The sequence below is a fragment of the Mytilus galloprovincialis genome, chromosome 13, assembly GCF_965363235.1.
Source record: "Mytilus galloprovincialis chromosome 13, xbMytGall1.hap1.1, whole genome shotgun sequence".
Classification (NCBI taxonomy): Eukaryota; Metazoa; Mollusca; class Bivalvia; order Mytilida; family Mytilidae; genus Mytilus; species Mytilus galloprovincialis.
In genome coordinates this window covers 14,982,547-15,054,635 of record NC_134850.1, presented here as the reverse complement: position 1 = coordinate 15,054,635, position 72,089 = coordinate 14,982,547, and the positions used below count along the sequence as shown (strand labels likewise).

The following is a 72,089-nucleotide window of genomic DNA, read 5'->3' as shown; positions in this document are numbered from 1 at the left end:
AACGCGGCTTTTTATTTCTGAATGAAGGACAACACTTATAGCTAGTACATGTATTCACATTATGGTTTACCATTGTCATCATTGATAACATTAACATATTTATAATAAATGTAACATCATTGCTATCACCATACACCAGGCATGCACGTTGTTTCTTGTGTAGATAGTCATTGCTGGTAGCCATGAACTGGATTGAGAAATTTTTTGTTGAACCAAAAAGTAAAGTGTACACAGGTCGATTGAAGTGGGAAAAATCTTTTGGTCTGCACCAAAATCTATTCTAAATACAATGTACTTGTCTGAAGACAAATTCAATATTCAGACAATTTCCTTACATGTCAAAGAAAGTTTTGCAAAAATTTACTAGTCCAAAAAATGTTTCACTAGTCAAGGGTATTAGACTGGTGGCTAATGGTGCAGGCTGCTTGGTTGTGATTTTTTACCCATTAACAGTTTTGAAATGTTTAAGTCAAACCTCTATTTGCCCTGCTCAATACTGAACCATCACTGAAGTGATTCAGAAATAGTTCAAATAAAAGTTATGGTAAAGATGTTGCAATATTAAAGTTGTCCTTTTATGATGAAAAGTTGGAATTACCGTTTGATATTAACATGAAACAAACAACGCGGCTTTTTATTTCTGAATGAAGGAAAAAACTTGTATATGGTGACATCGATTACTATTCAGGTCTGTTAATTGTTGCACTGTTGATAAATTAAAAATGCTTACATTTATGACCTTGGATTTATGTCCAACATTCGTATGTTGTGGAATATACCTGCTATGGGAGTCTTGAATATTTTACTCTACTGATTTTATGTTTTTTTGTTGTTGAACAAAAAAAGTAAGAATCAGTACATGGAAATTGCTATCCAACAGTTTACCTTTACTATTTATTTCTACACTCCAGACAACTATTTGTCAACACTGAGGTTGTGAGTTCGAACCCTGTTCATGCAGGTGCACTTAACTCCTATTTTAATAGACTACAAGATTGTCAGTAAGCTTTCTCTGGGCACTCTGGCTTCCTCCGCCAATAAAAACTGGCTGCAACTAAATAGCCTAAAAGTAGTGTTAAATCACCCAACAAAATAGATATAGGAAGATGTGGTGGGAGTGCCAATGAGACAAACTCTCCATCCAAATAACAATTTCTAAACGTAAACTATTGTAGGTCAATGTACGCACTCAACGCATAGCCCCAAAATAACTAGTGTAAAACCATTCAAACGAGAAAACAAACGGTCTAATCTATATAAAAAACGAGAAACATGTATAAATTGCATAAACAAACGACAACTACTGTACATCAGATTCCTGACTTAGGACAGGTGCAATCGTTTACAGCGGGATTAAACGTTTTAATGGTACCAAACCTTCTTCCTTTTTCTGAAACAATAGCATAACATCACAACATAAAAAACCACAAAAGTTTATTTAATCTTAATGCTGTGAAACCTGTCTCTAGTGTCCTATCTCTGTGAATCACTAAGCCCCAGCACTAAAGTATTTCAGAAACTGCATGTTGCATGACCAAGTTTGATAACCTAAATATCACATGCTATATTTAATTGTTCTTTGATGATGAAAAGTTGGAATTACCGTTTGATATAAACGTGAAACAAACAACGCGGCTTTTTATTTCTGAAGGAAGGACAAATTTTATATACATGTAAATAGTTATCCTTAGGTTCCTCTCTTTTATGACATTGATATTCCCCTGTTGAACCACAACATTGTCTTGGCCAGATCTTCTGAAAACTTAATCAATGGACTGGCATAAGCTTTCTTGTAACAGTAAGGCCAACATAAAAATTTCTTTGTTTCCCCTCTCCCGACTGAGGTTGTTAGGGTATGGGTAGGTAGGTAGGCAAATTATTTTATTTTATTCCTTGATATGGTTTTTATACGACCGCAAAAATTAGTTTGTCGTATATTGCTATCACATTGGCGTCGTCGTCCAAATACTTTTAGTTTTCGCACTCTAACTTAGTAAAAGTGAATAGAAATCAATGAAATTTTAACACAAGGTTTATGACCACAAAAGGAAGGTTGGGATTGATTTTGGGAGTTTTGGTCCCAACATTTTAGGAATTAGGGGCCAAAAAGGGCCCAAATAAGCATTTTCTTGGTTTTCGCACCATAACTTTAGTTTAAGTGAATAGAAATCTATGAAATTGTGACAAGGTTTATGACCACAAAAGGAAGGTTGGGATTGATTTTGGGAGTTTTGGTTCCAACAGTTAAGAATTAAGGGCCCAAATATTAAAGCATTATTCTTGGTTTTCGCACAATAACTTTAGTATAAGTAAATAGAAATCAATGAAATTTAAACACAAGGTTTATGACCACAAAAGGAAGGTTGGTATTGATTTTGGGAGTTGAGGTCTGAACAGTTGTGGAATTAGGGGCCAAAAAGGGGCCCCAAGTAAGCATTATTCTTGGTTTTCGCATCGTAACTTTAGTATAAGTAAATAGAAATCTTTGAAATTTAAACACAAGGTTTATGACCATAAAAGGAAGGTTGGGTTTGATTTTGGGAGTTTTGGTCCCAACAGGTTTTTAGGAATAAGGGGCCCAAAGGGTCCAAAATTGAACATTGTTTGATTTCATCAATAATTGAATAATTGGGGTTCTTTGATATGCTGAATCTAAAAATGTACTTAGATTTTTATACTATTGGCCCAGTTTTCAAGTTGGTCCAAATCTGGGTCCAAAATTAAACTTTGTTTGATTTCATCAAAAATTGAATAATTGGGGTTCTTTGATATGCCAAATCTAACTGTGTATGTAGATTCTTAATTTTTAGTCCTGTTTTCAAATTGGTCTACATTAAATACCAAAGGGTCCAAAACGGGGTTTCCCCTGGGTTAATTATTTTTTTCGCCACCTCTTTCGCCAAAACAATATATTTTTCGCCACTTTATTATTTTTTTCGCCAAGTAACATAAATATATTTTTCCTGTTGTGCCCTTTCGTACTAAGAAGTAATTTTTACAACAAAACAAAAGCTTTTATCACATGAAATTGATCCCTCATTTCATGTGTAGTCATTACATTGAAGGGTTACTCTCATTCCAGGGGTTGTTTTTTTGGATAGATTTTTTCATAACGACAGTTTTCTTTTCTTGACCATCGTAAATGAAAAAGTTGAGACGTACAACTATGCTTGAAACACGTGCATGTGTCATTCAAACGACTTTATTAAAGTCAAAGGATAAAAGAATTAAAATTTTAAATCGGAGATTTTTCTTGCTTTTGAACAATTTTCGTCACAACAACAGCTTTCTTTTCAAAACTATCTTTCAAGGGAGAGATGTCAAAAGTTTGTTTCAAACACGTACGTCGCAAAGATGTAAATAAATTCTGTATGTCATTGTGACATTTATAGCAGAAGCCATTTGACCATATCATTTTGTGAAACAATTCAATCAACACCTTTATCAATTAGTCCTTTGTTGTCGATAGCTATAAAATGCAATCAGCTGATTATTGATTTTCTGTCTAAATCTTAATGAGGTCAAGGTGAATTCAGAGTATTGCCTGATCGGGTAAAGTCCGAGAAACTCGAAAAAAAGTAAATAAACAAGATGGAGGAAAATAAATCAGTTTATATATTTCTTTCGCCAAATTCTTTCGCAAATGACGATTTTTTATCGCCACAATTATTATTTTTTCGCAAATTGCGAAAATGGCGACCGCCAGCGGAAACCCTGGTCCAAAATTAAACTAAGTTTGATTTTAATAAAAATTGAATTCTTTGGCTTTTTTGATATGCTGAATTTAATCATGTACTTAGATTTTTGATTATGGGCCCAGTTTTCAAGTTGGTTCAAATCAGGATCCAAAATTATTATATTAAGTATTGTGCAATAGCAAGAAATTTTCAATTGCACAGTATTCAGCAATAGCAAGAAATCTTCAATTGCACAGTATTGCGCAATAGCAAAAAATGTTCAATTGCACAGTATTGTTCAATAGCAAGAAATCTTCAATTGCACAGTATTGTGCAATAGCAAATATTTTCAATTGCACAGTACTGCGCAATAGCAAGAAATATCTAATTGCACAATAATGTGCAATAGCAAGAAATTTTCAATTGATTGGAGTTGTCTTTCTTTGTCAAGAATAGTAGTTGAATCAACTTAAATCATTGTTTTATACAATGCACAATGTATATTCACTTTTACTACCAACTGATAAACACTCTTTACCATTCAGTGATAACAAGCACTTTTTGTTACATTTTAATATTTTATGATGTATTTAAATGAGTAGTTATTGTTGCAAACTCCATTAGAAATTTGAATTGAGATCAGTTTTGAAAAAAGGGAAAGGGGGATGTGAAAAAAAAATGGTGGTGGTGGTGGGGGGGGGGGGTAATTTTTCTCATTTCAGATTTAATAAATAAAAAGAAAATTTCTTCAAACATTTTTTTGAGAGGATTAATATTCAACAGCATAGTGATTGCTCAAAGACAAAAAAAATATTTTAAGTTCATTAGACCACATTCATTCTGTGTCCAAAACCTATGCTGTGTCAACTATTTAATCACAATCCAAATTTAGAGCTGAATCCAGCTTGAATGTTGTGTCCATACTTGCCCCAACCGTTCAGGGTTCAACCTATGCGGTCGTATAAAGCTGCGCCCTGCGGAGCATCTGATTTAGTTAAAAATCAAGCTCATTTCAAGTCTTATTTGATGCATAACTCACAACAAAACAATTCCTTTGTTCACCAATTCATACCTTGATCATCAATTATGATATGACAAAAAGATACATGTATGTATCACTTGGGAATTAAAATTCAATGAATAAAAATTTTCAATAGAAGTGAACATAATTCAGTTATGTTCAGTTACACCTGGATCATGCAATTGATTCCTAAACACAGATTTATATTGTTTTTTCGAGTTCTAGAAGAAACAAGGCTTCACTTTATATTCATGTTTTGTATTTCCTAAAATACTTTTAATAAGTATTTACGAATTCTACTGATGCAGTTATAACGTTAAAACGTGTCCTTTTGTAATTTTCATGCCATAAATTGAACAAGGAAATCCCATTTAAACTGTTTTTTTTTACACCAGAAAACAGGGACGTTCCCTGAAAGCAGGAAATACATGTATCCCACATTTCCTGACTTGTGCCCAACCTGTTCAAAGACAAAGTAGATAGATTTTAAAGCACGCGTCAGAACATTTACTCAGTCTTTAAGATTTTATCCTTTAAACAGGAACAGAGGTTAGACACAATGCAAATCAAGATGCACTCAGCGGGTTGAAAGATGCTTCAGTTTTGTTTTGTTTTTTTTTTCCCCCTTGCACACAAACAAATCGTGTGGAAAGCATTTTGTTTGTTTTCCTTGATTCCAAATCATGTAGACGCTTCAATGTAAAAATACCTTGATTTAAAACGCTCGTTGACTACAGCATCAGAAAGGTATCACCAAAACCCAACGATCGTTGACTACAGCATCGAAAAAATATCACCAATAACCAACATAGCACCAAAAAAAATAGTGGACAAGTATGGCCAATAAAATTTTTCAGGTCGCACTGATTTTACTGGGTCGGTCGTGTGAGGGGAAACAAACAATATTTTATTTTTGGCCTAAGACATCAGTTCATGGAAATTGATATGAGTTTTAAAAATCTCTTGGTTTGTGAATTTTTAAAACAGTATGCTAGTGATTGTTGTTGATTCGCTAGAATATCTCTTGAACCTGTAATCCTATTACAAAGGGAATCTCTCCTATCACTGAAGTGTTTCAGACACTGTTGCATGATAAGTTTTGTTAAACTAATGATGTGGTACATACAATATTAAAGTTGTCCTTTTATGATGAAAAGTTGGAATTACCGTTTGATATTAACATGAAACAAACAACGCGGCTTTTTATTTCTGAATGAAGGACAACATTGATATAATCTTAAATGTGTGTTGCACTATGTGGAGTGAAACATAAAAAAAAAAATCATGAATGACCTTCGACTTTCCAAAGCCCAATTTACTGTGGATATAAACAGATCTTGAATATTGTATAATGAAACTTTTCTTTGTTTGTTATTAAACATAAAAATTAAATTAAGTACAAAATGCAAGTACATTTTATTTTTTAACTAGAAACATGTGATTGTGGGTGATTCACTTAAATGTGTATAGAAAATTGTCTGAAGGTAAATTAGTAACATGTATAATAAAGGTGTTGAATCACTTGACATCAACGCTGAAATGTTTGAAGTAACTTTCCCTTGATTAACATAACATACATTTGTATATGTTGCATACAATGATTAAGTTGTCCTTTGATGATGAAAAGTTGGAATTACCGTTTGATATAAACGTGAAACAAACAACGCGGCTTTTTATTTCTGAATGAAGGACAACACTGATCAATGCATTAACTAGAGAGAAAAAGTTTTAACATGTTGTAAAATTTCTCTAATTGTATTTTAATAGGAGGATTAAAAATATATTGCTGTCTTGATATGCATGTAATATTTGCAAATGCGACTGCATTCTTAAAATATCTTGCTTATAAAAGTAAACATCTTAACAGCTTGAACAAACATGACATGATTAAAAACGATGACGGGGAAATGTTTGCATTAATCATTGCCTCATTGGTACATTTGTACATGTTCCATTATCAACGTAACATGAATTTTATCTTTTCAGATATCTGAAATACTTGACAAAGAAGTACTTGAAGAAGAACAATCTTAGAGATTGGTTGAGAGTTGTTGCCAGTAGCAAGGATTCTTATGAACTCAGATACTTCCAGATCAATAACGAGGACGAGGAGGAAGAAGATGGCGACGAGTAACCATAGCAACTGTTATATAATGTAATAAAGTTGTTGGCCAAAATATTTGTGTTGAATATATTTTTGAAAAAGTCTTTGAATATAAACAAGATGTGATATGAGTGCTATTGAGACAACTCCCCATCTAAGTCACTGTATAAAAAGTAAATCATAACTGGTGAAAGTACATGTTAAATACTCAAAGCCTGGCACACTCTGACAGCAAGCTTTAAAAGCCCCAAATATCTAGTGTAAAATAATTCAAACAGGAAAAACAATAGAATGCATGTACATGTTGTGAATTATGGAAAAAGATGTTTCAAGTAATAGTGGGAAAAGTATCAATGCCACACAAAATCTTCGAAATACCTACTTGTTTGTCTCGCCGTTGCAGACCATTCATAATGGGTATATGTTGAAGCCATTTATTTTTCCTTCCCCTCATTTTCATAAATTAGCGACTGCTTGAAAACAAATAGTTGTATAAAAAGTAAGATGGATTGTTAATGAGATGACTATCCTTCAACAATGAGCAATAGCTTTGTAATGACATTTAAAACAATTCAAACAAGACAACTAAATGGCATGATTTATGTACAAAACCACAAAACAGACGGCCACTGAATTGCAGGCACGAACTTTATATTAAATGGTGAATTTAAGACTAGGTTGATAACGCACCTCATTTTAAGACTGATATGTAACGTTGCAATATAATCATAAGTGAGTAGTATATTTGTTTTATGGTCCCTTGCAAGGTCTGCATCTTTGATTGTTATATGGTCCAGACCATATATCCCATACTAAGAGTGCAAAAGTGGACCTTTTTCGACTGACGAAAGCCTCATTTTTGTCGAGCCTTCGACTTTTGTCGAAAAAGCGAGACTAAGCGATCCTACATTCCGTCGTCGGCGTCTGCAAATATTCACTCTGTGGTTAAAGTTTTTGAAATTTTAATAACTTTCTTAAACTGTACTGGATTACTACCAAACATAGACAGAAGCTTGTTTATGGTCATAAGATAGTCTCCAGAAGTAAATTTTGTAAAAATAAAATTCTATTTTTTCCGTATTTTACTTATAAATGGACTTAGTTTTTCTGCCTGAAACATTACATTCACTCTGTGGTTAAAGTTTTTAAAAAGAGTAGGTTCAGTAAGACCCCTTTTTGGCCCCAAAATTAAGCAGTTTTGCAAAATTGTGAAATTGTAATCTTTTAGCTATTTATTGGAAAGTAGAATTCTGCTGCTACATAAATATGTGCTGTTTTTGACAATACAATGCACATATATCGTGTACTAACATCATAAAGTCGTGCTAAATTACTGAAATCTTCACAATTATAGCATTTTAGTTATATTTTAGACAGTTTCCGTCTTAAATGAAAGTGGCCGCATTCTTGTTCATTCATACTATTGAAATGTAAGTTGTATTTGATGATAATACATAAAATATATAAAGGTTGAGGATGAACTCGGAATCGGCCACTTTCATTTTTGACGAAAACTATCTGAAAAGTGACGTTTTTTGGCATATTTCATAGATTTTTCATATTTAAGTTCAATCGGAGCGTTTTTAATGACTGAGTCAGTTAAAATCTTTTACATAAACTAATCGAATCAATTGAAATAGACACTTAAGTGTTTAAAAAGTGTCCTAAATATCTCGTTAGATGAAACTGAAATTTGGGGCCAAAATCGGCCCCTACTCCTTTTAATAACTTTCTAAAACTATCCTGGGTTTGTACCAAACTTGGACAGAAGCTTGTTTATGATCAAAAGATATCATAGTATCACTGGGGTAAAGCTGATGACCGTAACTGCATTCACGGTCATCCCAAGATGTCGGATGAAAAATTAGGTCAGTATCTGTATTGTCTGTTACAGTGTTTCTATATCATTTTCTTTACAAAGTATAACGTGACGGTACCCAAATTGCACCTATTTTGACAGTTTTTTCATCTACGTTTTTTTATGATGAAAACAAAAATGTCCATTCTGTGTTTATTTTGTAGCCCTATCCTTCTTTATTATAAAGGTACACCAATTTGATTTTTATTCCATATGGAATCATAGAAAAATTGGTCTAAACTGACCTCCAAACCATCAATGATTCTGAAATGAGGAGTACCCAAATTGCTTCCATGCTTAAACTCACATAGTCAAAAGTCTAATAACAGAGCTTTTGTTTAATTTCTTTAAATATTTTGAACAATTGGATATTAGTCCATGCTTACTCTTCATTATTTTTTAAATGGATACTTGTAACATATTGTATTTGCTCATTTTAAAAAGATGACGTTTTGATGACGTCGCATGGCGACTATTCAGTACATTTTGCTTTTTACTTCATCTTTTGATAGATACTGTGAACGTTTTGTGCATATCTAAATAGTTTTACCTATGTTGAAAGATGTGCTTAGTATCAAATCATAAAAAAACCAAATTGTTTAGTCTCTAGAAAATCTTGTAAGATTTTCGCTGCTAGTTTTGCTAAATAGGTGCAATTTGGGTACTCGGTGCAATTTGGGTACCGTTACGTTACATTGATACGATGTAAATTTATAAAAGATTCACACAGAAATCACAAATTACTACCGAAAAATGCTCAGGAAACGCGAAATTCAATTTGAAAAAATCGCTAAGATGTCCGTAAATCATCAAAATATTTTCAAGATGACCGTAACATGAAAGAAGGATGACCGTGATTGGTAAACAGATGACCGTTACTTGTAAAAGATGACCGTAATGTGTAAAGTTTGACTTTAATTTATAAAGGATGATCGTAACTTTAAAATTATGACCTTCAATTCTAAGAAAATCCGTATTTGTATTCGTAGCTTTTTGTTGTGTTTGTCTCAATAGGGTCTTAGTTAGCGGATATAAACACGTTTCATCAATTTATTTTTAACTATTTGCCGTATTTTGAGTTCATGACAATGATAGTAAATTGCAAACTTCTCGTAAACAATGAAATATTTATTGATAACGACTTTAAAATTTTAATAAAAATTGACAGAGATACGACGAAAAGTTGAAGAAACAAGAATGTGTTCCTCTGATGTGTCTCTAGTACATACCTCATCTATACTGCAATTTTCTATGTTCAGTGGACCGTTAAAATGGGGAAAAACTGTAATTTTGCATTATGATTAGAAAGATCATATACAATTCAATTCTTTATTAACCAAATGTTTTACAACATATAGGTACATGTATAATCAATATATACTAAATATATATTACAAAAATATACGATCATGACAAAACAGACAGAAGTTTTAAATACACAAAAAAATAAATACATATAAATATAATTCCAAATAGCAAATATTTGTAACAAATGAATTACAAATCATTTTACTAAAAACAGTCATTTCTGAGCTTCAGTGCTCTAAATATATATTTTCCCAAGTTGCACAAGTCTTTTACATTAGTAGTGCCATGGTAGTGCTTAATAATTGTAACAGTTTATAAACAGATGGCCTACGCCAATAATATGGTTTAATCAAACATTCACGCAGATTAGAATATAATGGACATGATAAAATAAAATGCATTTCATCCTCAATATCATCAATACACAATGTACAGGTTCTAAGGTTTCAATTAACATTGGAATACATTCCCTTCTCTATAGCTAGATTATGTGATGACAATCTAAATTTAACAATACACTTTTTATAAATATCGGGTATGGGTTTACACAAATATGACTGCAAAGAAAAATTGGATATTATATATCTATACAAAAAACATTTTGATGAACTTTCTAAAGTAGCATCAAACTCTTGTTTGACAATATCACAAAGTCTCTGTTTAATAACAATAATATGATCTTTACATAAAGAATTTTGTGAGTACCACAAATCATTTAAACCAAGATGGAACAATTCTTTTCGTATATTACAAACCCAGTTATTTTTGTCATTTGGATTCTTTAAACACATATCATATAAATAATTGTAACAACCATGTAATATACAATTGTTATTATTCAATACTTTTATCCAATATTTAAATATACGTAATTTCCTGGTTACTAACATTGGAAATCTTCCAAGTTCACAATAGACCATGACATTCGGTGTACTTGTTTTAACATTCAAAATTCTTTTACAAAAATCAATATGTATCTTTTCTACGTCTTGCGCTTTATGAAAACCCCATATTTCAGAACCATAACATAGAATACTACTCACATATGTATCAAATAATGACAATAACGTGGCATAATTAAATGAGGGCCCTCATGGGGTTTTTAAAGCAATTGCTTTTATGCTATCGCGTATGGCCATCTTTGTGACCCAGATCAGAGACTCCGCCCATATCAAGCCATAGTATTTTGTTAAACAGGCTCCTGGTCTGTCATTCTTTAACACCTATGTATGTTTTCTAATGCAATACATAGCTTGAAACTTTAAAAAAACGTTAGTGGATTTAAGAAGTTTCAGAATATGTTCTTGTAGATGTATTTTTGTATTTAAAGGGTCAACCGTTTGACTATCAAATAACATAGAAGTCCGAGTGAAAAAAAGTACATTTTTATAACTGCGATTCCGTTTTCCGCCGTTCGTACGATGTTTCAACAAAATATGGATTCATTTCAGTTGTTGATTTAGTATTGAAAATTTAACTGAATTATCTCCTATTAAATACGGTTTTATATGTTTAATTTGTGTTTCTTTAACAGGGGCGGATGCAGGAATTTTCGAAAGGGGGGGTGCTAACCCAGGGCAAAGGGGGGTTGCAAAACATATGTCCCGATACAAATGCATTGATCGGCAAAAATAAAGGGGGGGTGCGCACCCCCGGAACCCCCCCCCCCCCTGGATCCGCCACTGTTTAAGAGGTCAGGTGCTCTTGTTCATTCATAACATTATCGTTCATTCATACATTTATCGTAAAATCAAAATCACTACACAGGTTAATGCGTAGTGTCAAATGATTACCTGTAATCTAAAAATAGACAAACTTTGTTTGCGCAAATAATTTAGCGGAACGAAACCCTTGTTGAAAACACATAACAATAAGTTCGTTTTCCTTTTCTGTCAAACTCCGTAATATTTATCGATCACCTTACTAATGAAATGGACCCGTCCAAACGTAGTAGATGCCAAGTCGGTCCAGATGAAGAGATATTTCAATTTGGAATTTTCTAGTTACATAGATTGAAAAAAGTACGTCTTTTTAAATATCATGATCAAAACTGGGAATGTATAACAAATGTCAGATGAAACCATTATCCTCGTCTTTTCAGTGAACAAGTCTACTACGTTTGTTGACACTCGACGGTCCACCGTTTTCACATGTTTTCGAAATATTGAAGATCATTTTTCGCAATGTTTCCTGAAAATTGATAAATGTCAAAGCAACGTAGAGCTGTTTGTTCTTGTTCGTATAATAAAATTGAGAATGGAAATGGGGAATGTGTCAAAGAGACAACAACCCGACGATAGAAAAACATACAACAGCAGAAGGTCACCAACAGGTCTTCAATGCAGCGAAAAATTCCCGCACCCGGAGGCGTCCTTCAACTGGCCCTAAACAATACATCAGTGATAACGATTTAATGTCATGTTTGTCTGTGATGACCCCCCCCCCCCCTTTTCGGGATTGCATGAGAATTATAGTTATCTCGTACCCACATGCACTTGTTTCTATCCATAGGAAGGTCGGCTATCCATATAAAACTATTTTGGATAGAAACAAGTGCCTGTGCTCGTACCGCATCAGAAGGACATACATGTATATCAACTGAGCAATAATGTTTGGAACTTAGTTTTAAAAATGATGACAAAGTACCATTATGAAAATATTTTTATTAAGCTGAAATATATATTTATTCTTTACATGTTTATGTCTTGTAAGATATTTTATTTCTTTCCCGTTTTTTAACATTTGCGTCTGGAAAGTTGAAATGTTTTAACTTAATCATTTGTGTTAATGGTTAAATATAAATTAATAATGAAAATTGTTAAAATTAAATCAATAAAGGAAATTATTGCCCAGTTACAAACACTACCAGGGGATAATCCATGATGATTTCTTTTTGAGTTATATGTTTCAGCACATGTATATTTGACCCCAACTTTAGCCTGGTAAACGTGTTGTCTCCTTGTGAAATTTAAAACATATTAAAAATGACTTTCTGCTAAAGTCTTTTATTTATATAAAGTTAAAACCTTCTTACTTCTAACTAGACAACACTCATGTCAGGTTTAATTATTATATATATGTGGATGAAATATAAAAGTCCCCAAACATTAACATGACAGCAATTGCTTTTACAGCCTTTAAGGCTTTGATTGATTATGTGATTACTTGGCCGTTTTTTTAATGATTATTTGATTATTAAGCCAAATATTTCATGATTATTTGATGACCTAGGACTGTATTTTTAGTTTATGATTATTTGATTACTAAAGATAAGCAAATATTTAATGATTATGTGATTATATTGGCAAAAAAATGGTGATTATGTGATTACTAGGACCCCCCCCCCCATGAGGGGCCTCTTAAATGAAAATTGTCTATAGAAAACATGTGTACTAAGTTTCAAGTTGATTGGACCTCAACGTCATCAAAAACCTCCTCCACCAAAAACTTTAACCTGAGGTGGGACAGACGGACGAACGAGCAGACGAACGGACGCACAGACCAGAAAACATAATGCATATGAATGGAGCATAAAAAACACTAAATCAAACTTGAATATCCGGAAATCGAGGCTGTGTGTATGGATCCAGAGGAAGCAGATTAAAATCTTAGTTTGTCTTTATATATGAATAACATTGCTGTATATACAAATTGACAAGGTTCTCCTCAGTGGTGGATCCAAGAAGGGGGGGGGGGGGGGGTACGGGGACCCTTTTTATTTAACGATCAGTGCATTTGAATGGGGACACATAGTTTGAACCCCCTTTACCCTGTGTTAGGACCCCCCTTGTTTTTAAATTGACTTAATCCGCCCCTGCCCCCTGTGATACGCTATACGCACAAGACTATTTTAAGGATCTATTTTGCTTGAGCTCGCCTTCACCAGTTTGGTCGTAGTATTTTAAAAACAGGTTCTGTTATTTTACTTGCAAGACAAAATAGAAGACAAATCAAAGACGATATAATATCAATGGGTGGACATCCATTGGCATTTTCAAAAAAGTGCATTTATTATATTTCATTACAAGGAATTCCAGAAATAAAAAAAAATCTTTTGGCTTTTAGTAAGAGGCTGTGCAGCACACTTTTTTTTTTTTATTATACTTGTAAGGTGTCATTTAATCGCGCTTTTGTTGCATGTTTTCCCCACTTTTTCATGTGCATGTTTTGTTGTATGTTCATTTTAAAAATTATACCCTCTACCGTAAAAAAAGATTTATATGGTGAACTTTGTATTTAAAGCACGTCTTATTTTCTCCTACCTATAGGATAATACTCTCATATAAATACGTTTTATATCAACACCATTAATCATTTGATACAAAAAAAGTAGTTATACAAATACGGATATTTCTTAGAATTGACGATCATCCTTTAAAAGTTACGGTCATCATTTAGAAATTACGGTCATCCTTTACAAATTACGGTCATCTTTTAACCAATTACGGTCACCCTTGTTATGAATTGCTGATTCTGTTACGGTCATCTTAGCGATTTTTTTAAATCGAATTTCCTGTTTAATGCACATTTCTCGGAAGTAATTTGTGATTTCCGTGTGAATCTTTTACAAATTTACATCGTATCAATGTCTCCTTTGTAAATTTTAATAACTTTATTATACTATTTTGGATTTGTACCAAACTTGGACAGAAGCTTCTTTATGATCAAAAGCTAGTATCTAGAAGGAAATTTTGTAAAAAAATAAATCCATTTTTTCCGTATTTTACTTTTAAATGGACTTAGATTTTCTGCCAGGAAACAACAAATTCACTCTGTGGTTAAACTTTTTAAAATTTTCAGTGGCGTAGCTTGCATGTATGCTCAGATGCTCAAGCATCCACATCATTTTGACAAAAAATATAAATAAAGATATGTTTGCAGCAGTTAAACTCGGCGGTATTCGTATGTAACAAGGGTTAGGATATGAGGATAACATTCAATTATTTCCGATGAAGTATGCGTAGTCTTTTATTAAGGATAATTTAGTTCTTGTAATAATACAAGATGGATAAATCGGAGAAAAGAATTCTCGTTTTTTTTCCGTTAAAAGACTACGTCGTCGGCTACGGCTAATTCAGAGGATGAGGCACAGATCCTCGGACATGTTTCATCTGAAATTGAGCCTAGCGGAGCGATGGCTTCTACAACTGACTAACAACATAAATGACAACTAAACCACCATGTCCTGATATCGTTTCCTGTGACATGAAAGACGACGTGAAAAAAAACTAAAGAGTGTGATCATTCCTATGCTTATCAGTAAATTACAGTTTCTATCTAGGTCCACAAATTAATTTTATTTTCAATAAAAAAACAAAGTTCCTATGTCCCCTGCATTGCACATATTTTATGTAACCAATGATCAAGGGCAATAACTAATAAAAAATATTGTTGTTCCTTTTCCTTTTATTTTTAATGGAGAAATAAAAGCTTCAGAGAAAATGCAATGGGATTTCCATTATAATTTATATTTCAAAAGGCCAAAGCTTAGGACTTGTTTTCGAAATTGTCATTGCTGATGATTTAAAAATCTGGCAAGAATTGTACACATGAGAGTGCAAACAAGACCGGATGGACGAACACCAGGTATTTTGATGATGTCCCCTGCGACGCGTTCCTATATTCCGAACTGTGCCGCTGTGATGGGGCCGTTTTTTAGAAATGCTAGGAAAGGGGATCACTTCAGTTCCTATATACAGAAGTGCCGCTGTAATGGGACCGTTTAAGAGATGTCAAATATAAGATTGGTGGGAAACTTTTACATTAAATAAATAAATGAATTTCGAGAAAACATTAAAATTTTGTTTGAAATATTATATGAATTGGTGGGTACTTTGAAATTAAACAAAAATCTAACCAGTGTCGGATTCTGGGGGAGTACATGTGCTTACAGGAACAATGTCTGAAAAAATATAATTTTCTGCATAAAATAGTCCAAATTTTTTTTCGCCTAGCTCCGCTCGGCGAATGCATACACATCATTTCAACCCTGGCTACGCCACTGATTTTAATAACTTTTTTGTACTATTTTTAATTTGTACCAAACTTAGACAGAAGCTTGTTTATGATCAAAAGCTAGTATCTAGAAGGAAATTGTTAATATTTTGTACCCGTGTATCTGTATTTTACTTATAAATGGACTTAGTTTTTCTTCCAGTTAACATAAATAATACATACCGTCTGTTGTTAAAGTTTTTAAAACATTTATTAGATTCATAAACTATTCTGGATTTTTACAAAATTTAGACAGAAGCTTCGTACAATCAAAAGATAGTATCAAGAGGAATATTTTTATTGATTTTTTTCCTCGTTTTTGTTGAGCCTGCGATTTTCAGCAAAAGTAGGCGAGACACTGGGTTCCGCGAAACCCTTACAAATTTTTATGGTCAATGTCTGCTCTGTTTTTCAGATACTGGAAGCAAAAGGCCACAATATTATGTGTGGACTGATCGTAAGATGTGCATGTCCGATTGTTACATCTGATATCGACCTCTTTTTCCAATCTAATTAAAATATAGATCTCCGATTTCGTTATACTACGTTACTACATATGAAACCCTTACAAATTGTTTGTGGTATTGCTGGTTTCTCTGTTACTATAAACAGGAACATATATAAACAATAGACCACTGTATTGTGAATGTTATTAATATAGGGTGCACCGGCAAATTTCATCCGACTTTGATCATAACTTCATAGTTCATCAGTATGGAGTTTCAATGTATTATCCGTTTACAATACCATTAAATATTAGGTCATCTATATTTGATTTATTGAATGATTGTTGGGTAAACATGGCTACCTGAGAAGATTAATCTAACATTGACTTCAGTTTGATAATTCATTGGTCCAAGTTGAGAACTTCATGGTTGTGTATTTCTCGAATACTATTAGAAAAAGGTCAACTATATTTGGTTTACGGGATGATTGCAGGTTTCATCTGACCTTGACCTCACTTTTATTTTGTATTGGAAAAAGGTCCATAACCGTTATAAGGTCAATATTTCTTCATCTTCGATGTTTTAAGTACAAGCCATAAACATGTACACATGTGAACGTATGTCTCTGATTAAGCGAACTATATGTGTGTAGGGTTTATATTGAAATTGAATCGATAAAAAGTAAAGAAGGGGATACATTTCAGCTTGTGCATTCTTGCTAGTATAGCTCAAAGGAAAATAAAATTCCTTGAACGCTAACCTTAAATGGATTGTAGACACTTTTCAAAAGTTAATACCACTGCTTTGACATTGTTAGGCAGAACCAGAATGTAAATCACTAAATGCAGATACGTGTCCCTTTCATGACACTCACTAGAGTATTTCTGCTTCGATTGTTATGCCATTAAGTTTTACCCCCCGGGGGTACCGCATGTCCCAAAATTGGTGTCTGTTCTCTAGTTTTAGTATGCCTCAACCAAATGTTATGAATTTTATACACAATGCTTATTACCACAAACCATAGATCAAGTTTGGATATCGGTGCCGTCACTTTAACGTTCTAGAGTTATGGCCCTTTACAAATGGAAAACATGCTGATTTTTTGGTTTCCGTTCATAAACTGAAGTTTGCATCAACCAAATTTTATGAAACTTTACACAATACTTATTACCGCTAAATTCAGATCAAGTGAATTTTGTAGAGTTATGCCCCTTTGCAAATGAAAAAAATGCTGAATTTTTCGTTTCCGTTTTGCAACTTTAGTTTGACTCAACAAAATGCTACGAAACTTATACACAATGCTTATTACAACAAAGTACAAAACAATTTTGAATTTTGGTGGCGTCGCTTTAACATTTTAGAGTTTGCCTCTTTACAAATGGAAAAATTGCTGAATTTTTGTTTCTTTTCTTAAACTTAAGTTTGCATCAACCAAATTTATGAAACTTGTACACAATACTTATTACCTCAAAACTCAGATCAAGTATACATTTGGATAAGGTCACTGCTTCTGTTCGTCAGTTATGTCCCTTTTATAACTATATGATATGCAAGCGGGGGCATCATCTGCGTCCCATGGACACATTCCCCATTTATTTCACGCCTGCGACGGAAGAAGAGCCATCGGTTTTTGCTTTTCTAACATCGACGGCGTCAACATATGGTTAGATAACTTTGGTTGGAACTGACACCACCATGGGTTATAGTAGTCTCAGGTTGGAAGGATAGCAAATTACGGAATAATATTGTATAAAAAGTTCAATTAGATCAACCGGAACTTGACAGATAGATAAGTTCCATTGATAAAAATTTCCAATCTTATAGGAAGTGGGATTTGCGATACCATCATAACGAATGTGGTCATTTATTTGTTTAATTTCATTACTTGTAATTTGTGTTCAATCTGTTTGTAAACTACCGACAGATGGAAATGTGAAACACTTGGACATACGAATTCCAGAACAACCTGTACCACAGAAATTGACGCATTATGTTTGTCAACAATTCAAGGTAAATGTGTACGTGTTTGAATGATAGTATGTATAATCTATGCATAAGAAATAAGCCTTATCTAGTCTGTAATACGTTATCGTATATATTTTCTAAGATAAATAGAAATGTCAAATTATTTATTTCAAAAGTGCAGATACGTATATCTTCTGTATTCCATTGGCATTTCTCAGGGGCGGATCCAGCCATTTTAAAAAGTGGGGTTTCTAACCCAGGACAAAAAAAGGGGGGGGGGGGGTCCAACTACATGTCCCCATTCAAATGCATTGATCGTCCCAAAAAAGGGGGTTGGAAACCCCCCTCCCCTTTTTGGATCCGTCCTTGTTTCTATACATTCCTTTCATCTTTTGCATATCCACAGGGTTGTCTGTACGGGATGTATAAGTACGAATCCACGTCGGTTAAAAGGGAGACGCTAAATCCGATGCCTCCGGATAGAGAGTTTGTGCCTCTTTTTCTGAACCCTTGCAATAACTCTTTAAGGTTTAAAATTATTTTGCCTATCAAAAATAGCCTCATTTTCAAGTGGCAGTCCAAATTTTCCATGGCAGACCCTCCTTACAGACTCATGATTACTAGAATACCTTATGCATGATAGCTAATTTATTCTTTTCAATTCCTGAATATATATGACACATTTGCCACTGGATGCTAAGCAGCCATCTATCAATCAATCTTATGCACATGCATTAAGCTTCCGAATATATTCGATCAGTATCTTCAGTATACAATTTGTATATTTTCCATATCTCTATATAAAATAAATATGTTTTCTGGAATTCTTTTGTATTTATCGGTAATTCGTATATTTCCCCTTTACTGCCTAATATTTTCGAGTATCAACGTACTGGTTGTATCACTGAAAATATTAGGCAATACATTGTGTGACGTCATAATTACCGATTTTTTGATACTGACTATATCATGTGGAATATCTCAACTCGCCCTAACGGGCTCGTCTAGATATTCCACATGATATAGTCAGTGTCAAAAACGAAACTACCTATTATTCTACATATATCTTTAGTATGTCTTTTGTTATTCTTCTGTATATCTTCTATATATTATTCATGTCTTCGTATCAAAAGGTACCAGACGATCAAGATTACAATGCAATCGCCTTCGAAGGACTGATAGGTAACCCTGGAGTTGTTCACCACATACTGGTGTTTGGCTGTGACTTTGACGTCAATATATTTGTAAGTATAGTTTTTAACACTCTGGAGTTGTTCACCACATACTGGTTTTTGGCTGTGACTTTGATGTCAATATATTTGTAAGTATAGTTTTTAACACCCTGGAGTTGTTCACCACATACTGGTGTTTGGCTGTGACTTTGACGTCAATATATTTGTAAGTATAGTTTTTAACACTCTGGAGTTGTTCACCACATACTGGTTTTTGGCTGTGACTTTGACGTCAATATATGTGTAAGTATAGTTTTTAACACTCTGGAGTTGTTCACCACATACTGGTTTTTGGCTGTGACTTTGACGTCAATATATTTGTAAGTATAGTTTTTAACACTCTGGAGTTGTTCACCACATACTGGTGTTTAGCTATGACTTTGACGTCAATATATTTGTAAGTTTAGTTTTTAACACCCTTGAGTTTTTCACCACATACTGGTGTTTGGCTGTGACTTTGACGTCAATATATTTGTAAATTTAGTTTTTAACACTCTGGAGTTGTTCACCACATACTGGTGTTTAGCTGTGACTTTGATGTCAATATATTTGTAAGTATGATTTTAAACACTCTAGAGTTGTTCACCACATACTGGTGTTTGGCTGTGACTTTGACGTCAATATATTTGTAAGTATAGTTTTAAACACTCTGGAGTTGTTCATTACATACTGGTTTTTGGCTGTGACTTTGACGTCAATATATTTGTGAGTATAGTTTTTAACACTCTGGAGTTGTTCACCACATACTGGTTTTTGGCTGTGACTTTGACGTCAATATATTTGTAAGTATAGTTTTTAACACTCTGGAGTTTTTCACCACATACTGGTGTTTGGTTGTGACTCTGACGTCAATATATTTGTAAGTATAGTTTTTAACACTCTGGAGTTTTTCACCACATACTGGTGTTTAGCTATGACTTTGACGTCAATATATATTTGTAAGTTTAGTTTTTAACACTCTGGATTTGTTCACCACATACTGGTGTTTAGCTGTGACTTTGACGTCAATATATATGGAAGTATAGTTTTTAACACCCTGGAGTTGTTCACCACATACTGGTGTTTAGCTATGACTTTGACGTCAATATATTTGTAAGTTTAGTTTTTAACACTCTGGATTTGTTCACCACATACTGGTGTTTAGCTGTGACTTTGTCGTCAATATATTTGTAAGTATAGTTTTTCTTAAACACTCGGAGTTGTTCACCACATACTGGTGTTTGGCTGTGACTTTGACGTCAATATACTTGTAAGTATAGTTTTTAACACTCTGGAGTTGTTCACCACATACTGGTGTTTAGCTGTGACTTTGACGTCAATATATTTGTAAGTTTAGTTTTTAACACTCTGGATTTGTTCACCACATACTGGTGTTTAGCTGTGACTTTGACGTCAATATATTTGTAAGTATAGTTTTTCTTAAACACTCTGGAGTTGTTCACCACATACTGGTGTTTGGCTGTGACTTTGACGTCAATATATTTGTAAGTATAGTTTTTAACACTCTGGAGTTGTTCACCACATACTGGTTTTTGGCTGTGACTTTGACGTCAATATATTTGTAAGTTTAGTTTTAAACACTCTGGATTTGTTCACCACATACTGTTGTTTAGCTGTGACTTTGACGTCAATATATTTGTAAGTATAGTTTTTCTTAAACACTCTGGAGTTGTTCACCACATACTGGTGTTTGGCTGTGACTTTGACGTCAATATATTTGTAAGTATAGTTTTTAACACTCTGGAGTTGTTCACCATATACTGGTTTTTGGCTGTGACTTTGACGTCAATATATTTGTAAGTATAGTTTTTAACACTCTGGAGTTGTTCACCACATACTGGTGTTTAGCTATGACTTTGACGTCAATATATTTGTAAGTATAGTTTTTAACACTCTGGAGTTGTTCACCACATACTGGTGTTTGGCTGTGACTTTGACGTCAATATTTTTGTAAGTATAGTTTTTAACACTCTGGAGTTGTTCACCACATACTGGTGTTTAGCTGTGACTTTAACGTCAATATATTTGTAAGTATAGTTTTTAACACCCTGGAGTTGTTCACCACATACTGGTGTTTGGCTGTGACTTTGACGTCAATATATTTGTAAGTATAGTTTTTTACACTCTGGAGTTGTTCACCACATACTGGTTTTTGGCTGTGACTTTGACGTCAATATACTTGTAAGTTTAGTTTTTAACACCCTGGAGTTTTTCACCACATACTGGTGTTTGGCTGTGACTTTGACGTCAATATATTAGTAAGTTTAGTTTTTAACACTCTGGAGTTGTTCACCACATACTGGTGTTTAGCTGTGACTTTGACGTCAATATATTTGTAAGTATAGTTAGAGTTGTTCACTACATACTGGTGTTTGGCTGTGTACTATAAATACTATAAATAGCATTAAAATTTAAAAACAAACTGTATATAGATCGATAAACACAAACATGCTGTGTGAAAACGTATTGCAAGTGGACAACTTCTTTCCAACAAATATCAGCAAGTTTTATAAGAGAAAACAAATAACAAAAGAAGACTGTATACATTCAGTTTACAATTATTAACAATGTCTTAATTTTAACGAGGCTATATATATCTCGGATCATCATGATGGAAAATAATAATTCACTTTGAAAAATGTTGGTGAAGTTCAACTTCGTGTAATCTGAACAGGAACCACATGAATGTGGAACATATGATGGCAGATGTAGAAGCTGGTTGGCTCAGTGGACAATAGGGGTTGATGGGAAGACTTGTACGTATCCTGATACTGGTATCCGGTTCGGAAAGAACTCTTACAAGTACATGTCTATACAAATCCATTGGAATAATTACAACTTGGATTCGAATCTAACAGGTATGGTGCTAATATTGAAGATCCTAGTTCTGCTAATGTATTTGACACGTTTAGAATTTTCTTCTTATTTGACGTGTTTAGAATTTCTTTAACATCGAAAATGAATAACAGTATTAATTTACAATCCAAACAATTTAGGCCCGTTTTAGATGGCAGATGTTCCAGACTGGAAAGTTGTGGTAAATCAATACACGAGACTGGTGGATACATGAACGTTCACATACTTGATCCCATACTTTATTTTTCCATCTAACATATATACAAGCACAGTTCATAAAGCATATTTACAAAACAGTAATCATGACAACATACATTTACCCGCCGCTGCTCGTAGATCGAGAGCGGGTACCGATGCGTCACATGGTTCTCTCTATTGTTCCATCCCCTTTCGTTTCAAAATTAACCTTTATAAAACATGATCATAGAAACGATTTGACCAATGAAAATAGAAAAAGGTACTTATCAACAAATAGTTTCCAAACAATGAAACATATCAAAAGCAGATTAAATTAAAACTTAGTGTTAATTGACATTATTCACTTTATTATACAGTTTGAAATTTTTTAATATAACGTGTATATATTGAGATATTCTGTGTTTATTATATAGAGCTCGAGGGATTATATTGGTTGAGGGTTGATACGGTGTGTGATATTGAAAAAGCCATATCATATACACTTTATTATATACAGAGGAGGATTGAAATGACGTCATACAGATTATAGATTTGACATGACGTCATACAGATTATGGTTTTGATAAACAAGCCTTTGCAACGGTGACTGCAATCGATGACGTGACGTCATACAGATTAAAGGTGTGATAAAGCTTTTGCAACCGTGCTGATATCGATATCATCACGGGTGGCTGATACAGCACGCTTGCCATTGATTGTATTATACATACAATTTATCTGTATTTACTACTAAGTATATGAACAAAGTGTAGTAGTCAGTCGAGAACCAGCTTAATATGACGTCATAATTTAAATAACGTCACAACTAAATCCCTAACAACAGAACCAAAATCGGAAACGTTACGGTATTTCCGTTTCCTTTTTTTTAAACAAATATTTAAGTTACAAAAAAATAATTCATACAGACTTCGTCCTCATTTACAGGTAATGCCTCATATTAAATATCGTTATTGCAAAATTACACCCATAAGGGTCAAGGAATACAAACAAACAATTATACATTTTAAATACAATGCAATACAATGAAATACAATACAATATAATAGAACATATTTTAAGAGTTCAAATTATAAATTGATGTAATTATAACCCCGTGAAAGTCCGGCATAAGTCCGTGAACTTCGGCACGGGTTACATTAAAGTCTGTAGGTCTATAATCGACACTATGGCTGCTTTGAACGCAAGACCGTATAAAAATATATACAAATTTATTAACACAAGTTTACAGTTCGAAAGCAAGGGGAAGACTGCCCCAGCAACAGTTTACAAAACATAAATTAATTCCAAGATAAGGGTATTAAAAACATTATAAAAGGTTCTCAAGAAATATATCTTTCATTGTCTAATCTTATGTAATAATAAACGGATTATTGTCCTCCGGCTTAACTTAGCAAAATAGCAATAATTGCTTCTTTTAAGTTGAGTGTAAATTTAGCACTTTTGACAGCCATCGGATTAAGTTATAAAATAGTAAATCTATAATCTCTTTGGATATTTGAAAGAAGAAACATTATATTTAAGAATAAATCAATTTAAAACGAAAACTCATATAAATATTCAAAACGAGAGTTCATATAACTTTTTAAGACGAGAGTTCATAAACCTATTAAATTCAAAACGAGAGTTCCTAAAAAGCACTTGGCAAACTATAGTAAAAGTTCCCAATGTCACTTTTCTTCCGGTTATATTCTCCACTACTTCCCCGAAGTGCTCGTCCCGAGCACAAATTGCTACATTTTGTATTTAAGCTTGAAATGTTATTTCATCTATGGATAATTCGTCTTTGGGTAAATCGTCTTTGGGAAAATCGTCTTTGGGTAAATCATCTTTTGGTATTCGTCTTTGGGTAATTCGTCTATGGGTAATTCATCTATGGGTAATTCTTCTATGGGTAGTTCGTCTCTGGGTATTCGTCTTTCTGGTTGCTGAAAGTGTGTACATACCGAAAACATCACGAACATAGAAAATGCACATATATGGGGCCTTTTCATTAATATACACAGGGGGTATGAGGATGGGACATTAAAAATATCTAAATACTCTGAGGAGAGGGACTACAACAAATATACTTAATATTCTGAGGAGTGGGACTACTGACATAACTATACTAAAACGTTCTGAGTAGGGGGACTACTGACATAAATATACTAACGCTCTGAGGAGCGGGACTCCTGATATAAGTATACTAACTCTGAGGAGGGGGACTACTGACATAAGTATACTGTACTCTGAGGAGGGGGGCTACTGACATAAGTATATTATACTCTGAGAAGGAGGGATTAACACAAATGTACTAAAAATATTCAGTTTCACTTGACAAATCGAAAAAAAACAACATGACTCTATCATATGTATAGATATATAAACAACAAAGAAGTCGCTTTTATCATAATCATAAAAGTAGGACTAAGTATCTGAGTATTCAATGAATTGCAGAAAAAAAGGGGGGGGGGGCAATAATAATCATTGACCCGTTTGTGATTCTAACAAAAACTACACTATACTGGAAGGTTTTCGAAAACTCTATCAAGAATTTGAACAGATTATCAGATTAACAGTGGTTATATTTCTACCTTGTAAGCAGGTTTTGATCAAACATAATAAGGCATTTTCTGAAATGTAGTATACAGGTCGTCACTCCTGTACACCCAACGGAAACAAGACCACAAGACAGATGACGAGTCCATCTTGCATTTTTGTTTCGCATTAAAATTGTATTATAAAATGATTTTGTTACACCACCGATAATCTATATATTCATACGGAAGCTCATACGTGTAAAATCCAACTACTAATATAGTATGTAGCGTGAAATGATACAAAATAATAACGACAACTAAACAATAATTGTGGTTATTTGGTATACTATAGTCAGTGATCTTTGTTCAAAGTTACAACCTTCACTTGTGTAAAACACTAGGTTCTATGATACAACAAGGATACACTGACTTTAGCTCGATCTATTGCTTATTTTCCAAATGTCAGTGACAAATATCTCAGAAAAAAAAGTGAATATTCATAGTAGAATAATGAAGTTTTCTTACTGTTATTCGCAAATACTTCAGACATATTTAGAACAACGTTGATGTTAACTAGTCTTAGAAGTTTTCTTAATACGATAGATTCCAAATGTGAAAATGAAAACCAAAAATAGAACCTATTCTTACATTTATTTTACAATCGGCTTTTGAACAGACTGTTTTGCAAAACAATTTACAATATTCTGATTAGGGGGGCTATTTCTAGAATTCATAAACCTGTTTTTGATTGAATTATGTGGGACTTGTGGAACTTAGCACTACTATTATAAAAATTGAATTTGTTTCTCTGAAGCCTTTTATTTGGGGGGCGTTTCTGTTGTCTATAAACATGATTAAGTACATTGACAGTGGGGACGTAAAATTGTGCATTCTCAAAATGTTCGTAACTATTACAGTATGTATCACACTTACCATCACTTCTGGGTTGGATCTGTGGTGTAGGATTGTCCTCTATAGCACTGGTGACTGGTTCTGGTTTCGATGCTAGGTGCATGGTGATGTCTGCTAGCAAAGCAGCATCTATGGCCTCACTTACGGAAAAGTTTTGTTTAAGACCGGTTGCGGTGACAAACGGAACAACAAACTCTGGTCTAAGTCCACGAAGAATAAATTGTTCCATCATTAATGTTTGACCAGCTAGAAAACAGAGTCTCTCGATTCTGGATATAAACTGCGAAACAGTTTCGTATTGTTTTTGTTTTAAATCGGCTGCATCTTTCCACAATCCCACTTTTTCTATACTCTTTCTCCCAAAGCGCTCCGTGAATTTTCTGAACAATGTCTGCTTGTTGTTTCTGTCTTCATTGTCTAATAACATGTACCATGCTAAAACGTAATCGTCAATAAAGCATGTAAACGCTCTTGTGGCTTGCACGTCATCCCACTTTGAAAATTCGCACATAAGTTCGTAACGCTGTATCCACATATCTGCATTTTCTGTTTCGAACGCGTTAAATTTTTCCAACTTTGGTAACTCCATTTCTTCATATAAACTGGGACTAGTTCATAAGTAAAACACTCGCTTGGCTGCAAAGGTAACGGTAATCGTTGGATCCTTCCCAATTATAACCCCGTGAATTCCCGGCATAAGTCCGTGAACTTCGGCACGGGTTACATTAAAGTCTGTAGGTCTATAATCGACACTATGGCTGCTTTGAACGCAAGACCGTATAAAAATATATACAAACTAGAACACACCCGTGATAGCGCGGGTCCGTGACTGATATACAATTATGCGTACGCCTTTTTTTAGTATTGGTATTGTCATCTGATAAAGTCATGCCGATTATAACATGTATAAGGTGCACAGTTTTCTCTGCTTTCATAATCTTTCTGTTTGAACCCGTCGACCTGGAATCTATCAATTATTAGTAATATTAATAATTTGGAAAACAAAAGGACCTGGAATGGAGTATTTTTTACTCAACTGTATACTGCAAAATTCTAAATACACTGTTTGGTGGTGCGCCTGTCAGATGCGGAAAGTACAGATAAGGTAATAGGTAACAGGTGAATATACTATTGGTATCGGTGTCGGACTCGATCCGGAACTTCTTAATTATTGGCAATATTAATTACGTGGAAAACAAATGGGCCTAGAGTGGTGTAATTTTTAATCAACACCATTGTACTATATTAGTTCTATATAAAGTTGAATTCTTTGATTCACCTTTTTTACGTGATGACGGCTGACAAATTGGACCTCGTAATTTTAGTATTATAGATTTATTAACACAAGTTTACAGTTCGAAAGCAAGGGGAAGACTGCCCCAGCAACAGTTTACAAAACATAAATTAATTCCAAGATAAGGGTATTAAAAACATTATAAAAGGTTCTCAAGAAATATATCTTTCATTGTCTAATCTTATGTAATAATAAACGGATTATTGTCCTCCGGCTTAACTTAGCAAAATAGCAATAATTGCTTCTTTTAAGTTGAGTGTAAATTTAGCACTTTTGACAGCCATCGGATTAAGTTATAAAATAGTAAATCTATAATCTCTTTGGATATTTGAAAGAAGAAACATTATATTTAAGAATAAATCAATTTAAAACGAAAACTCATATAAATATTCAAAACGAGAGTTCATATAACTTTTTAAGACGAGAGTTCATAAACCTATTAAATTCAAAACGAGAGTTCCTAAAAAGCACTTAGCAAACTATAGTAAAAGTTCCCAATGTCACTTTTCTTCCGGTTATATATAAAACACAATCATGAGCTTGTCTGACATGGGTCTGACCCCCTCAGTTCTAAAGACTGCTTAATGAAGACTCCAACATGACAAACAAGTTCAGGAATGGAGTTTAAAATGTGTTTTAGTTTATTAAATGCATCAAGATGTTGAAATAATGGTACATATTCTTTTAGATAAGCAAAAAAATTAGAACGCAATGCTATGTTAATGTCACAATACAACAAGACATGAAATTCGTCATCAAGGACTCCACATTTTTTAAATAATCTTTGTGCTCTTGGAATGTTTCTGTACCTTCCCAATTCAATGCCTAGGGAAATCAATGAGAGTAACTGTCTGTGAATAACATTATTGCAATTATTATGAGTTCGGTCATACGTACCAATAATGAAAAAGAAAACCGATACTTTGAATGTTCAAGTAATATCACAACAGTTTGAATACTGTAGTTACTGTGGATTCGTGCACTAAATATACTGTAAAATTGATTCATTAGTATTCGTTGGATACCAATTTTCATGGATTTCGTTTAAATATAGGTTAACCACGACATTAAACGTTTGAAACGAATGACAATTTTCCTTCAAGCTAGTATGCAAACTTCGGCAAAACCACGAACATGTTAGTCTTCTTTAATCCACGAAAATTGGTACCCACGAAAATAAATGAAACCAAATTTGCAGTATTCAAGCGGTGAACACCTATATTTGACCAGACTAACTGTCAGTGGACAAATTCAGAGTTTGCTCTGAATGATTCCTATTAATTTTTGCTTTTTTGATGGAGGATGCTATTTGTCATATTATTGGCTTGAACTACGGTCTTTTCAGATAACTCTGGTATAAGACTTTATTATACAAACAAGCTTAGGAAAAATGAAGTTGGAAACGTGCAGATTGGACAAAACGATCTTGAAATTCCTGTTCGGAGTGACCATTTTCTGCTGAACGGAAGTTGTAGTGAGACATGTACACAGCGCATGCTTCCTCATCCAATCTATCTAACAAAAACTTATATCCATATGCACAACTTAGGTAAGCATAATCCATAAGTGCATTCTATTCGTGTCAAGTAATATAAATATGTTGAAGCTGTTTTCCAGGAACGAATCATACTACAGAGCTCTCCATTAATAGTATCAAGCTTGTTACAAGAAATCATTGATGAGACGGTAGCTCTATATATATATACATATATTATTAATTCGTATATTTTAACAAATTTGATTCGTTTAAGGATAGTCACATGTTAAACTATATTTTCGAAGGTAGTGAGAAAACGGCGGATAGCAAAAAGCATATTGACCGGCAAAAAGCATATTGCACGGTTATTTTTAGAATATCTAAAAACCGATATACTTTGTGACGTCATGTAATGAATTTCAGGATATTGTTTAACGTTTTGAAACAAATGATATCTGTGATCGATTATTTGACGAAAAAAAATCTTCGAATACATAAGATGTCAAAAAAAAAAGTAAATGAAATAACAACTAATATGTTGTTATTGTCAAGGAGACAATGTAATATCTATAAAGTTCCAACAAACCTAAATGACGATTTTGATACAAACATGGTCGGAAATTAATAATATAACAAATATAGCCTTTGTATGAGGTCAATACAGGATATATCGACCCAAAGAAGTATATCGACCTCGGACTTCGTCCTCAGTCAATATACTTCTTTCAGGTCAATATATCCCTGTATCGACCTCATACAAAGGCTATATTTGTATAATATATGAAGGATTATTTAAGGGGTTGTGTTTAAAAAAAAAAGCCACTGGGTTTAGAATTAATAAGGATTTCGTGTACTTTTTGAAAGGCATGCATCTAATTTGTGAATATGTAAATTATATATATTTTTCTACTCTCTATCTGGTATTCAAATGGTATACATGTTTTGGAATCTAAATTCTTAAGCTTTGACGATACAGTACAGATGATGCTGTCTGAGATGTCTAGATCTATCCTGATAATGCACTTTAACAGAATTAAAAGGGTTCCGAGGTCTAAAGTCGGATTTTTTACAGACATAAACATGGTACCATATGGAATCTTTATTCTTCTCTTGAAAACAATGAAATGAAACATCACGCTTTCTTCAAAAAGCAGCATCTACTTTATACAGACCCATTCAATATATTATTCCGGTTATTCGAATTTTAAGCAAAGATTGTTCTTATCAGTATTTTTTTTAATTTTCTCGCTCGTCTTTTTTTTTTGTAATTTCCGTACAGGAGTTGCAGGAAAGTTTGAAATATATCGTAATGGACGACTGATCCGAGAAATAGCTCATGATTCTGTATACAACTATCACAAGTCTCCATTACACTTCCATGATCCACCAGTTGAAGTACGACCAGGTATTGATAATCATAATAATATAACAACCCTTATTTCATTATAACTTTAATTCATTATTCGTACAGCAACTTTACGGGTAATCTTAAAGGTCGAAGGCATACAAATGACGCTCGGTGTCGACTGTTTTGTAGTTGTTTGCATGCGCAGATCTAGCCATTTCGAATGTTCTTTTTTGAAAATTAATGTTGATCATTCGAATCATTCTATCTTTTTTTACAAATTTATTTAAGTATAATCAGTGAGCAAAAAAAAACAACAAAAAACTGGCCCTCGTACAAGGCGTGGGTTCGTTATTTTTTAGACAATCTAAAATTATTAAAATTAAGATCCGGGAAAAATTGTTCGAGAGTAGTATAATTACTAGAACATTTGTAAAAAAATTTTTTTTAATTTTTACTAGGTGATGAAGTTAAACTATCCTGTTGGTTTACTTCCGGTGGTAAGAACCATACGATATATTGGGGAGAAGGATCTGATGTAAGGTTTGGTACCAGTAATCCGATATGAATCCCTGTTGTATAAAATACATCTGAACATACATTTATATGCATATTGGTCGCGGTTTTAGCGCACCAGTGGAAAGGTGTCTCATTGGCAATCATACACAATTATCCATTAAAGTCATAAGAAACCTCAAATTAAAAAAAAAATATGCATTGTTTTTTATAACTAAATGGATACTTTGCATTATACAACTTATGTACATATACTTTTTTTTTTAGGAAAGTTCTTTAATTTGTCCACATTTAGAAGAAGTTTACTTATTTTTAATTGCTTGCTTCCAGGAAGCAATTCGCCGACATATTTTCCGTATGCATAGTGACCTGAGCGTTACCCTTCTCGTAAAAATCCGGTGATCGCAATACGCATGAATCTGTCATTAAAATAAACAATTATCTGATTGTACATGTTAAACATGTTAAACACGTGCTCAATACCCATGCTTTTTGTTATTTGTTTACTATAAGGTAACAATCGGTAAACTTCGGCTTCAAAACACGGCATTTAATGAGCAGCCATATTTGTTAAATCATAACATACAGAGAGAAAAAAAATTGACGATTATACGATATATTTGCGTAAAAAATGATAAAATCGTGCACAGAGGACTAAGTTTATGATATATACATGCATTGGTTCAAGAATTGGATAAACATTATTTTTCACCACTCACTGGTTTCATATGACTTCAAGATCAAAAGACAAAAAAGTGAAAAGTTATAAGCGATTGTCTGCCATGAACAATTAGCAAATCGGCTATAAAAGGCATCGAGTCAAATGTGAAACAAGTAAAACGAGAAAAAAACGATATTATCGTGGACCGCTGCGAATTGCAAAGTAGAAATTGATAGTAAAGAGTAAATCTTATTTCTAGTAAATTAATGTTTTTTTTTATATAATATAACGCAGACAAACGTGAAAAGGGTTTAAAATGGTTAATAGAGTACACCAAAAAAGGATTTCGGAAAAAAATTGGAGGGATAGAAAAAAATGTTCTATCCCAACGTACTTAATATAGTGTTTGTTTTAGTTATCATACAATGTGTAAAAAGCTGCCAACATTTTCTGTTATAGGCAGAAATGTGTTACGCATTTGTTTCATACTACCCAAAAGTTAAAGGATTTGACCAATGCATTCAGTTTGACGAATACGATGTTAACTGCCATATCGACGGAGGTTTGTAGCCGAGCACAAATAATTATATTGCTTATTCTTGAAAGATCAGGTGTACCCTAGCAGACATATGTTTATCGAATTATTCTCTTCAGTAATTCTTTTTACAAAAACATGAAGGTTTTTATTTTTCATAACAGATTCTGACTTTGGTATTACTTTCATGAACATTAAAACTAGGAAGAGAAAAAAAAGTTAAATTTTTGTCAAGCTTGAGGGTCTGGGTGGAGCTTATACTGAATAGAGTTATGGGCAAACATTGCCTAATGAATGACACAATTTTTTTTGGAATATAGCAAAAAGGAACCTAATCAATAACCTCTTGTATTAATTGACATCTTTTCTTTCAAATAAGAGCTGTATATGGGTGGATGTACAATGGAAATGTTTGAATCTGACTTACAGACAGACTTGATACAGGATATACAGAAGACATGTAAAGCAGACGACACGTGCGTCACTTCCTGTTCAGCTGCCATCCAGACTTTAACCGAACATCCATGTTTCAACGTAAGAATATATAGCCCCACAGGACGCAATTGCGACTGGACACAATTGCGAACGGTTTCCAATGTTTGCCCTCTGAGATCATATTTGTTTATATTTATCAATTTATAAAAAACCCTATTAAAATCCCTTGTTTTCATGATAATGCAATTTATGTGCACTTGGTGAATGTTGATGACGATGACAAGTCATTCTTAAAATATTATAAGAACGGCAATCTGACCTGGAAGTTATATAAAAAAAATACATAAAGGTAAGTGCATATTGCCTTCTTTTGTTAATATATAGAAAGAAAAATATCTCCTAATTCTGTTCATATACGTGATGCCTTTTATCATGCCCAAATAACCCCTCAATTGACGTTTTTTAGACTCTTGTGAACCCATTTATGGCCAAAGAAAATATGTTAATTTTATTGAAAAGTCCAGAGAACTCCGAAAGAAACGTTGACCAATATAAAAAAAATCATAGATGAATGATAAGTACACCACCGAAATGGATAAACTTGAATTTAGTGCTCCTTTAAAGGAGGAACTTACACAAAAACAAAAAAAATCAGAAATCTTTCCTTTACACATGACCGACATTTCGTCTGCAACCACTGCTGAAGTAATTGAAGTAAAAAACAAACTTGTGCTTTTTATTTTCCTATGAAAATGTGTTTGAGATAAAGATTAATGTATGCTTTATCAATATAGACTGTTGTCATTGATTTCTTCTGCAAGATATATCAATATATATAATGCTGTTCGGAATTGCGTCCATATGTGGCTCTCTTGACCCGTAAAACGAGGTCACGCAAATCTTACTAAAGTATCCCAACGTGCATAAAAATTTATGTGGGATATGATGCAAAATGCAAAGCCTTCATACATCTTAAATTCTATGGTATAAAAAATTCAAGAAAAGTAGTCTACATAAAAAAAATATTAATCACAGTTCAAAAATCGTTCGTAATTGTGTCCGGTGAGGCTATGTATTTCATTAACTCGCTTCTTAAAACTAGAATTAGAATATTCGTATTAAAATTTTTATTTTATGGCTTTCAGATATTTTATATCCTATCTATAGTTTTCAAAACGCACAATTCACAAGTTATTTTTCAGTTTTATAAATAATGCACAATAAGAAAGAAGTTCCAAAAGATTACACCTCACTCGTAATTTTGAATAGATGTTATATTTGGCACATGTCGGTTCTGAAATAATAATATCAGATTGTAAACTTTTTATTAATATTAAAGAAGAACATTTTATGAAAACCATTATTTTTGCTTATAGGAATTGAAGTATAATTTTTTATTAAATAGATAGTATTTCTTAAATTTGATATCAATAAAATTGTGTTGTGTACAATGATAACTCCTTAGATCTTTAAATATTCAAAAGTGTAACTTTCTTTTTACAGGGACGATTTAAAGATTACTCAGTAAGGTTATTTCCACCTAAAATCCCCGGTTGGAATGCTGTTATGGACTTGTTAGAAAGACACTATAAGTCTTGCTCATAATAAACCAATCACACTCTCTGATACTGGTTTCGTTTTTTGTGCCTAGAAAATTTGATAATGATCAAAAATTTGAACAAAAGATGCATTTCAAAGAATAAGAAACTATCGAAACAATATATACGAGGGTCTGTCTGTAAGATCCTTCATTTCTGTCTTCTTTAAAAAAAAAATGTCCATAATTCCTATTCTGTAGATTTCTAGCTCCCGACCCATTTTCATTTTTGGTCTGTATTTTTCTCTAGTATCTTTATTTTTTAGTCCCTTATAGTCTGCATGTATGGCCTTTTTACCAAATATATTTCTCTGTTCTGTAAAAACCACATCGGAACCCTCATATATAAAAAGGAGACATCCGGTAGTTAACATAAAACAGCAACCAAACAACAAAACGAAGTTTAGAAAACATCATTTATATATCATGTTATATAGTGCTTGATTAGTTGTAAATAATTTGAAAGAAACTGCAAACGATATATGCCTTCTTCAACAAAATCTTAGAAGAAAACAAATCAGAAAACGATATGAAGAGAAATGAATTAATTGGCTTTTATTATGAGTTTGGGCAAGGATAATTTTATTTAAGCGGGAAAACGTATTGTATATATACCATCGACAGTGAATGAGTGATATTCAAGACAACAAAGATGATCCCAGTTTCTTGTCAGTATTTCCCTGCATATACGCATCCTTTAACAATTGCTGAAATCACTTACATATTTTATCTACAGTATTCTAAATGTCTTGTATAGTTGCATCAACTCTTTTCTTGAAGATAAGGAATGACCATGTGGCCATTTCTTTTCGTTTAATAAAAAATCCTGGCGTTAGTTATGAAATTAAATGACCATTATGACAACGCTTGACCGATGAATATCCACTTCACCTGTCTTACAATTGTCCTTGTTTTGCCCCATAATTCTTCAGAAAATTCTGAAGTAAACAATATGACCTTCATCAGTAGATTAGCAGAATTAAAATGTTATTTTTAAAAATGCTGATACACGTATTATGTGTGTGTTATAATCCAAAAGTTTGCACGCTATGTGCCACGTTTGATGCAGTCAGGAAATTACATATTTTGCTAACTTTGTGTTGCATTAAGCAATTTAAATTAAACAAGAGGCTTTCAGAGCGACAGCATACCGGATTTATTAACATTTATTTGTGTCTTGGCATTTTTCAATATCACAAGAACCATAACAACATGCATAACTGATGAACGGTGAAAGTGAAAATCGTCAATATCAAATTTGACCTCCATTTTGTCATCAGTAACAACATATTAAAATTTTAAAACCTTGTTTGAACAGTTCATGAGTAAATGCAACAACATGACTGGAAATTCATTTTTTCAATCTTTCAAGAACCATTATTCCTGAACAGAAAAATGAAAATCGCCATTATTGAACTTGACCTCAATTTTGTCACCAGTAACAACATATTTAAATTTGAAAAGCTTTGGTTGAACGGTTTATGAGTAAATACACGGACACGACTGGAAACACCATTTTTCAATCTTTCAAGAACCATAACTCCTGAACGGTAAAAGTCAAAATCGTCATTATTGAACTTGACCTCCATTTTGTCATCTGTAACAACATACAATTTTTTTTAAAGCTTTGGTTGAACAGTTCGGGAGTAAATGCACGGACAGGACTGGAAACGCCATTTTTCAATCTTTCAAGAACCATAACTCCTGAACGGTAAAGGTCAAAATTGTCATTAATGAACTTGACCTCCATTTTGTTGTCAGTAACAACCACGCTTTGGTTGAACGGTTGATGAGTAAATGCACGGACAACATTTGGCTGCCGTCCGCCCGCCGTACATCCCTAAATCAATAACTGACATTTTGTCACAAAAATCCGGTTAAAAATTAAAAAAACAAAGACCAAAAATAACAGGTCGATCTGACTCAGCAGGCGCGTAGCTGCCTATACGCTAACACGCAGTTGCGTGCACATCGATTCGGCATGCAAAAAAAAAATGGCAAAATAAAAATTTATAGATTGAATGTTAAAGGAAACACCTATGTTGTCACTTTTTGAATTGATGAAATATCATTAAATAACGGCATTTGGTTTCAAAATAAAAGTTTCATTGGAGATTATGACAAAATCGGACAGTAACTTGTATCTTTTACTAGATTTGAATTTGTAATACTCAGTCTAAGACATGTAGTTTTTGGAGCACATATTACAGTGCACGGTTCATCAGTTTGGAATGAGATGTACCAATCGGCATAAGAGTTATCAGAACCCCTCGATATCGTTGAAAATATGCCGAGGCGATGTGGTCCAATAGTTTCAGGGGAGGTAATAACAAACGTAAACGTCGTCTATTGTTTCCCGTAATTTAACGTTGAGTCAATGACGTCATAACGAAATCACCATTGGAATTGCTGGAAAGGGAGGGTTCTTTCATCAAAGGAAAGGGCACGGCGGAAATCGGCAAAAAAACTCATACAGAATATTAACAGAAATAGAACTCAAATCGTAAAGATATTTTTGTCCTCTTGTTCTATCATAAAAGAACTGCAATTATCTTGATCATTATAGACCATACTCACTTAAGTTTCCGTTTTATTGAAATTATCTTCAATACATGCAGTAGGGAACAACGAGAACAAATGCGTAATGATTTATTATTGCATTAGAATGCAAATTGTAATTAATTCTTTAACAAACTTTTCCGAGATTTTGTCATTCAGAATAGAAAACTCAAAGTTTGGTTTTACTTGAGAAAGATGAAAAAAAAGGTTTCTTGAGAAAAATAAAATAAGGCGTAAACAAACAAAAGATGACACTGAAAAAAAAATCATGAAATAGGAAAACATTGTCATATATACACTGACATACAAGTAGAAAAAATCTGACAATTTTGGTGTATACTTATGTATGAGGACACAAATATAATTTAGCAAAAAAAAAAACCGGTGTAGAGTTGATGTAGGTCTTGATTTATTAGACACGCCCTCATAAAATCAGCGGGTACATAATAGGATAGGAGAAAAAAAACCAGTTATCGAAATACTATATTTCAAAATTAGGAAGGGGAGGCTAATAGCTTACCTCAAGATTTTGATCTTATTCAACTTTATTCTAGTACGGCATACGTTTTACCGCTAGCAAACTCTTTATCTTAATAATGTATCAATGCTTTACTTCAGATCCACTTTCGCCTCGTCGTAAATATGCGTGATATATTTGCCACTGGAGCACGGGAGCAATCAATTTATTAGTTTCATATAGTGATGCATAATCATTAGGTCTCAACTGATAATTGTCTCAAACAGTTTTTCAGTTTTGGTATTTTATTATTTTTTTTATTTATTTTTTTTAAACGAAAATTTTAGACTTTCTTTCCGCATGTTTTCTTTGAATTCATCTGTTTGAATAATCAATAATAATATAGTAGTCTACGTCAGTGGTTACATTGTATGCAGCCAAACTAGGTGGAAGGCAGTAGAACAGAAAACAATCTCCATTGTGTGCATATGCAATAACTCATATATTGAAGCGGAAAACAACGGCCCTTTATTTTATACTAAATGTATTGTCTTACTGATCTCTTTTGTTAAATAAATTTAATTTTTCATCTACAACTGCAAAAGGCGCAACAGATGTGTTAAAATCAGCAATGTGACTTATTTGAAGATTCATGTGACCTTTGTTGTTGTTTAGATGTTTTATTCGAAGTTCGTATATATCCCTTTAACCATTTATTTAGATGGTTTTTTAACGTATAGATAGCGCGAAACTCTCACTGCACTATGCATCGGATATACATTTTTATTTCGACTAAACAAGGCTGCAAATTTATACATCCGAGCAGCTAAACGGCTGAAAACAGCTGAGCGTTAGCGAGGGATAAAATTAACGAATATCACGGCCCAGGCCATGTGTAAATTTACAACAAATCTATGGCTTCCATGAATTATTTCGATTCTAATAGGACAAATACGATCATTTAAAAACTGAAGCGATGATGGATATACCGTGTGTGTGGCTGTTATTAATAACCTGCATGAATGATTTCTTAACTAACCGCTAGAAAAAAAATGTGATTCCTTTTTTTACTTCTCAGTAATCCAACATTTGCAATTTTAAATTTATATTTTTTATCGTAAGCTACCGTCAAAATCACTGTTGACATGTTGTAACCAATGAGCCGCCATGTTGACTTGCTGAAATCAGTAAATGTGCAAATAATGCAATAGAACAGAAAACAAGCAACACCTACCTGAATACTTTATTTTAATGCAATTTTATCCGAGTTTAGAAGGTACTATGTTTTATTGTATTAAATATGATCAGAAGGGTTTAAAAAAAAATCTGCTAGGAATGATCCCACATATAAAAATTACATGTAGTATATTTCATCCGCTAGATCTAATTTCTTTCAATATAGCTAGGTTTTTAATTTAACATGTAGGTGTCATTATCCACATTTCTGAATTGTTTGGTTTTTTTTACTGCAGTAATATTTTGTCTTTTAATATTTACATTTAGTCCTTCTCTGAAAAAAGGGGGAAGTATCTCTTCTCTATATTATCATAACATAGTTATAAATCGAGTTTCGTTTATTTTCTTTCTAATTTTTGTAAAGTAAACTCCTTTTTAAATTTTCATGCATTTTTTTGGTTTTTTATTTTTGACTGGTGATATTAAGGGGAGATAACCACTTGCACAAATCGGCATAAAAACCACCGCTTCGGTTTGAAATCAATTTGACGTTTGCGTATCCAACATTCTATTGCCGAGATATTCATATCGAGTGTTTGTCTTAATGAGATGCTTTATTAAATTTAAATTCAGCCCATCATTTTTAGTTTCCTCGTAAATATTTAGATTTTTCGTTCAGGAGACTTGACATTTTTCACCCAAACTCCAAGTTTGCAGATAAAATAAAGAATAAAGGACTTTGATTTGATGTGTGAGCTTTGACGAGAATAAACTATGGATACTCAAGATTAGTTAGGTCAATAAGTTTTTATTACGACAATAGTATTCAGTGAGTTGAAATGAGGTTTGTCGCATCCGTTTTTTTACTGAATTTTCATGGTCACGTGACTCTATTGTTGCTGATAAACTTGGGGTCAAACCGTGACCTGCTTTCCAACTGGGTAAACGCAATAGAAAAACCTTCAGCTTTGACGTTTTTATTCGTATGACGTCATGTTTTTAAATGACGTTAATGCGCCAAAATCATTACTGGAATTTCGCGGAATTTTAATTTATTTTGTTTTTGTCCATTTTTCCGTTCTCTAATGTGTAAATTCTTTTTGCTATGCGTCAGATTCAGAATAAATGTTCTGTAGGGTTTTATTCAATTGTAATTGTTAACACAGCGAAATCCACAACGAATACGATGCATGTGGATTTACGTAGGAGGCATATTTAAACAGCCATTTGTGTACATCTTGGAGTCTGCGCTAAGTATAGATATATCGCGAATTTTATCACGGTGTTGTTTACAAATCGAAAGAAGCACGTCATATTAGAATTCTCGATAAACTATACTTAGCGCAGACTCAGAGAAATACATATTAATGGCTATTACAATATACTTCCCACGTAAATCTACATGTATTGGAACCTATTTGCAGGCCCTTTGCCGATTTTATTGTTTTAAAAAGTGCAGTTAAAAAAAGACAAAACAACATTTATTCTTATTCGTATGCATAATAAAAGGAAGTAATGCACAAGAGCTCGGGGAAATCAACAAAATAAAAATAAAATAAAATTCCGCGAAAGTCTATTAATCTTTTTGGCGCGGTTTAAGTCATTTCAAAACATGACGTTATACAAATGAAATCGCTAAAGTTGAATGCTTTCTGTTACGTGAACCATCGGAATTCGTATGCTATTGTATTAAAACTAATTTTTGAGGTAGGTTTTGTTTTATTTTCTATTCTATTGCATTTTTCGCATATTTACTCATTTCAGCAAGTCAACATGGCGGCTCCTTAGTTACAAAATGTCGACTTTGGATTTGACGGAAGCTTACGAGAAAAACATGTAAATTAAAAATGGCAAATGTTGGGTTTGAGAATTTAAAGAATTAAAACGATTTTTTCTATCAGTTATTCAAGAAATAAACTTCGCAAGCTACATATTTATAAAGATATTTGAGCTTTATCTAACAGGGAGTAAAAAAGAACAGCCACACACACAGCATACCCTCCCTCGCTTCAGTTTTTTAATGACCGTATTTGTCCTATTAGAATCGAAATAATTCATGGAAGCCATAGATTGTTGGAAATTTACACATGGCCTGGGCGAGGGATAAAATTAACGAATATCACGGCCCAGGCCATGTGTAAATTTCCAACAATCTATGGCTTCCATGAATTATTTCTTAATTAAAAATCCCTATCTGTTCAACCAAATTTTGCAATTTTCACAGCTTTCTAAATATTTTACCTTAAGTTTAACTTCAAGGAAACCAGGTATATCCTGAATTGTACATGTATCACCTTCCTACATGCCAATTTTCAACCAATGTTTAAAGTCTTGTAACAAATTTCTGATTTTGAAAAGACAGGAACTACCAAAATAACTCCCGGTTTTCTGGAAATCTTAAATTAGTGTACTATGTAGCGCATTAATCCTGAATTTTTAATGCAAACTCACAGATAAGTGAATTTTGGCTCAAAATGGTCTAATTTCCCTTTCACCAAAAGTTTCATTTTTGCAAATTTGTTGGTTAGTTTAAGTAAACAATGACATCAAAAGCACTATTTTGTGTCAAAGTAGGACTACTTTTACATACGTTCTAAATTGGAGGGAGTAATTGGTGGTCTGACACCTTAATGAATATTCAGAACAAAAACATCAAATGGAAATATAACATAAAAATTAACCCTGCTTTGTACTATAGACCGAGACACAGAAATGGATTTCGAACGTGTAATACTCTTATTTTAAAAGAGGGATGAAAGATACCAGAGGGACTATTTTAATAGTCTGTAATTCCACGGTTTGTATGTTTCACACCCGGGTTTCACAATTTTGACGAACACAATAATAAAACTAACTGAATTGTTTTCTTGTCCAGATACTGGTTCAATAGAAATAAGAAGATGCGATATGAGTGCGATATGAGTGCTATCGAGACTATCCAACTATCCAACAAAGTCACACTGTAAATACATTTGTCTGCCACACCATCGCACTGCCTTTGGAAATTAGCGGGGAAATATAACGTTATTTTCGGAAACGTCTTAATTTTTGGCGCAATTTGTGAGGCTCACAGGAGGAATTGAGTAAACAATATTATATTTCTCAATTTTTCTCAAAAACAAGTATGATGACAAATATTTTTCAAAACGTTATGACGTTTCATTTTTTTCAAAGAATAACATATCTTACTTTGGCCAAATCGACACCGTTAGAAATATTTAAAAAAATCAAAAATGTGCATTTCAAATGTTCATTTCTTGCCGTTGTTTGGGTCCACCATAACGTTTTTGGCTTTATTTGAGTAAGAATTAATGCTTTAAATGGTAAAGTTATATTTTTCTTACCATCTTGAATTATTTTGCTTCAAATTGAGCCCAATTATTTAAGTATATATTGATTAAAAAATCATACTTAATTTTTTTAAATAAAAAACGTTTTTTACTCCAAAATTGCAAAAATGTTCAATTTTCAGCAGCATTTTTTGCAAAAACGAAATCGACAACATATATTTTTTTTTGGCAAAATTTGATTCTCTGTCAATTGAAGAATAAAATATCTTAAAGGGGAAAAATTCTCACCGTCAGAAATAAACTGTTGGATATGCCCTTAACTTAAAAGGGCTGGAAAGGGACTAGCCAAATCCACCGAAGTCCTAGTGAAAGTTGTTTGTGGTTCGAAAATCGTATTATTTCTTTGCTGAAACAAAATTTGAATTTAGAATTTATTAATAGAGTCCCTCCTATCAAAAGTAAACCAACTTTAAATGCTTTGATTGGAAAACATATGTACAGTATCCTTATACCCGGATATACACACAATCAAATTTAGACGTATTGGTATGTTTTGGCGGCAATTTATCTATTATTTAAGGAGTATCAACAAAAATGTCAATTACCACACTTATACTTTGACCCTTATTGACTTAAGAATCTAAGTATGTTCTTATATTCGATATAATGCGGATATGAAATAGTTGTTTCGAATTTCTTGAAAAAAAAGTTACGGAAGGATTGTATTGTAAGATATTTATCGATCCTTTATTGATTTGTATTTTAGTATTTCCATGATTTGAAGACAGACGATTGGATAGTTGAAAAGTGGAAACGAGGAAGACGCGAAGGTCCTGTTGGGGTTTACAGAATAAAGAGCAAAATATAAAGTATAGAGAATGTGTGCTTATATATGTGTGTATAAAGCATAGAGAATTAGGGTTAAAATAGATAATGAATAGACAAAAATGGTATAAAATGTTAAGAATAAAGAGATGAAGCGGAATCCCAATCCAAGCTCTCAGACATATAAATTCCATGTACTATGTTTTCCCCGTATTTTATTAGTTATTCTTGGGACTTTCCCTGCTTGTTTAATATGATCCTCTTTAAGTAAAAAAAATCTATTATAAACAAGTTCTTGGTCAATTTACCCTTATAAGTCGATAAACACGTTAAACGTTTATAAAAGAAAGACGATCAAAAATATCATTTTTTTCATTATTATCGACCAATAATGTATACAAGTAAGAGTAATTTACATTTGCCTAGCCCAGTCTTTGCATGTACTAAAAAATTGGAGTGAAAAAGGAGAGGACATGTAATCCAACTTTTTTTTGATAAGTTGGTGAGATTCTCTTAAAACTTTTTATTTAAGAATTGAATGCTTCTTTTTGTAACTTTATTGGGGTGTAAAAGCGTTGACCGAAGTACATTTTGTATGAAGCGCTTCATTTTAAAAATGTGCGCACGGTCAACGCTTTTACAACCCCTATGAAGTTACAAAAAGAAGCATTCAATACTTATAATTACATTTTTTAGTTAGGATCATGAAAACACGATTTTTATCAAGTTTTTATTTAATTTACCTGTGCACGTTATTGTGGGACCTCGTGTCATCATGAATAATACATTATATTGTGTAATGCAATTGACTAAGGAATAACGCGTGATTGCAGTGTAGTCAATCAGAATAACGTATTATAATGAAACATACATCTAATGTAATTATTTGTTATTGAAAACAAACATTTGTTGTACCACAAAGAACAACGTAAAAGAGTATCGCCAATCAGGACAATGATAAACCATTACTAAAATAAAGACGTTGCTAATGATTATATGGATGCTTATTTGGGCGTTTTTCAATAAAAGCGTATATTTAAGACCTAAAAAAATGGAAAATCAACTTGTCTAAAATTTAATTTCAAGAGTTATTTTGAATACCTCTATTATAGACCTGTAAAGTAAACAAAAAGTGCAATCTTAAATACTCCTTAAAATGATATTTTTTTCATAATTTGAGTACTGTTTCGTAGGGGACTTTTGTCCCCTACGAAACTGCTTCTAAACACACATATGTTTGCAATTTTAAATGTTTCCTATAGACATTCAAGTTTGTTTACTTTATATACTAGGAAAATCTATTTTTTTCTGAATTGGAGAACCATTTTTATCGATAAAGATTAGAAAGTTACTGTACTTCACATATGAAGGTACAACTCGTGTTACGAAGTGGACATTTTGATGCGTTTCGTAGGTGACAAATCCGTTTCGTAGTGGACAAAAAGTTTCGTAGTTGACATCAACCCTATTCTATGTTAATAAAAACATAATAAAAATTACATGAAACTAACCCTTGGTATTTGCTTTGCACGAATATAATTGAAAAAAGAGTAAAAAAAGACTGCATGGTAGTGGTAGTGTCCCCTACGAAACGTTTTTCTCCCATACTTGTTTCGTAGGTGACCGTTTCGTAGGGGACGTATTCACATGTTTTATTTTTTTCCCACAATCTCTTTATTGCAAAAGTAACAAGACTGATTGTATTCATCAAAGCATGTATTAAGCTGTACACTGATATTTTTTCATAATTTTAAAACCAGATACTGATGGAGATTTGACCCGTTTCGTAGTGGACATTTACAAAAATACGGTATCACTCTGGTCCATTTGATGTGCTCAATTTTTTTTACCAAAAATTTAATTGCCGTTATAAAAGCATCACTTCTTTTGTAAGACCCTAATGTTTATATCTCTTGCAAACAAAAATTACATTGATTTCATAAAACGATTAATTAGCAAATTTTAATGACTTCGTTTCGTAGTGGACATTTTGTTAGGGACACTTTTGAATTATTAAAGAACTTATATTAAGTAAAAATAACATTTATTTCTACATTTTTTTACGATATTTTAGAGTATGAATGTTGAACAGGCGGTCTAGGGACATGCCATTTTGGTTGTTTTGGACCATTCATGAATCAATAAATTAGCAATCCCTTTAAAAAATTAACTGTTTCTTTGCTTTAAAATGTTAAATCTAATTCAATGTACTGACTGCACAAAAAATTACTTGCAAAGACCAAACACAATTTTTTTAAAGTGGCTAGGACAAGAAAATACGTTTTTATTGAAAAACGCCCATTTATGAACATTGATATATTTATTGAACTATTTTTTGCATTATTTGAAATTCACATGAACTAGCTTACCATGCAATGATTTATTTGATTTTGTAATTTTAATTAATAGTTCTTTAGTCTTCGTCGCGATATAGCCTTTTGCGCTGATGTGTTTTGGAGACCGTTGTTTGTCTTTCGGCGTAGTTCCTTTTAGCCACCAGTTCTGTTGTCATAAGTAAAAATCACTGTATGTTACAAGACACAATGAATGAGATAACGTTAAAAATAGCCCCAATTCTATCAAAAAAAGAAAAACAAACAAAAATGAGGTCAATATACGCGTTTACTTGCTTTATAACACAACAATTGATTGACAGTACATTCTGTTTTAGAATCTTGTGATAGTGTCACAATGATTGTTCAACTACCTCCTCGGTGGTCTCTTCGTAGCTTGCTCTTTTCCTGTATGGAGTTCGACAGAAGTTCGACACCCGCCTGGGTCACCCGAAAGTTTCAAAAACTGCTGTAAAAAAATAAATTATCAAATAAAAAGATAATTTAAAATACACTAAACAATCTGTCTCAATTTGTTATATGTGACAGCAGTTGTTTAGAGGTATCAATAAATTCTTTTTATATATTAAATCAATTTCTTTCTCTGTCCAATCATTTAAATAATATTACCAATCACTCAAAACATTTTTTTTTGCAACGTGTAAACATCAATAAATACTATATATATGTTATGTACAAGATGTAAGTTTGTACAAATTATAAGTTTTTTGACACACACCTTCTTGCACTAGGTGATACAGGTTTATCTTCTAAAATGTACTAGTTCAATTTTTTAAATTCAAATTTATATTCTTCAACCTAATATTTAGTGCTATTCTCCTTATCCTCAAAATGGAAATGAGGATACCTGAATGATTTAAATTATAATTTTATTTTCTCCTGATACCATATTCATATCCATAAAAAGTCCTTTTGTGGTCTTATAATGTTTTGTGTAGCAATGCCCAGTATTAGATTGTAACATGTAGTTGTGAAAATATGACAGAAATATGTTAAACAAAAGACTGTGCTTGCATCATCCATTTGTGTTAAGCAGTTCATAAAACACTGATAACTTGTACAAAACTTGTACACAACATATAAACACAATATATACGAAATCATTAATATTCGTCTCAAAAAAAAACAACACAAAAGGTTTTTGTACAAACTCGTCTGCATTCTGTTAAAACATAAATGAATAATTTGAATACCTGGTAAACAAATAATTTATATTTTAAAAAATTAAAAAATAAAAAAACTTTCATACTTTCAGAAAAATATTGTTAAAAGGTAAAAGTATGAAATATAAAAAACCTGTCAATCTATTAATAACTTTATCATCGTATCACTATTGTTTGACCTGTACCCGGAGTGTCACCTCCACCGCGTGTGGTAATAATTTACCTTGGACGGTGTTTTTGTTTCCTTCTTATCAAGGTTATCTCCCCTGAGAGGCTTCCCCAACAGTCTTATCAGCGATGAAGATAGAATTGGAATGTCGGACCCCTGGAGAATATAAATACTAAATTGTTTAATTTGTTCAATAGTTTAATTCGAATTCTTCTTCTTGCGAAGTTTATAGATTTTAAATATAATAAGGTATGTATATGTATACAATATGACGTTTTTTTAATTTGTTTTCATTTATAAATTATTTCAAAGTTTATATTTAAAACTTATGATACCAATTAGCATCAATAAATATATTTAATATTGACGTTAAATCGTTGAGTTGTATATGCAATTATTTAAATTTGTAATAATTCATATTTTTTTTTTAAAGATTCATGTAAAATATTTTGTTCTGAATAAAGTTTTTTGAAATGTTGGCAACTGAACGGTCAGCAAGACATAACTTACCAATATGTATCAATATAAGGTTATATTATTGAATTAAAATTAATAGATATAAGATTTGTCGAGATTTAATTTAAAACTTTAAAATTATACAAATAAGATTTGTTGGTGGTTAAAACTTTAAATTGGGTAAGTCAAATTTCCTCTAAATTTACTTCACAATATGAATATTTCAACAAATCATTAAATCGCAAGAAAAAATAATTGTACCCAAAATGCATTATAACTTGTTCAAAATTCTATAACAGAAATCATATAATTTGCAATCTGTTTAAACTTACTCCGAAAGTAATAAATAGCTTACAAAAAACAATTACGCGCTTGAACTTAGAAATTTGAAACCAGGACAGTTTTTTTCTCGACTTCATACAACATCTTTTGTTTTTAATAACATGCAGGAACATGGTTTTGTTTAAACTCAATGTCGTGTTTGAAGAATTATCCCCCTAAATGTAATGGTGGCGAGTTATTATTAATTTGTGTATCCTCCCTTCTAAAACTAAGAATTTGTATATCCTTGCTGAAACAAATGATTTTTTGTTTACGGTTGAAATACCATGACATGTTTCTGCTGTAAATCAATTATTTTTTCGCAATCGATTTATACTAAATGCCACGGTTTTGACATAGACTGAGGAAGCAAACATCAATTTTAAATTTTAATTTACTTGGCTATCACAATAAGAGGGGGGGGGAACCAACAGCAGCTGAAGGACGCCTCCAGTTACGGGAGTTTCTCGCTACATTGAAGACCCATTGGTGGCCTTCGGCTGTTGTCTGCTCTATGGTCGGGTTGTTGTCGCTTTGTCGCCCCATTTCAATCTCAATTTTATGAATATAAATTCCATGTCTATCCGAAAAGATGAACATCTAATTTTTATACAGTTTCGATTTCAATGTAAGCAATATGATTTTCTAAGCATTATACGACAGACATATGTTGTATATCATGCAAAAGGCATAAGAATTTGAGTCTGACGGTAAATTTTGGTTGTTAGATTTTTATAATATACATATTCGATATATTTCAATGAATATCCAATACAATGAGATTTTTTTTCACTCACCCTCGTGTAATGATTACGGATTATTTAAAGACTGCATGTTAGGATTTGTCACCACCAATTGGTGAGTTAACCGGCGCAAATGCATTTAACAGGCATATCTAACAACTGATGAAAAAAACAAATCTGTGAAAAAATATAAATATCCCCTTATTTAATATTTCTTATAATCGAAGTTTTCTTATCTGATATTTTGCTTGACGTGCAAACGAATCTGAAATTTTAGCTTCAAACATGAATAGAATATATAATAAATGAATTGTATGTAAATTTTGTAATGATATAGATGAACATAATGTATATAATAGAGCATAATTAAGTGTCATTTATTTCTAATTTTGCAGGATGTGTCACCAAGTTGTAATATTGTTTTGCTCTCTGTGTGCAATTGCGTGCAGTATACCAGTTTCAATGAAGAAAGAAAACAGCAGTCCTGCAGAAGTTCTGTGGAATCAAGATCAAACAAAAGCTTCATCACCGCGACTCATAAAGTTATTGCTTCAAAACACAGTGAATGACGCTGAAAAAGATTTATCTTGGCTTCCGAACTTCAACCATGGGACGCAAACTTTTGTTCGACAGAAGCGTCAGATAGATTCGACCAACCAACAAGTCTTGGACTTTTTTAATACTAGCAAAACTTCAACTGGAACTGGTTCTCATCAGCTCCGTTGGGGACGATCAATCGATAAGAAACAACACAAAAGTCACAAAGGAGTCAGTGCAAATCAAAATAAAAAACGTGAACTGACAATGGACAAATTAGATTCAGCATCACTTGCCGCGCTTGCGCAATTCTTAAGAGACAAATTATTAAATGGTACTGGTGGTATTCAGTTACGTTATGGACGATCCCTGAAGTGACGAATTAATATTGCGATGTACTCTTCGTTAGGAATATTGTGCGGTATTATAATAGTATTATTATTATTTGTATATAGAATCTCAGACTTTGTTATTTATTTATTTTTTTGTTTGTTATGTGTAATAAATCGATTAAAACTTTTAATATGTATTTTCAAATATAAAATAAGAGAGTTGTGTTTTTTTACGTTAAACACCGTCGTATTTTAACGCACTCGTCTACACTCGGCTGGTCCCGTTCCTCCATCTAAGGAGAGTAGCCGGATTGATGGTATGTCACATGCAATTCAGGAGCCTTTAATTTTGTGGTTGTGGTTGGTTGAGCTTTACATATTTGTTTGCATTTATTGATTTATATTTAGAACAAGACAGGCATATGTTCTTGAACAGCTCATTATCACACGGTGACTCGTTGTTTTGCAAAACATAGTTTCAGTATCAAAACATTTAAATTTTAAAATCAATTATTGAAGAAAAAAACATTGACCTTTCGTATGAATACAATTTATGCACATTGTCGGAAAATATCAACTTCATTTGTACGAGCTTAAGGGCATACGATACAGTTTTGATCCTGTATTTACAAGTTCATGAAAATTTGCATACAGGCTATTTTTTACCTGATTAAATCAAATATGTAATAAAAAATTTACCTTCATGTGCTACTTTTTGCGTAAAATGAGGTCGAAATTTTGTATATTTGCTCGAAATTCAGATTTGTGGCCGTAATTTCTTTTTCGGAAGAAAGACATAACTTTTTTGTTATAAAAGATAAAAACAAATTGTTTTTTGTTAAATAATCGGTAATTTCTGTATTTTATAAATATCTTTAAAAAATATGCATTTTTTTATTCAGAAATGACTCATATTTATCAAATGCTCATGAATTGAGGAAAAAACGTAATTTTTTACTGCTTGTTTATCACAATTAAAAAAAATCCTCTATTTACAGTTTTATAAAATTTGGGTCACATAATCTCCCTGCAAAATGAAACCAAATGCCGTTTTGAAAAATAGGGGTCCATGAACTCGTTTTCAAATTAAATCAGTTTGAATGATAAAAATCAGTCGAAAAATGCATCTCTTCCCGATGTCACAGTTTGACGTCGCGAAAATAACAATTTACGTTAGCAACGTCATTACCTTCTCTGTAACTGTATCGTATGCCCTTAAGAAACAGGAGGCCGGAAATGCGAGGTTCCACAGTCGCCGAGCTTTTCTCCTGTTTCGTAGCGAGTACAAATATATCTTTTTTGTATTTCCGATATCGATAATGATTAAATATTCGTTTTATCTTATAGTTTACAGTTTTGTTGTTTAAATCCAAGTAGTTTTCTCTGATATTTCAAAGAAATTGACATAGTTTAAGCGCAGACCGCGAATCGGACACCAAACTGAAAAACGTGACACAAACAGAAATATTTATATTTCCGTTTGTTCAATATGGAAGCAGACTGACATGAGACTTTATTTGTACAGGAACAACTAAAGTAAAACATTATTTGTGTTCCTGTTATGAGTACAATAGTTGACCGATTGCGGTATGACTTATCTATATTGTTTTCCAGTAATCATGGAAATAAGGGTATTTTACCAATTCAAATTGTCATGGTTTGGTGTCAACAATTTGCAAACTTCAAATAAGCCCGTCATAATACATCAAACATCCACATTGCGATTACTCATTTCAACCGATGAGAATTGAAATAAAAAAGTATTATCATTGCTGCTCATTAATTTGATGGTTGCAGATATGAATGAAGCCAGAACTACTTTCCCGTCCGAAGCACATGATCTTTGTCCGGTCATTGTAGGTTTCGTGTAGCCGAATCTTTAAAAAGATACCATGAACCCGTGAAACCTATTAGTCTATCAATGTTCATAACTCGCGACATGGGCCAATGTCCTACACTGAGTTTTGAAGTGGCTGTGGAATTTAATAATATTGCTGAATTTCTGGTCTTTATTCCTGCAAACCAATTACCAAGTACAGATACTGTGTTCAAGTTTGATTACAAGAATCTTTCAACACGCAGTATTATTTTCGTTTCTGATTACTAACACATCATAAGATGAAATTTCCGCCTTCATATATTTGAAGGTGCCTATTAATCCGACAAAACCAGGGTATCCCGTTTTTAAAACATCTGATTTGAGCGTTTTAAGATCTTTGTTTAAACTTTGTGTAAGCAAAACATGGACATAGGATCAGTTTTTTAATCAGATTGACCAAAGAAAGTAATGCTTATTCATGCATGAAAACTAGATTGTTTCACATTCTACTTCATCTACAAAGACATGTTCATTGGCAGATTTAGGGGATCCGCCAATGATGTTAAACACAATACTTGAGCAGATACCAATTCTTTCTGTCTTCATTCACATTTCAGAAAAAATATAACCGTTTCTTGTATAATTGTGACGATAATAATTCAAGATAAAATGATTTCTAAATAAATTATGTACAGTATTTTAAGCCACTAACGTGAACTTTTTCTATTGCATATTGATATGACATAAGGGGCATATAATTATCCGATTATACAAAAATGAACACTCGTTTATGTAACAATGTTTTAGATTTTAACGAGAGAAATTTATGTATTACTGAAAAATTATTACACAAGGGTTTTCGATATCACAAACTAGTCAAAACATTTACTAAATTTTATCATCGGTATAAGGACATCATTCGTAAATATAGCTCAACATGCAGACTTCTTATACGTTCAGGTATTTCACATCCAATTTTTTATGGAAATATTCTTTATAAAGCACAAAGGTGTCAGTATTCACCTCAAAAACTAACAAAACCTTTGAATAGACTCATTAAGAAGGGATATAGTTACGATACTGTTGTCAGGTCATTAAAGATTGCATATGTTGGCGTTAATATTGATTCACTTATAGGGTCTTTGCATCGGAACTTAACACATTTATTAAAAAACCAGTTGTTGGCATGACACGGGTTATGTTCTTCTCATATATGTTATGATGGTATGATACTAAACCCCTAACGGGAAGGATTGTGCCTGATGTTCATATGATGAAATCATAATCTTTCAGTCAGTTTAATTGAAGTCTGGAGCTGGTATGTCAGTTAACTGCTAGTAGTCTGTTGATATTTATGTATTATTGTCATTTTGTTTATTTTCTTTGGTTACATCTTCTGACATCAGACTCGGACTTCTCTTGAACTGAATTTTAATGTGCGTATTGTTATACGTTTACTTTTCTACATTGGCTAGAGGTATTAGGGGGGGGGGGGGTTGAGATCTCATAAACATGTTTAACCCTGCCGCATTTTTGCGCCTGTCCCAAGTCAGGAGCCTCTGGCCTTTGTTAGTCTTGTATTATTTTAATTTTAGTTTCTTGTGTACAATTTGGAAATTAGTATGGCGTTCATTATCACTGAACTAGTATATATTTGTTTAGAGGCCAGCTGAAGGACGCCTCCGGGTGCGGGAATTTCTCGCTACATTGAAGACCTGTTGGTGACCTTCTGCTGTTGTTTTTTTTCTATGGTCGGATTGTTGTCTCTTTGGCACATTCCCCATTTCCATTCTCAATTTTATGTATAAAACATGTAACTAGTCAGCAAATAATTCTGCTAAAGCGGTCTTAAACTTCCAGTGATGTACCTCAATAGAGAAGACCTTAAACTTCCAGTGATGTACCTCAATAGAGAAGACCTTAAACCTCCAGTGATGTAGCTCAATAGAGAGGACCTTAAACCTCCAGTGATGTACCTCAATAGAGAAGACCTTAAACTTCCAGTGATGTAGCTCAATAGAGAAGACCTTAAACTTCCAGTGATGTACCTCAATAGAGAAGACCTTAAACTTCCAGTGATGTACCTCAATAGAGATGACCTCAAACTTCCAGTGATGTACCTCAATAGAGAAGACCGCACTGTGACTTTGAGATGAAGATCAATAGTTTTCAAGTTATATTCATTTAAAAATTTTAGAAAATAAAATCCCATAGGGTTCTATAGTAAACCCCTCCATTCTTTCTGCCCCCCAAAATACCCCTTAATAGACCCCAATGCACAAACGAAAGATCGATGGCTCACCTAGACATATTAGTCTAACATTCTATGAAACCCTAAGTTAATCTGACCAGGGGTTTTGGAGAAACGCTGCGGACTAGTTCATTTTTAATGTGGCGGAAGAAAAAGAAAAAGAAGAAGAAGAATAATAAAAACTAGATTTGCCATTGCAAGCAATAGCGGATGGCACCCTTCCCACATTGCCAGGCGAGTGGCAGCAAACTAGAAGATTCCAAAGTCAAAGAGTGCATCTACACATTCAAATTATCATTTTTTGTAAAATTTAATGAAGTTTGGAGCATTTTGAAATTTTGGACATTTTTTTTGTTTCCATGGTTACGGTGGCCATTTTGAAATTTCCAACTTCAAAAGACAACTCTGCTGATGCCAGTGACCATTTCTGTTAAGTTTCATCCAGTTTGCAGGATTTTTATTTATTTTTGAAATTTTTGACCTTTTTGCATTGTTTCCATGGTAACTCAGACATTTTGGAAATTCCAACTCCAAATGGCACATCTTCCAATGTTGCTCATCGTTACTGTGAAGTTTCATGAAGTTTGGAGCATTTTGAGATTTTTGAAATTTTTGGTGTAGTTTCCATGGCAACATAGTAGTGCCAATGAATGCCAAAATCATCCAACACCTGTATATAGTGGGCACCTACATTGTATTAAAATATAATGGTTCTGAGTTCAAGCATATCCAAACAGTTCACCAAAACATAAAACTGGATTTTTTCACATTTGTTTCGTTTCCATGGCAACGGCAGTCATTTTGACGATGCCATACCCCACTGCACTATATAATGTGGTGGTCAACATTATGGTACAGTTACATCAATATTGTTCAAGCCAATTCTGAGAAATAGTATGGACAAAAAAGTGTGGAAGAATAAATATAACTAGAATTGCCATTGCAAGCAATAGCGGATGTCACCCTTCCCCTCATTGCCACTAAGCGGCAGCCATTTCAAAACAACTTAACAGTGAATGCAGATCTATGAATTGCGATATATCTTTCTGTAAATTTTCAATACAATAACAGCATTTGCCAAAAGTTTCACATTTCTGCTGTTTCCATGGCAACGGCAGCCATTTTGAAAATTCCAAAGTCAAAAGTCTCATCCATACATGCCAGTTGACAATAATATTAAGTTTGATTAAGTTTGGAGCATTTTGAAAATATTTAACATTTCTGCAGTTTCCATGGCAACCGCCGCCATTTTGGAAATTCCAACTCCAAAAGTCTCATGCAGACTTGACAGTCAACAATCATACTAAGTTTCAATATTTTTTGAGCATTTTGAAATTTTAGAAATTTTTGACATTTTGGCTGGTTTCTATGGTAACACAGACCATTCCAAATTTCTAATGGCAGATTCCACATTGGTACATGGGAGGGAACATACCATAAGAGTTTCAATGGATTTGACCTACCATTTTAAGGAAGTAAATGCCCCTTTTTAAGGTTTTTAAAGCGTTTTGACCATTTTTGCCTTGTTTCCATGGTAACACAAGACATTTTCGAAATTCCAACGCCAAATTCCACATCTACCAAAGTTGCTCATCGTTATGCTTAAGTTTCAAAAAAATTTGGAGCATTTTGATATTTTGGAAATTTTTGGTGTAGTTTCCATGACAACATAGTAGTTCCAATGATTGCCAAAATCATCCAAAACCAGTATATGCCCGGCACCTACATTGTATCAAAATATAATGATTCTGAGTTTAAGCATCTCCAAGTTATTCACCAAAACCCAAAAATTTTATTTTTCACATTTGTTCCGTTTCCATGGTAACGGCAGCCATTTTTAATGGTCTTATGACCTACTGCAACCCGGAATTTTGTGTTCCTCATTATAGTCAACTATCATTAAGATTGGGTCCATTGTCTCCAAGAAAACTGCCGGACAAAATCATTGGAAGAATAATAATAACTAGAATTGCTATTGCAAGCAATAGCGGATGTCACCCTTCCCCCCATTGCCACTAAGCGGCAGCCATTTCAAAAACTTTTAACAGTGAATGCACATATTTGCATGGCTATACATTTTTCTGTAAATTTTCAGTACATTTAGATCATTTTTAAAAACATGACATTTTTGCTGTTTCCATAGCAACGGCAGCCATTTTTAAATTTCAAATTCAAAAGTCTCATCTATACATGCCAGTTGACAATAATATAAAGTTTCATTAAGTTTGGAGCATTTTGAAAATATTTGACATTTTTGCAGTTTCCATGGCAACGGTGGCCATTTTGGAAATTCCAACTTCAAAAATCTCATTCAGACTTGCCAGTCTACAATCATATTAAGTTTCATCAAATTTGGAGCATTTTGAAATTTTTGAAATTTTTGACATTTGTGATGGTTCCTATGGCAACAGAGACCATTTCCAAAATTTAATGGCATATACCAGATTGGTACATGGGAGGGACCATACCATCAAAGTTTCGATCCATTTGACCTACCATATTAAGAAAGTTAATGCCACTTTAAGGTTTTTGGACCATTTTGACTTGTTTTGCATTGTTTCCATGGAAACGGCAGACATTTTCAAAATTCCAACGCCAAATTTCACATCTACCAATGTTGCTCATCGTTACTATGAAGTTTCAAAAAATTTGGAGCATTTCCATATTTTGGAAATTTTTGGTGTAGTATCCATGGCAACATAGCAGTTCCAATGATTGCCAAAATCATCCCAAAGCAGTATATAGTGGGCACCTACATTGTATTAAAATCTAAAGATTTTAAGGTTTAGCATTCTCAAAAAATTCACCTAACTCCAAAATTATATTTTTTCACCTTTTTTCCGTTTCCATGGTGATGGCAGCCATTTTTTTAGTTCCAATACCGGAAAGCAACAGAAAAGTCAGGGTTCCTTGTTATAGTGCACCATCATTCAGATTGGTTCCTGTGGCTCTGAGAAAGCGAGCGGACAAAATTAGGTGGAAGAAAAATAATAATAACTAGATTTGCCATTGCAAGCAATAGCGGATGGCACCCTTCCCCCATTGCCAGGTGAGTGGCAGCCATTTTAAAAATTTCAAAATCAAAGAGGGCTTTTACACATGTTTATTAACATTGTTGTAAAATTTCAACTCGTTTGGAGCATTTTGAAATTTTTGAAATTTTTGCTGTTTCCATGGTAACAGTTACTATTTCCAAAATTCCAAAGACAGGTGCCACATTGATACATGCGATGTTACATATCTATAAAGTTTCATTGGGATTGATGCTATATTCTTCAAGAAAATGTAGCTTTTATGTGTTTCCCATACGGTCAATGCTAAACTTTCGACCTGTTTCCATGACAATGGCGGCCATTTTGGAACCACTTGATATTGCATGCACATCTGGGCATATCATGTAACACTTCCACAAAGTTTTATCCACTTGGGTCTTATAATGAAAGATTTGGAATTTTGCCAATTTTTCACATTTTTGCAGTTTCCATGGAAACGGCAGCCATCTTGGACCATTCCATGGTGCCTGCAACTCTTCACCTAAGGGTCCTCTATATAATAGAGTTCCATCAACTTTGGTTCATTGGATTTCCAGAAATCTCCTGGACAAAATGTGTGGAAGAAAAATAATAAAAATAATAAGAAAAAAAAGAAACGTAGAATAACAATACGTCACCCCAACTCCGTTGAGGGTGCCATAACTAGAATTGCTATTGCAAGCAATAGCGGATGTCACCCTTCCCCCCATTGCCACTAAACGGCAGCCATTTCAAAAAATTTTAACAGTGAATGCACATATTTGCATGGCTATACATTTTTCTGTAAATTTTCAGTACATTTAGATCATTTTTAAAAACATGACATTTTTGCTGTTTCCATGGCAACGGCAGCCATTTTGAAAGTTTCAAATTCAAAAGTCTCATCTATACATGCCAGTTTACAATAATATTAAGTTTCATTGAGTTTGGAGCATTTTGAAAATATTTGACATTTTTGCAGTTTCCATGGCAACGGTGACCATTTTTGAAATTCGAACTTCAAAAGTCTCATCCAGACTTGCCAGTCTACAATCATATTAAGTTTCATCAAATTTGGAGCATTTTGAAATTTTTGAAATTTTTCACATTTGTGATGGTTCCTATGGCAACAGAGACCATTCCCAAAATTTAATGGCATATACCAGATTGGTACATGGGAGGGACCATACCATCAAAGTTTCGATCCATTTGACCTACCATATTAAGAAAGTTAATGCCACTTTAAGGTTTTTGGACCATTTTGACTTGTTTTGCATTGTTTCCATGGAAACGGCAGACATTTTGGAAATTCCAACGCCAAATTCAACATCTACCAAAGTTGCTCATCGTTATGCTAGAATTTCAAAAAATTTGGAGCATTTTCATTTTTTTGAAATTTTTGGTGTAGTATCCATGGCAACATAGCAGTTCCAATGATTGCCAAAATCATCCCAAAGCAGTATATAGTGGGCACCTACATTGTATTAAAATTTAAAGATTTTAAGGTTTCATCAAATTTGGAGCATTTTGAAATTTTTGAAATTTTTCACATTTGTGATGGTTCCTATGGCAACAGAGACCATTCCCAAAATTTAATGGCATATACCAGATTGGTACATGGGAGGGACCATACCATCAAAGTTTCGATCCATTTGACCTACCATATTAAGAAAGTTAATGCCACTTTAAGGTTTTTGGACCATTTTGACTTGTTTTGCATTGTTTCCATGGAAACGGCTGACATTTTGGAAATTCCAACGCCAAATTCAACATCTACCAAAGTTGCTCATCGTTATGCTAGAATTTCAAAAAATTTGGAGCATTTTCATTTTTTTGAAATTTTTGGTGTAGTATCCATGGCAACATAGCAGTTCCAATGATTGCCAAAATCATCCCAAAGCAGTATATAGTGGGCACCTACATTGTATTAAAATTTAAAGATTTTAAGGTTAACCATTCTCAAACAATTCACCTAACTCCAAAATTATATTTTTTCACCATTTTTCCGTTTCCATGGTGATGGCAGCCATTTTTTTAGTGCCAATATTGAAAAGCAACAGGAAAGTCAGGGTTCCTTGTTATAGTGCACCATCATTCAGATTGGTTCCTTTGGCTCTGAGGAAGCGAGCGGACAAAATTAGGTGGAAGAAAAATAATAATAACTAGATTTGCCATTGCAAGCAATAGCGGATGGCACCCTTCCCCTATTGCCAGGTGAACGGCAGCCATTTTAAGCATTTCAAAGTCGAAAATCACGTAAAGACATGCCAGTTGTCATTACAGTAAAGATTTAGACAATTTAGAGTTTTTTGAAATTTTTTGATTTTTTTGCTGTTTCCATGGTAACGGCGGCCATTTTGAAAATTCCTAACTTATATTTCAACTCTGCACATGCCAGTGAACATTTCTGTAAAGTTTCATGAAGTTTGGTGCATTTTCATTTTTTTGTAGTTTCCATGGTAACGGTAGCCATTTTGAAAATTCCAAAGACAGATTCCACTTTGAATCATTACATGTTACCTCCCCATAAAGTTTCTATGGGTTTAATATCATATTCTTTAAGAAAAAGCAGGTTTAATATTTTTTCCCATAGGGCCAATGTTAAACTTTCGCCCTGTTTCCATGACAATGATGGCCATTTTGGAATTTCTAAATATAGTCGGTACATCAGGGCATACCAAGGAACATTTCCATAAAGTTTCATCCAGTTGGGTCTTACAATGAAAGATTTGGAATTTTGATTTTTTTTTACATTTTTTTAGTTTCCATGGTAACGGTAGCCATCATGCACATGCCAAAGTCCACTGCACAACTTATCATGGTGATCCTTATTATAGTAGAGTTTAACCAACATTGGTCCATTGGATTCCGAGAAATAAGCTGGACAAAATCGGTGGAAGAAAAATAATAAGAAAAAAAAAAGAAACGTAGAATAACAATACGTCACCCCAACTCCGTTGAGGGTGCCATAATAATAATAGAGAAAAAGAAACAGAGGAAAAGCAATATGTCACCCGACATTGTCGATCGGGTGACATAACTAGATTTGTAATTGCTAGCAATAACGGATGGCACCCTTCCCCTATTGCCAGGTGAGCGGCAGCCATTTTGAAAATTCCAAAGTCAAAGAGCGTATCTACAAATGTTTATCAACATTGTTGTAAAATTTCATAAAGTTTGGAGCAATTTGAAACTTTTGAAATTTTTGCTGTTTCCATGGTAACGGTTACCAATTCCAAAATTCCAAAGACAGGTGCCACTTTGAAACATGCCATGTTACATATCCATGTAGTTTCATTGAGTTTGACCTTCCTTGTTAACGGAGTATATGCTACTTTAAGGTTTTCCCATAGGGTTTAATGCTAAATGTATTTAGTTTCCATGGCAATATAGTAGTTCCAAAGATTCTCGAAATCCCCTAAAACTTGTATGATTGCCAATATCATCCAAAACCAATATATGGCTGGCACCTACATTGTGATAAAATATGATGATTCTGAGTTTAAGCATCTCTAAATTATTCACAAAACCAAAAACTGGAATTTTTCACAATTGTTCCGTTTCCATGGAAACGGCAGCCATTTGTTATGTTCTTAGACCCTACTGCAACCCGAAATTTTGTGTTCCTCCTTATAGTGAATTATCATTAAGATTGGTTCCATTTTACTCCAAAAAAGCTGTCGGACAAAAAAAGGTGGAAGAATAATAATAACTAGAATTGCCATTGCAAGCAATAGCGGATGTCACCCTTCCCCTATTGCCACTAAGCGGCATCCATTTGAAAACAATTTAACAGTGAATGCAGATCAACGCATTGCCATATATCTTTCTGTAAATTTTCAGTACATTTTGAGCATTGTCAAAAGTTTCACATTTCTTCTGTTTCCATGGCAACGGCAGCCATTTTGAAAATTTCGAAGTGAAAAGTCTCATCTATACATGCCAGTTAACAATAATATTAAGTTTCAATAAGTTTGGAGCATTTTGAAAATATTTGACATTTCTGCAGTTTCCATGGCAACGGTGGCCATTTTGGAAATTCCAACTTCAAAAGTCTCATGCAGACTTGACAGTCAACAAATATATTAAGTTTCATCAATTTTGGAGCATTTTGAAATTTTTGAAATTTTTGACATTTTGGCTGGTTTCTATGGTAACAGATACCATTCCAAATTTCTAATGGCAGATACCACATTGGTACATAGGAGGGAACATACCATCAAAGTTTCAATGGATTTGACCTACTATTTTAAGAAAGTAAATGCCACTTTTAGGTTTTTGAAGCATTTTTACCATTTTTGACTTGTTTCCATGGTAACGGCAGACATTTTCGAAATTCCAACGCCAAATTGCACATCTACCAATGTTGCTCATCGTTACTATAAAGTTTCAAAACATTTGGAGCATTTTGATATTTTTGAAATTTTTGGTGCAGTTTCCATGGCAACATAGTAGTTCCAATGGTTGCCAAAATCATCCAAAACCAGTATATGGCTGGCACCTACATTGTATTAAAATATGATGATTCTGAGTTTAAGCATCTCCAAATTATTCACTAAAACCAAAAACTGGAATTTTTCACAATTGTTCCGTTTCCATGGAAACGGCAGCCATTTTTTATGGTCTTAGACCCACCTGCACCCCGAAATTTTTTGTTCCACCTTATAGTGACTATCAATAAGATTGGTTCCATTTCACTCCAAAAAAGCTGTCGGACAAAAAAAGGTGGAAGAATAATAATAACTAGAATTGCCATTGCAAGCAATAGCGGATGTCACCCTTCCCCTATTGCCACTAAGCGGCATCCATTTGAAAACAATTTAACAGTGAATGCAGATCAACGCATTGCCATATATCTTTCTGTAAATTTTCAGTACATTTTGAGCATTGTCAAAAGTTTCACATTTCTTCTGTTTCCATGGCAACGGCAGCCATTTTGAAAATTTCGAAGTGAAAAGTCTCATCTATACATGCCAGTTAACAATAATATTAAGTTTCAATAAGTTTGGAGCATTTTGAAAATATTTGACATTTCTGCAGTTTCCATGGCAACGGTGGCCATTTTGGAAATTCCAACTTCAAAAGTCTCATGCAGACTTGACAGTCAACAAATATATTAAGTTTCATCAATTTTGGAGCATTTTGAAATTTTTGAAATTTTTGACATTTTGGCTGGTTTCTATGGTAACAGATACCATTCCAAATTTCTAATGGCAGATACCACATTGGTACATAGGAGGGAACATACCATCAAAGTTTCAATGGATTTGACCTACTATTTTAAGAAAGTAAATGCCACTTTTAGGTTTTTGAAGCATTTTTACCATTTTTGACTTGTTTCCATGGTAACGGCAGACATTTTCGAAATTCCAACGCCAAATTGCACATCTACCAATGTTGCTCATCGTTACTATAAAGTTTCAAAACATTTGGAGCATTTTGATATTTTTGAAATTTTTGGTGCAGTTTCCATGGCAACATAGTAGTTCCAATGGTTGCCAAAATCATCCAAAACCAGTATATGGCTGGCACCTACATTGTATTAAAATATGATGATTCTGAGTTTAAGCATCTCCAAATTATTCACTAAAACCAAAAACTGGAATTTTTCACAATTGTTCCGTTTCCATGGAAACGGCAGCCATTTTTTATGGTCTTAGACCCACCTGCACCCCGAAATTTTTTGTTCCACCTTATAGTGACTATCAATAAGATTGGTTCCATTTCACTCCAAAAAACCTACCGGACAAAATAGGTGGAAGTATAATAATAATAATAATAACTAGATTTGTAATTGCTAGCAATAACGGATGGCACCCTTCCCCTATTGCCAGGTGAGCGGCGGCCATTTAGAAAATTCCAAACTCAAAAGTAAAGTCTACATAAGCTAGGCAACATTTGTTATAAGTTTCCTTAAATTTGAAGCATTTTGAAGTTTTTCATATTTTTGCTGTTTCCATGGTAACGGCGGCCATTTTGAATATTCCAAAGTCAAACCCATGCTGCATTTTTTGCCCTCCATAATAATATACCATTTAATGTCTCTAGACTAAATTTAACATTGATGTTCTGGAATGTTCTGTGAAAATTCAAAGTTTTCACCTTTTTGCATTGTTTCCAAGGTAACAACAGATATTTTGGAAATTCCAACGCCAAATTCCACATCTTCCAATGTTGCTCATCGTTACTGTGAAGTTTCCTGAAGTTTGGAGCATTTTGAGAATTTCGAAATTTTTGGTGTAGTTTCCATGGCAACATAGTAGTTCCAATGATCACCAAAATCATCCAACACCTGTATATAGTGGGCACCTACATTGTATTAAAATATAATGATTCTGAGATAAAGCATATCCAAACAGTTCACCAAAACAAAAAACTGGATTTTTTCACATTTGTTCTGTTTCCATGGTAACGGTAGCCATCTTGAACCATTCCATGCTTCCTGCAACTCTGCACCTGGGGGTCCTTACTATAGTAGAGTTCCATCAACATTGGTCCATTGGATTTCGAGAAATCACCTGGACAAAATTTGTTGCAAGAAAAATAATAATAACTAGATTTGTAATTGCTAGCAATAACGGATGGCACCCTCGTCCCCCCATTGCCAGGCGAGCGGCAGCCATTTTGAAAATTCCAAAGTCAAAGAATGCATCTACACCTGCAAGTTATCATTTTTGCAAAATTTCATTAAGTTTGGAGCATTTTGAAATTTTGGACATTTTTGCTGTTTCCATGGTTACGGCGGCCATTTTGGAAATTCCAACTTCAAAATGTAACTCTGCACATGCCAGTCACTATTCCTGTAAAGTTTCATCCAGTTTGCAGCACTTAATTTTTTTTGGAAATTTTGAACATTTGTGCTGCAACCATGGTTACAGTAGATAATTCCATAATTCTAAAAGCGTACATCTCATTGCCACATGACATGTTATATATCAATACAGTTTCATTTATTTTGGTGCACTACTCTCTGAGAAAATGCTGATTTTATGCATTTTTCCATAGGGTCAATGCAAAACTTGGCCCCAGTTTCCATGACAACGGCGGCCATTTTGAACTATCCATATATTGACTTGACATCTTGGCATACTGGAGAACATTTTCATAAAGTTTCATCCAGTTGGATGTTATGACGAAAGAGTTAGAATTTTTGATATTTTAGCTGTTTCCATGGTAAGGGCAGCCATTTTGAAAATTCCAAAGTCAAACTGGAAATCAGCACATGCCAGTTAACATTCCTGTGGAGTTTCTTCCAGTTTGGACCACTTTGATTTTTTTCGCATTTGTGCTGTTTCCATGGAAACGGCGGCCATCTTTTACCATTCCATAGCAAGGTGCACAACTTCAAGTGGGGGTCCTTATTATGTTATAGTTCCAACAACATTGGATCACTCAATTCTTAGAAACACGATGGACAAAATGTGTGGAAGAATAATAAAAATAGCTAGATTTGCCATTGCAAGCAATAGCGGATGGCACCCTTCCCACATTGCCAGGCGAGCGGCATCCTGTTTGAAAATTTAAAACAGTATTTCCAGATAAATACATTACAACATATCTATTTGAAAATTTTTAGAAAGTTTGAGCATTTTTTCAATTTTTCACATTTTTGGTGTTTCCATGGCAACGGCGGCCATTTTGGAAATTCCAAAATCCAAAGTCTAATCCTTACTTGCCATTTATCATATATAATGAGTTTCATTAAGTTTGGAGCATTTTGAGATTTTTGGACATTTTTGCTGTTTCCATGGTAACAGTTACTATTTCCGAAGTTCCAAAGACAGGTGCATCTTTGAGACATGCCATGTAATATATCAATAAAGTTTTAATAGATTTGATCTCAACATACTTTAGAAAATACAGCTTTAATGTATTTTCCCATAGGTCGAATGTTAAACTTTTGCCTTGTTTCCATGACAATGGAGGCCATTTTGGAATTTCTAAATATTGTCGGTATATCAGGGCATACCAAGGAACATTTCCATAAAGTTTCATCCAGTTGGGTCTTACAATGAAAGATTTGGAAATTTGATTTTTTTTTACATTTTTACCGTTTCCATGGAAACGGCGGCCATCTTGGACCATTCCATAGCAAGATGCACAACTTCACATGGGGGTCCTTATTATACTAGAGTTCCATCAACATTGACCCATTAGATTCCGAGAACTAGCGTGGACAAAATGTGTGGAAGAAGATTAATAAAAATAATAAGAAAAAAAAAAAGAAACGTAGAATAACAGTATGTCACCCCAACTGCGTTGAGGGTGCCATAACTAGAATTGCCATTGCAAGCAATAGCAGATGTCACCCTGGTCTGCAAATTGACACTCAACAGCAGCCATTTCGAAATCGTCCATCAGTAAATGCAGATTTTTTATCTTCTGTTTTAAATTCCAATGAATTTGGAGCATTTTGATATTTTTTGAATTTTTTCTGTTTCCATGGTAACGGCCGCCTTTTTAAAAATTCCAAAGTCAAACTACTGCTGCATATTGTTCTCCCATGATAATATACAATTATATAACATTTAATGTCGGTAGAACTAGTTTAACACTTACGTTCTGGAATGTTCCATGAAAAATTCACCCCCCTCAAATTATGTCTAGAGACCCCCCAGTTGAAAAAATAATGTACCATGTTGAAGTGTGCATGGGTCTCTTAATTTCATAGAAGTTTCATATAAATTGGAACACATTTCTATTTTTCACATTTTTGCTGTTTCCATGGCAATGGCAGCCATTTTTTTAATTCCAAAGTCAGGTGCAAAACTACACATGGTGATTAACATTATGTTATAGTTCCATCAACATTGGTCCATTCAGTTCCGAGAACTAAGCTGGACAAAAAGTGCGGAATAAGAATAAGAAAAAAAGAATCGTACAATAACAATATGTCACCCGACCTCCGTCAGGGTGACATAATAATAAGAAAAACTAGATTTGCCATTGCAAGCAATAGCGGATGGCACCCTTTCCCAATTGCCAGGCCAGCGGCAGCCATTTAGAAAATGTTTGCTGTTTCCATGGCAACGGCGGCCATTTTGAAAATTCGAAACTCAAAAGTTAAGTCTACATAAGCTAGGCAAAATTTGTTATAAGTTTCATTAAATTTAAAGCATTTTGAAGTTTTTCATAATTTTGCTGTTCCCATGGTAACGGCGGCCATTTTGAATATTCCAAAGTCAAACCCCCGCTGCAATTTTTTCTCTCCATAATCATATATACCATCATATACCATTTAATGTCTCTAGAATAAATTTAACATTGATGTTCTGGAATGTTCTGTGAAAATTCAAAGTTTTGACCTTTTTTGCATTGTTTCCATGGTAACAAAAGATATTTTGGAAATTCCAACGCCAAATTCCACATCTTCCAATGTTGCTCATCGTTACTGCGAAGTTTCATGAAGTTTTGAGCATTTTGATATTTTTGCAATTTTTGGTGTAGTTTCCATGGCAACATAGTAGTTCCAATGAGTGTCAAAATCATCCAATACCTGTATATAGTGGGCACCTACATTGTATCAAAATATAATGATTCTGAGTTAAAGCAACTCCAAACAGTTAACCAAAACCCAAAACTGGAATTTTTCACATTTGTTCTGTTTCCATGGTAACGGTAGCCATCTTGAACCATTCCATGCTTCCTGCAACACAGCACATGGGGGTCCTTAATATAGTAAAGTTCCATCAACTTTGGTCCATTGGATTTCGAGAAATAGCGCGGACAAAATTTGTTGCAAGAAAAATAAGAAAAAAAAGAAACGTAGAATAACAATACGTCACCCCAACTCCGTTGAGGGTGCCATAAAAAGAAACGTAGAATAACAATACGTCACCCCAACTCCGTTGAGGGTGCCATAATAATACAGAAAAAGAAACAGAGGAAAAGCAATATGTCACCCGACATTGTCGATCGGGTGACATAACTAGAATTGCCATTGCAAGCAATAGCGGATGTCACCCTTCCCCCATTGCCACTAAGCGGCAGCCATTTTAAAATAACCAAACAGTGAATGCAGATCTATTTTAATTGGGATATATCTTTCTGTAAATTTTCAGTACATTTAGAGCATTGTCAGAAGTTTCACTTTTCTTCTGTTTCCATGGCAACGGCAGCCATTTTGAAAATTCCAAAGTCAAAAGTCTCATCTATACATGCCAGTTGACAATAATATTAAGTTTGATTAAGTTTGGAGCATTTTGAAAATATTTGACATTTCTGCAGTTTCCATGGCAACGGTGGCCATTTTGGAAATTCCAACTTCAAAAGTCTCATGCAGACTTGACAGTCAACAATCATATTAAGTTTCATTACTTTTTGAGCATTTTGAAATTTTTGACATTTTTGCTGGTTTCTATGGTAACACAGACCATTCCAAATTTCTAATGGCAGATACTCCATTGGTACATGGGAGGGAACATACAATAAGAGTTTCAATGGATTTGACCTACCATTTTAAGGAAGTAAATGACACTTTTTAAGGTTTTAAAGCGTTTTGACCATTTTTGCCTTGTTTCCATGGTAACACAAGACATTTTCGAAATTCCAACGCCAAATTCCACATCTACCAAAGTTGCTCATCGTTATGCTAAAGTTTCAAAAAATTTGGAGCATTTTGATATTTTTGAAATTTTTGGTGTAGTATCCATGGCAACATAGTAGTTCCAATGAATGCCAAAAATCATCAAAAAGAAGTATATAGTCGGCACCTACATTGTATCAAAATATAATGATTCTGAGTTAAAGCATCTCCAAATTATTCACCAAAACCCAAAAATTTAATTTTTCAAATTTGTTCCGTTTCCATGGTAACGGCAGCCATTTTTAATGGTCTTATGACCTACTGCAACCCGGAATTTTGTGTTCCTCATTATAGTCAACTATCATTAAGATTGGTTCCATTGTCTCCAAGAAAACTGCCGGACAAAATCATTGGAAGAATAATAATAATAATAGTAAAGAAACAGAGGAAAAGCAATATGTCACCCGACATTGTCGATCGGGTGACATAATAATACGGAAAAAGAAACAGAGGAAAAGCAATACCTTGTCGATCGGGTGACATAATAATAGTAAAGAAACAGATGAAAAGCAATATGTCACCCGACATTGTCGATCGGGTGACATAACTAGAATTGCTATTGCAAGCAATAGCGGATGTCACCCTTCCCCCCATTGCCTCTAAGCAGCAGCCATTTGAAAAACTTTTAACAGTGAATGCACATATTTGCATGGCTATACATTTTTCTGTAAATTTTCAGTACATATAGATCATTTTTAAACACATGACATTTTTGCTGTTTCCATGGCAACGGCAGGCTTTTTGAAATTTTCAAAGTCAAAAGTCTCATCTATACATGCCAGTTTACAATAATATTAAGTTTCATTAAGTTTGGCGTATTTCGAAAATATTTGACATTTTTCCAGTTTCCACGGCAACGGTAGCCATTTTTGAAATTCCAACTTCAAAAGTCTCATGCAGACTTGACAGTCAACAATCCTATTAAGTTTCATCAATTTTGGAGCATTTTGAAACTTTTGAAATTTTTGACATTTTGATTGGTTCCTATGGCAACAGAGACCATTCCCAAAAGTTAATGGTATATACCACATTGGTACATGGGAGGGACCATACCATCAAAGTTTCCATCAATTTGACCTACCATTTTAAGAAAGTAAATGCCACTTTAAGGTTTTTGGACCATTTTGACCTGTTTCACATTGTTTCCATGGTAACGGCAGACATGTTTGAAATTCTAACGCCAAATTCCCCATCTACCAATGTTGCTCATCGTTACTATTAAGTTTGGTTAAATTTGGAGCATTCTGATATTTTTGAAATTTTTGGTGTAGTTTCTTTCCATGGCAACATAGTAGTTCCAATGATTGCCAAAATCCTCCAAAACCAGTATAAAGTGGGCACCTACATTGTATCAAATATAATGATTCTGAGTTTAAGCATATCCAAATAATTCATTAAAACCAAAAACTGGATTTTTTCACAATTGTTCTGTTTCCATGGTAACGGCAGTCATTTTTTAGTTCCAAAGTTGCACTGCAACTCGAAAGTCAGGGTTCCTTGTTATAGTGAACTATCATTTAGATTGGTTCCTTTGGTTCCGAGAAAGCGGTCGGACAAAATTAGGTGGAAGAAAAATAATAATACGGAAAAAGAAACAGAGGAATAGCAATATGTCACCCGACATTGTCGATCGGTTTGATACCTTTTTCCAAAATTTTCATTGCTTTATCATGTATACATATAAAATAAAAGCAAAGGTCAAAATCTAGAACGTCAAATTAAGCTATGACCTTGAGATCAATTTCAAGGTCATGAACCTCAAATCAAAAGACCATAGGTCTTAATTATATTTGGTTAATGACTTATATCACCAAACGTGTATTTTTAAATACAAGAGGGGAGAAAACTCCCTTTTACGTTCAACGTGCCCTTGCAATAAAAATTTATGTGTTACGACATGTCGCAACTAACAATTTAGTAAAAATAATTTGTTGATATCTTATACGGTCTTTGGATATAAGTGAAAATAAGCCAAATTCAAATGTTAGAATATGACCTTGACCTTTGACCTTGACCTAATTTTCATTTTTTTGGACCAAGGACCTCAAATCAAAAGATCCTAGGTCTCTATCACTTATGGTTTATAAGATAAAAATGCATATCACTTATATCAGATGCATAAGGGGAAATAACTCTCATATGGAGCGGTCATATTGCTTCGGTCAAAATAGGACAAATCATGCAAAGGATATAACAAGCAAATTTGTAAAATAAATTTGTCGTTATCTTTCACGGTTGCAAAGGAGTTGTGAGCACAAGGAAAACAGTGTTTGGGGAGATAACTCCTACAAAGAAAAGTATTCGGTTACGCAGGGTAAATTTCAAAAGCGCATAAACTGTTCGATATCATATACCAAATATCAAAGCGACATATTGCGAAACAAATGTTTATCACAAGAACAAAATTAGGCGGAAGAAAAAAAAAAAAAAATTAAAAACCAATTGTTCAGAGAACAATTGAAAGTCTTTCCACACCAAAGAAATTTTGATAAGTCATTCTTCATGCTGATACGATAAATAATGGTTTAATTATATTTTCGAGTGATATAAGGGAGATAATATGCTACTTCCGGTCTCATATTATAGCTTCTTTCACACTGATTTCAAAAATTTGGTCGTTATCTATTTTTGTTATGAAGGAGATGCACACAGAGGGTAAACAGTGAAAAGGGAGATAACTCTTACATAGAAAATGGATCGTCTTAGCAGGGTGAAATTTAAAAGCGCATAAACTATACGATACAATATGAGAAATATCTAAGCGACATATTGCGAAACAAACATTTATCGCAAGAACAAAATTTGGCGGAAGAAAAAAAAAAATAAATAATAATAATAATAATAATTAAAAACCAATTGTTCAGAGAACAATTGAAAGTCTTTCCACACCAAAGAAATTTGGATAAGACGGTAGTTTCTTCATACTGATGCGATAAATAATGGTTTAATTATCTTTTTCAGTGATATAAGGGAGATAATATGCTACTTCCGGTCAAATGAATGTCACATTCGGTCTCATATGATAGCTTCTTTCACACTGATTCCAAAAATATATAGTTTCTATATACTTTTGAATGTAGAATTGGAGATAATTGGCCACTTCCGGTTTGTTGGAAGTCATTTTTAGTCTTCAGTTATCTGTTCATGTATCTTTATGACAAAATATTTGGATTCTGAGTACTTTTATGTGAAAACATTGCAAAAAAAGCTACTTCCGGTTTTCCCAAGGTCACTTCCGGTAGCCATTTTTCAAGGTCATTTGTCACTTAACCTTTTGTATAAGGTCAAATGTCTTTATAATGAACTTAATTGAAGTTATTATCAAATAACCTCATATCAAGACATTTCAGGGGCATCAACTCCTATAAGATGCCATTTAATTGTATAAGACTAAATGTAGCATATCTTCACTACAATAAAGCTGACATTTTGCACTTGTTCTTTTATATGTATCTCTCAAAGTGTCAGAGAAAATGCAAAAACAAGCAAAAGTAACAATTGAGAACTTGACCTTGACCTTTGACCTTGACCTCATTTTCTAAGTAAGGACCTAGGGGACTCAAATAAAAACATTCCAGGTTTATACGGTTAACTGTTTATGAGTTAAATAAACATACCGACAAATTTATTTTGTAAAGGTAGATAACTCCTATAAAATTTCATCAAATCGCTTCGATCCAAATACGCCAAAAATTACTGAGGATGTAACGAACAATTTGTAAAAAGAATTTTGTCGCTATCTTGTTTTGTTACGAAGGAGATGCACACAGAGGATAAACAGTGAAAAGGGAGATAACTCTTACATAGAAAATGGTTCGCCTTAGCAGGGTGAAATTTAAAAGCGCATAAACTATACGATATCATATGAGAAATATCTAAGCGACATATTGCGAAACAAACATTTTGCGCAAGAACAAAATTTGGCGGAAGAAAAAAAAAAATAATAATCAGAACAAAAACAATAAGTCTTTCCACAGAAAAGTGGAAAGACTTAATTAAAATGTTCTGTGAACAATTGAAAGTCTTTCCACACCAAAGAAATTATGATAAGAAGATAGTTTCTTCATACTGATGCGATTAATAATGGTTTAATTATATTTTTGAGTGATATAAGGGAAATAATATGCTACTTCCGGTGAAATTAATGTCACTTCCGGTCTCATATGATAGCTTCTTTCACACTGATTCCAAAAATATATAGTTTCTATATACTTTTGTATGTAGAATGGGAGATAATTGGTCACTTCCGGTTTGTTGGAAGTCGTTTTTAGTCGTCAGTAATCAGTTTATGTATCTATATGACAAAATATATGGATTCTGAGTACTTTTAAATGTAAAAATTGCAAAAAAGGCTACTTCCGGTTTTCTCAAGGTCACTTCCGGTTGTCATTTTTCCAGGTCATTTGTCACCTAACCTTTTGTAAAAGGTCAAATGCCTTTATAATGAACTTAGTTGAAGTTATAATCAATTAACCTCATATCATGACATTTCAGGGGCACCAACTCCTATAAGATGCCATTAAATTGTATAAGACTAAATGTAGCATATCTTCATTACAATAAAGCAGACATTTTGCACTTGTTCTTTTATATGTATCTTTCAAAGTGTCGGAAAAATGCAAAAACAAGCAAAAGTCACAATTGAGAACTTGACCTTGACCTTTGACCTTGACCTCATTTTCTAAGTTAGGACCTAGGGACCCCAAATAAAAACATTCCAGGGTTATACGGTTAACTGTTTATGAGTTAAAAAAACATACCGACAAATTTATTTTGTAAAGGTAGATAACTCCTATAAAATGTCATCTAATCGCTTCGATCCAAATTAGCCAACAATTCCTGAGGATGTAACGAACAATTTGTAAAAGGAATTTTGTCGCTATCTTTTTCTGTTACAAAGGAGATGCACACAGATGATAAACAGTGAATAGGGAGATAACTCTTACAAAGAAAATTGTTCATCTTAGCAGGGTGAGATTTAAAACCGTATAAACTATACGATACAATAAACAAAATATCTAAGCGACATATTGCGAAACAAAAATTTCAGAATGTGGCGGAAAAAAAAAAAATAATAATCAGAAGAAAAACAATAAGTCTTTCCACAGAAAAGTGGAAAGACTTAATAATAATAATAATCAGAACAAATACAATAAGTCTTTTCACAAAAAAGTGAAAAGACTTAAAATAATCAGAAGAAAAACAATAGGTCTTTCCACAGAAAAGTGGAAAGACCTAATAATAAGACAAAAAGAAACGAACAATAACAATATGTCACCCCAACTCCGTTGAGGGTGCCATAATAATAAGAACTGAGCAAAAACAATAAGTCTCCAAACTTTGTTTGGGAGACTTAATTAACCATGACTGAAAGTACATGGCTTAACAAGTCCAAATGTTAAAGTTTAAGTTGTGCGCACAATTTATTCAAGTTATGCGCACAATTTATTTAATTTATGCGCACAATGTAATTTTTTCTTTGCATGTTACTAGCGGGGCTTCGTATTTCTCCATTTTTTCAAGTTCCTGAAAGAAACATAATAATTAAGTTACTAGCCGATCAACTGATATTTTTATAGATTAAGACTGTTTAGTATTAACCTTTTGTACGAGCACAAATTCAAGATTAAAGTAAAACCAAAAAAAGAGAAAAATAATAAAGAAATAGTATTCCATTGATCTGATTAACTGAAACATAAACAAGCTTTGGAAGGAATTATAATAACTACATGTTTGGCATTTTTTTTTGTAAAACAAGATGCCTTTTAAAATGTTAAAAGTCAGAGATTTCAACATGCAGTAACCTGGATATGGTTCCTCCTACAAGTTGTAACGCTTCACTAAACATTGCCTAGCTATGTTCAAATACCTGAATGATCAAAGCAATGAAAGACATCTCAATTTGTCAAAATCTTTTACAGACATCGAACACATACGGGCGATTAACTGTGCTTGATAAATTGATTAATCTATATACAATAATTCTATACCGGAAATAGAAAAAGTCATCGAAAAATGTCCGTGTCAACCACAGAAATCACAAATTATTTGCTTTATTCTTGAATAATTTCCCATTTCTTGTTTAATTGTT

General features: G+C 33.4%; 2 protein-coding genes and 1 long non-coding RNA gene across 3 annotated transcripts in view; all 3 read left to right on the top strand.

The window, feature by feature from the left end:
• The window catches only part of LOC143057069 (large ribosomal subunit protein eL22-like), an 11,491-nt gene extending 4,616 nt beyond the window's left edge, over positions 1-6,875 (top strand). Inside the window, exon 4 of the mRNA XM_076230301.1 lies at positions 6,685-6,875. Coding sequence (XP_076086416.1) covers positions 6,685-6,832 — 148 coding nt within the window. The 3' untranslated portion in view covers positions 6,833-6,875. The remainder of the gene's footprint in view (positions 1-6,684) is intronic.
• An 11,332-nt stretch (positions 6,876-18,207) lies between these two features.
• Positions 18,208-33,979, top strand: LOC143057822 (dopamine beta-hydroxylase-like). Its single transcript, XM_076231240.1, has 9 exons — positions 18,208-18,418; positions 19,507-19,617; positions 22,280-22,463; positions 28,730-28,933; positions 30,141-30,266; positions 30,668-30,744; positions 31,843-31,945; positions 32,298-32,452; positions 33,857-33,979. Exons 1-9 carry the CDS (start codon positions 18,263-18,265, stop codon positions 33,956-33,958), a joined length of 1,218 nt encoding a protein of 405 aa, XP_076087355.1. The 5' UTR covers positions 18,208-18,262; the 3' UTR covers positions 33,959-33,979.
• An 11,885-nt stretch (positions 33,980-45,864) lies between these two features.
• Positions 45,865-48,523, top strand: LOC143056033 (uncharacterized). The gene is made up of 2 exons (XR_012972214.1): positions 45,865-46,192; positions 47,859-48,523. It is a non-coding gene; the product is annotated as an uncharacterized LOC143056033 (long non-coding RNA).
• Positions 48,524-72,089: the final 23,566 nt, after the last annotated feature.

What these genes read in the sequence shown, in the direction of transcription:
- LOC143057822 (XM_076231240.1), top strand. Translation starts at nt 18,263, where the DNA reads ATGTGGTCATTTATTTGTTTAATTTCATTACTTGTAATTTGTGTTCAA. An exon ending in ACCAGTTGAAGTACGACCAG is followed by an intron (nt 30,267 to 30,667) that starts GTATTGATAATC and finishes AATTTTTACTAG; the next exon opens with GTGATGAAGTTAAACTATCC. An exon ending in ATTGGGGAGAAGGATCTGAT is followed by an intron (nt 30,745 to 31,842) that starts GTAAGGTTTGGT and finishes TTTCTGTTATAG; the next exon opens with GCAGAAATGTGTTACGCATT.